This window comes from Benincasa hispida, chromosome 5 (assembly GCF_009727055.1).
Source record: "Benincasa hispida cultivar B227 chromosome 5, ASM972705v1, whole genome shotgun sequence".
NCBI classification, from domain to species: Eukaryota; Viridiplantae; Streptophyta; class Magnoliopsida; order Cucurbitales; family Cucurbitaceae; genus Benincasa; species Benincasa hispida.
This window is the reverse complement of record NC_052353.1, coordinates 59,598,035-59,670,123: the sequence shown is the minus strand read 5'-3', so window position 1 is coordinate 59,670,123 and position 72,089 is coordinate 59,598,035. Positions and strand designations below refer to the sequence as shown.

Here is a 72,089-nt window from a genome sequence, read left to right as displayed (position 1 = left end):
TTCAAGACTCGGTTCACCTGTTCGAACTAGTTGACTCCAACTTTTGTAATAGTTTAGCAATTTTTTCGGTTTTGAGATAAATTATCCCGGCCCATCAACTTTTAATTAAACATGCATGTGATATATGTTTATTATATGTCATAATGTAAGTCATTTAGTTTTAAAACCCACCATAGGTTATGCATTTATTTTCATGCATCATTTTTATATTATAAGAGTTATAATATATTAGTATGCATGATTAAATTACTTAAAGCATGTTCATACATCATATAATATAAGAGTTATAATATATGCATGCATTAAAACATATCCATGCATCATCTATATTATAAATGTTATAATATAAGGTTGTATGTTAGCATGGAACGTATGCTTCCTACATTACTTAGTTATATAAAAGTTATATATTAGTAATGAATGAACATTGCATGAAGAATGATACTTAGGTTTGTTTATAAAAGTTATAAATATCTTATGTATGTCTAGCTAGCAATATGAATAGTTTTAATTGTTTCATTCTTTATAAGAGTTATAGTTAATGAAATTAGAATTAAAATCAATAACCAAGAGTTGCATGCAAACTTAGGTAAAATTATTTTTTAAAAATAGTTTTAAAATATGATTGAGATAGATCTAAGCTCACAAATTTCTAATGAGATTAGAAATTAGATTAATCTTTTAAATTGGTTTAATAGGATTAAATTGATTTAAAAAAAAGATTAAATCTGTAATAAATCTATCTATAAAGGACCTTTTGTCTAAGGCGGGTTTTGACTAGACTAGGGTATTTAAGCTGACCAAAACGGAACACCCCTACCTGGGAACCTACCTAGAAAGGTGAATTAGATAGATTTGCTACAAGCATGCAATTGTTAATTAATATTTGTTAAAGTGTTTAATGAATGTTAATCAAAATTGTTTAACTTTCCAAAGTGTTACTTTTGGGCAAACTTAAACAATCACTTAGTAAAAATAATTAGCCGTATTTTTTTCTAAGTAAATTAAACCCTAGGTTGTTTAAAATACTCAGTGGGAGAAAAAGATATATATGATATGTCATCATCACGTGCCCTCTTACCCTTTAGGGGGTTAGTCTGAACCAGTATACGTGGTTTCGGCTCTATGGGTTAGTTTGAACAGACATACGTGGTTCCGGCTCTATACGTTGCACATTTACAGGTTGATCTACATGGGGTTCATGCTCTTCGTTGTCCCCAAAGGACTCGTGAGTATCGATGGAGTGTTCAACCCTTTCGATCCTTCTTTCTCCAACAATATGAACCACATTAAGTCCTTCCAGTCGATCCTCCTTGTACCTTATCTCCTCTGCACTAAATACAAGTATTAACACAACAATAGTCTATACATAAACAAATGAGCAAGTCAAAAGTGATTTGTTACTTACTTTTTTCGGCTGGAAAACCTTATTGCTCAAAGATTTATAAGATAGAGCACAAGAACAAGTCCATCTAAGAATTATAGGAATTGCAACCTGGCTGATTTTTGTGGCAATGAACTTACTTGATGTGGATAAAATTTCGTAAACCCAAACCTACGATATGGGAACTTTGTTACACATATATAACACACAGGTTCAATATATATTAAAGAGAATCATAAACAAAAGAACATACTTGGAATGCAAGTGCGAATCCCTTTATACAGTAATATGAGGCATGGTGATCATTTTTTGCTTTCTTTAAATCATATGTCTCTTTCTTCCCGCGTATAATAGTCTTCATGCTATTCAATGTACGTATATAAAAGAGAGAAGACCAGTCGTAATGTACAAAGACTTCATGGTGATCGACAATCCCAAATATATTCACATTGAATGGAGTTTTCTTGTCTTTTCCAATCATCACTGTTTCAATGAATTATGCCAATGCAACCTTTACAACATCTTCGTCATTAGTAAAATTGAACTTCTCGAATGCAGTCTCCACATCCTTACAAGAACTATCATTTTCATTTGGGCCCTTCGGTCCAAGAATGAGTTTTTGCAACTTTTCACCGCTTGTTTCCCTTTCTACTGTTTCCCTGGTCGGTCACAACCCAGTTATCAAGTTAAAATCATCTTGAGAGAGTGTTACCTTCTTCCCTAGAATGTTGAATGATATAACGTCTAGTTTTGTATCCGCTACCTTCCTTAACAGAAAGTAGTACAAAAGTTGTCCATTAAAAACAAGATCTATATCCAACAATGGATCAAAGGCCATTTTCCTATACAATCATATTCATTCTTCTGTCAACTTATTCTTAATCATAGAGACAGTTTTGTGGACTTGGCAAGAGACTGTAGCAGGGAAATTTTTCTCAACGAGGATGACCATCTTACCAATATGACAGACGTGTATATTACAACAATTAGTAAACAATCGCATAACAAAATTAAACAATCGCATAACACAAACTAATCGATCGCATAACAGATATCTCAACGATTGCGTAACAGTTAGCTAAATGATCGCAAAATGGATAGTTAAACGGTCGCATGATATAAACCTAAACAATCGCTTAGTATTCTCTATTCGATCGCTTAGTAATCCTTATCCGATCGCTTAGTAATATCTAAACGCTCGCTTAATATTCTCTAAATGCTCGCTTAGAATTCTCTATCTGATCGCTTAGTATTCTCTCAACAATCGATTACGAACAAATACGTGATTAAACCCTAAAAGATAGTCAAACCTCGAATATCAACATGCATTCTTCAAGGAGAAGAGTCTCATATCTTTCAGATCACGACTATAGTGGCAAGTGCATAAAGACGACTGACGAGAAACCTACGAGGAGTGCTTGACTGAAGTTCGGAGAGGAAACAGGAGCAAATTTTAGAGAAAAATCTTCGAAGAGAAATGCTTTGAGAAGGAAATGAAGGAAATGAAGGGACATATTGTTGTAAAATATTCGTAGAGGCGCCCGGATATCAAACGGTCTGAGGGCTTTTTAAAATTGGAGGTAATTTTGGAATTTCGCATGAACAAAAGAGTACTGTTAGAAAAGTTTTTAGGGAAAGTTGGTGGTAGAAAAGCTTTTAGGGAGAGGTTATTGGTAGAAAATTTTTTAGTGGTCGATTTGTGAAATTTTTGGAAAACAATATTGATTTTTAAAAGCTCCCAACCAAATAGTTGCGCAAGGGATTCAACTGTAATTTAATCTAATTTACATATATATTGAGTGTCTGCTGGTCGATTGATCGAGTTATCGTTCATTGTAAACCCATGTCGGAAAGGGCCATGGAATTGCAAAGCACGGCGCCAGTGGAGACAGCGACGAGCAGTTCCTTTTCCGACGATACCAATCCTTGCCCGATCTGCCTCGGACTCATAATTCAACCTTCCTATCTCGACAAATGCTTTCGTACGTCTTTACTTCTCTCAATCTGTTCCTTCTTTCGTTTTTCTTGAATTTTCCAGTCATCTAAACAGAAATTAATTAAGAAAAATTGTTCGTTTTTATGAATTGGGGTTTCTTTTTTCTGATTCTTATAGTGACCCACTTGTAAATAATCCATTATGTGTTACTGTATCACCAGAAGAAGTAAGAACCACTCTGTTGTCCTTTTAGGGGATTTCAGCTTTTAGCTCTTCCCCAATTATCACGGTTTCTGCCATTGTTACTCGTATTTGATGAACGAAATTGTTTGATGATTATAGTATTTTAAAAGATAATTAACTGGATTCATTTGGGATAAAGGTAAACTAGCTAATTCTTTAGCTTTGAGTGGACATAAAGTTCTTCTGGAGGTTCTCAATTTAATCCAATGTACTCAGCTCTTCAGTGCTGTATGTATGCTTTATGTAAGCCATTTGAAGTGTTTATTATGGCATCTTCTTCTTTGAGGAAAACAGAAACAGCAGCTAGAATGTTTTAGGTTTCTTTGATATGTCGAGTGTAAATTTATTTTTTGTATACTTCCTTATGTCTGGGCTTGAATATTAGTTTTGATTATGTTCTGCAATGCACGGAATATTGAAATGAAAGAGTAAATATCACTTACCTTAAGATTTTGCATTTTGTATCATGTTGAGTATCGATAATTTCCAAAGTTAAGCCTTAAAGTTTGGGTGAATATGATCATTTAATTAACCCTAGTGATTCTATTTGTTCATTCACGTTAAGTACAACATACTATTTAGAAAAAAAAGGAATGTTGAAACACTTTGTTGAGGAGTTTGAATGGTTCTAGCTTAACTCTATTTCTGTCTTGCAGATAAATTTTGTTACAATTGCATTTTACAATGGACCAAAGTGGTTTCTGGGAAGCACTCCTGCATGCTCTCGTCCATTAAGTGTCCTTTATGCAAGGTTCAATTTTCCTTCCCCTCTTAATCTCGTTTTATTGTAGCATTCTATATTTTCTGTATTGCATTTCTTATTTTTTTTATACTTAAACACCAGACAGAAAGTTCTTCTATAATACACGGATTAGATGGACACTGTCTCCAAAGACATTATGTTAATCGGGATTTTCAGGATAGGTATCTTCCTGTTGATACTTCCCCTAGGTTTTCTAATCTTATTTTCTCTGCCTTTATTGACTGTGGTTTATAATTAATGTTATTTGCAGCTTTATCTTATCAAAAGCTCACAAGTATAGATTACAGTGCTATTATACTGAACCAGGTTTGTCTTTTGTTTATTGTTCAACTCGTTATGTGATGATGCTCCGACATTTACATCCAGTAACTTGGATTTATGAATTTCCCTAATTGTCTACATGTAGGTTTCTTGGATGACATATTCAATGTACAGAGGTACTGGAAGTTACGGAAGTATCTCCAGGCAAACCAATGGCTTGAAGTTTGGTTGAAAAGGGAACTTCAAGCTTTGATTCAGGTTCCTGTCTTAGTTTCTTACATCACATTTGTACTTCTATGAGATATGCTTCCTTTGGCCCTTTTTTTTCTTGGAGAATTGTTTACATCCAAAATCAAACAACAATCTCAAAACCAAAAATGCTGGTGGGAAAGCCATTCCTCATTCCTACATTCTCCTACAGTCGGATTCTTGGGGAAATGAATTCTATCACTGCACCTAGTAGTTAATGAAATTCTTAATTCCAAAATGCCCCCGTCGTTTGCCCATCAATAAATGGACCATTTGTTATGGAGACACAAGACGCTAGAAAGCATTTTTTTTTTTCCTGCAAATCATCTCAAGGCTTTCAAACAAAGGCATCCAAGCAATTGGTATCCCATTGAAACATAGAATCCATAGATTCTGTCACCTACTTGCGTCAAGCACAAATGAAATGGCTGATCATTCATTAAATTCATGAAGTTTCTAAGACTTCACTAATCAGGCTTACGCTTTCGAGTTCATAATGAATGAAATTCACCCTGGACGAAGATCAAATCTCTCTTCCGCATAGGCATATAAAAAGGTAGGAGAAGGTTGGGGTTTCTCCCATTTGTGGCATAGTGGCCCCTAGGAGGTTTTGTCTCCTCTAAGGAGGGGGATTTATCTGTTAATTGAGGATTTGTGAACTCTATTTTATTCTCAATGTTAAGGAAAACTGTGTATTGTGGAAGTAGGCAAGATGAGGTAAAGATGTGTCACTTTAACTATGAGGATTTGTGAACTCAGTTTTAGTAGAGAAGGAATTACTTCGACAAAACCGCGTTTCTATGGCATAGTTTCTTGATTTACCCATTCTATTTCTCTGCATTACAGTTCATTGTGGATGATGACTGATAGTGTCTCCTTCCCTTTTACAGGAAGAAGATATTGACATCATTATGCACCACCTACTTGGTTTTATTAATTCATTTTTTAGTAGGTAATAACCATCCATTATTGCATTCTATACTTTCATCAAATAGAAAATTGGATAAAGAACACAACTTTCATGGTTAGTCCCTAAACTTTAGTTCGTAATTAGTCTCGGCAAATTTTAGTGTAAATTTTATTTATATAAAAATTTAGTATTTTGTTATAATATAATGTCTGTATCATGAAAAGTATTGTCAAAATTTAATGGAATTTCTTACTCTTGTAGATCAATAAACTAATAAGGGATCAAATAAGTGGTTAAATAATAAAACTTGACGCTAGTTTGATGAGATTTTTCATGTTAGAAACTAAATCATTACGATAAGTACAGAGACTAAGTTGTTGCATACTAAAGTTCAATAACTAAATTGTTAAAATTTCAAAGTATATGGACAAAATTGTTACCCACCAAACTTTAGGGATTTTTTTATTTTTTGGTTAATGCTTTTCATTCCGGTTTGGCATGTAGAATCTTTTGAAAACACCCATTTTCATTTATCTCTCTGACTATCACCCATCACCTATCCACATGAATGTAAATATACATGATATGATACATGATTACACCCTAAAACCTGCTTCTTGTTCTCTGTCTTTCCTTAAAGAAATGAACCTAGGTATCAAACAGAAACGCCTGAACTGAAGAGGGAAACGTTTAACCGCATGGTCCTTGATGCAGCAAAGCCATTCCTGTCGGCAAGAGCAGACCGATTCGTGCTTGAGTTGGAGCTGTTTCTTGCTTCAGGTTTGAACATTGAAGCGTATGATTCGGTTTACTTGCAAAGGTTGGGTTGGAATGAGCCTGTAGTGCCGATCATGGCTATCAAAGAAGATCTTGGACTCAAACCTGTAACTCCATACTTGTATATCTTTGAATATGACCCTGATGATGATTAAACAAGTTCTTACAAAATTGGTTTCTGTGACAGTAACTGCTGTGTGTTATCTCTCCACCTTCCAATATGAGTTTAATGAAAAGTTGGTCAAATCTGATTATAAATTGTCATTTGAAATTTGGTAGCTCTTTCACTGGAATCTGTCAAGTTGTTTGCTGTAACTTTTGGTTATTGAATTTGATCATCTTCTAACTACATATTAATATTTCTCTCATTGAGATTGGCTGCGTACCAGACCCCCCATCAGCACAGACAGAATTAATTGGTTTCGGGTTGGTTTTGGCCAAAATCGATTCTAAGTCATATATAAGAGATTAAAAATTGATGTCAATTTCTCTTTTAAACAAAATCAAATTGGTTACCAATTCCAACCAACTTCTGAAACTGCTAAAGCAATCTAAGTGAAGTTAACTGATTCAAATGGATATTAAATTGATGCATTGTTTCTCAATGGTTGGCCACAAATAAATTTTCAATTTTATGCTTTAGAAAATCAATTAGTTACAAAGTAATCTTTAAGAGACTTTAAAATTTTGTTTAAATTATAGAAAACGTCCTTCACGTTGCCCAATTGTCCTATGAAAGGAAAAAGTAATAGTTTAGAAATAGATGAAGTTTTAAAAATTCAATTATTAAATTTGTTAATACCTTCAAACTCCTTCTCCTCGTCAGATGACAATGAAGAATCCTCCTATGACTAAATTTTTGAAATCTAAGAAATTATTGATAATTTTGATTCTGAAATATCAACATCCTCTAGTGATAATCAAATCAAGACATGTACATGACCAAAAGATTCTTTTTGAAGTCATTCGCCAAATTGAAGACCCCGAAATTAAAAGAGAATATTTTGAAAAACTTAAAGATCTTATTATAGAACCTAAACAACAAAGTTTCCAACATTATAATCTTAAATATATAATTTCTCGCTTTGAACCAAAAACAAAACCAATAACTATTCCCGACCTTCAAAGAGAAATAAATACAATAAAGGAAGAAATTTCTAACATTAAAAAAGAAAATTCTCAAATAAAATTTGAACTCTTATCACTTCAAACTCAACAAATAATTGATCAACCTTCCACTTCTGAAAATCCTGGAAACATAGAAACTGACAACAAAGCCGATAAAATTTCACATGAATCGTTTATCAATCTTATTAATAAAGCTCAAATACAAAAATAGTACTTTATTATTGATCTTGTCATAAATCAGGAATACCATTTAACTTCTAAGGTTTTAATTGACTTGGAGTAAATCAAAACTGTGTACGAGAAGACTTAATACCTACCAAATACTTTGAAAAAACCTCAGAAAAATTACATGGTACCAATGGTCAACGATTAAAAATTCGTTACAAACTTTCAAATACACATATCTGCAATCAAGGATATTGTTTCAAAAATACCTTCATATTAGTTAAAAGACTTACATGAAGAAATAATATTAGGAACTCTATTTCTATCCCAACTTTATCCATCAGTAAATGAGAAAGGAATAAATTAAAAAAATTTAGATAAAAAACATAACTTTCAAATTTGTAAATCCACTATCTACTAAATTAATAAATTCTATTCAAAATTCCTCAATATTTAAAACTATTAATTTCATTAAAAGAAAGACACAACAAATACAATTTCTAAAAGAATAAATAAGTTATAAAAGAATCGAAAAACAATTAGATGACCCTTATTGTAACAACCCCACCTCCTAGGACTACTAAAAAGGGGATCGCTACTGCATGCATGCATAAATATTCTCATTGAAGAAAGATAAAGTAAATTAAAATAAAATAATCATGATTTTGAACTGCTTTAGGTATATAAGAAAATGTTCTGACATCATCTCAAAATCTTAAATCGTTCAACCCGGTCATCCTTTTTAACAAGAAATAAATTATATAAAAAGAAAATTAATTAATTAATTAATTAAATTATAATAAATCCATAATTGAAATAAAAAAAAAACATGTGAAAATATAAAGGGTCAAATGTGGAAGTGAATTTTGGTTCCTTTGGCACTGTCACGGATTCCTCTTGTCAGTCGCTCGAGTGTTCTTACCCTTACCTGAAAAAAAAATAAAGATAAAGGTTGAGTATAAAATACTCAGTAAGTGATCCCATTATCGGGATCAGACTATGCATCCACGAGCAAAGAAAGATAGCCTGTGGCTCATACAGTTACATCGATTTTTTTTATGATGAAAGGAAAACCAAAAGATGTACTATCTTGCCGTGAAACGCATGTCTAATGGCCCGTAGGCACACCGTCAAACATGATAATAACATGAACGTTAATCTGTCGATTCACGCATGTCTAGCGGCCCGTAGGCACACCTTAAAGTCACATCCAGGGTATTGACTCGCTATTTCAATCTGACATGCTTTTATCTTCTCCTTTGCTAAACATAATTTCTCCAGACGGAGTGGGAAACCGAACAACACATAGTGTAAAGGCTCTAAGTTCTAAACATGGCATGCTTAACAAAACAACGATGATATAAATGAATGGGATGAACCCGAATTAAACAATACTAGCCGCAAAATTCCCAAGATTGGGACGACCTGTCACAACAGGTGTCTGCTTTCTCGTCTCCTGCCGGGTGGTAAAGAGTAAACATGACCTTGCTGATGCTGAGGCCTACCCGAAACTCCTCTATTCCATGGCCTACCAAACTGGTACCCCAAAATCCGAACGTGCCTCTAGCAGGACAATCTATCTATCAAGTTCCCCTCTTTGCTTGCAATTGAAAACAAACCCCAAGTGCCTGCCAAACATCGACCGCCAAGTGACGTCTTTCCACACGAGCTATCACCCTGTTGCATTCTTCCACCAGATCCGCCTCGGCAAGCCTGTCTGCCTAAAAATGTCGAATGGTCTATTTGAACCTTGAACCTTTCTGATGAGGGTGAGGCTCGAAAGCCTTCTGATTCTACCCTTCCTCTTTTGACCTGAGGAATGGTCTCGCCCCCAAACGCTCGTAAAACTTATGTTCCTGAAAGCTGTGGGTCCACCTCGACTGGCTAAGCGAGTCTCAGCATAGTGGTTTGGTTGAATGCTCGCACATACCTCGTATACTGTCTTTTAGGCTGAATTGAAACCCTTGTCTGCCCTCATGGCTTCTGTGGCGACCAACTCCAGGCAAAAGCGGGATAAGGTGTCAAACTCCTGGTCCATACTCCTCCACTAACCTATGTCCCTGCCTCAGCTCCAAGAAACTCCCTCCGCTTAATTGGTACCTCAGGTTCGCAGAGAAAGATTTCATGTAAAAGCGCTCCTTGAACAGCTCCCATGTCACTAGATCCCCTCCTAACACCCCAACATTCATTTCTAACCGACTACCACTAGATCTGAGCTTTGTCGGTAAGCATAAAAACGGCAACTGCATCTTCTGATCTTCTGGGCATTTCATAATACAAAAATCGTTTCAAAACGTGGATATCCATAATTCTGCGTTGGTAGGGTCTTTAGTGACCATTGAAGGTGTTGGGGGGTTTGTATTTCTGAAAATCTCGCAAAATGCTTGGCCTCCACCAAAAGGCCTGACAATGCTTTGGTTCTGGAATCAATGGTTCTGTAGTCTAAGACATGCGGCACCTGATTCCCTGTTGGTGGTGGTGTGTCTGATGGAAACTGGGCAAAACTTGGGCCATGTCATTAATCCAGCAATGTCCTTCACCTTTCCCAACACAACTAATGTAACTGCTTCTCAATAGTGGGCTACCCCAATCGGTAACCTCTGTTGAACGAGGGGGTGGGCTGCGTCTTGTGTGGCGTGGCACCTGTGCTGGGCCTCTACTTTGTGACTGGTTCGCGGCCATCTGACCCTGAGGGGTCCCTAGGCGGCAAAGGATCCTCTGGTACCGAGGGTCCTGAACTTGTGCAATCTTGAACTTGTGGATCCTTATCCATGAGGATCTTGATCCTGACTAATAGATTCTGTTTCTTCCGGGAACGCGCCATCCTTCCGGTAAACCCTATGACTGCCTCTTACCTAACACGAATCATTTTCCTGACGTTATTCGCATTCCACCACCCTTAAGGCTACTTTTCTTACTAGCACAAAACACATCAATTGCAAATCAAATAAATGCTACTAACTCGGGTGCATATTATTCTAAAATACTTTTTCAATAAGGAAAAGGGGGCAATACCTTCGCGATGACGAAGAAATCCGTTTTCCCAAAGAACACCCGAACTTCATATAAGGTCAGTCTATAGAACCCCAAAAACCGGGCTGATACCAACTGTAAATCAATAAACAAACTCTACTAAATGCAGGTGAGAGTCCCAACTCCCTGCAAACTCTAGCGCACAAGCACGTAACATATCCTCCAGTGTCTAGTTTAAACGCTCAATTTGACCGTCAGTTTGTGGGTGAAAAGTCGTACTGAAATCCAAACATGTACCCAATGCTGCCTGGAGGCTCTTCCAAAAGCTGGAGGTAAATCGAGGGTCCCTATCAGACACGATGGACACTAGTACCCCATGCAATCTTACCACTTCTTTCATATATAATTGGGCCCATCTACTCACTGAATATATAGACTTCCCTAGAATAAAATGTGTCAGCTTGGTGAATCTGTCCACTATAACCCAAATTACTATAAAACTCTTCGCCGTTCGCGGCAAACCTATAATGAAGTCCATCGAGACATGCTCCCACTTCTATTTCGGTACGCTCAAAGGTTGCAATAAACCTGCTGGCTTTTGTCTTGGGGCCTTTACCTGCTGACACACTAAGCACTTACTGATAAACTCTCCTATCTCCACTTTCATGTAATTCCACCAGTAGCAACGTTTTAGGTCCTGGTACATTTTGGTACTGCTAGGATGTATTGAAAATGGGGAGTTATGAGCTTCCCATAACAGATTGTTCTTAAGGTCACTATCTGCTGGTACACATAAACATCTTCGAAAAGTAAGACCATTATCTGCTGACAAGGAGAACTCACCACCTGTCCTTTCTTCACCTACTGCGCTACTTTAACTAAGTAAGGATCACTGCGTTGAACAACAATGATCCTCTTCCTTAAACTTGGTTGTATTGAAAATTGTGTTAACTACGCAGACACCTCCCCTACCATTACTGCTATCTCGGCCCGCTCAAGGTTCTTACATAAACGACTCTGCCTGGTGATAAGGGCTGCTAAATGGGCTACCTTCCTACTTAGAGCATCCACCACTACATTTGCCTTTCCTGGGTGGTACAGAATCTCGCAATCATAATCCTTCACTAGCTCCAACCACCTACGTTGCCTCATGTTTAACTCCTTCTGAGTGAAGAAGTATTTTAAACTCTTATGGTCGGTGAAAATTTGTATCTTCTCGCCATACAAGTAGTGCCTCCATATTTTTAAAGCAAAAACAACAGCTACCAACTCCAAATCATGTGTGGGATAGTTCAATTCATGGTTCTTTAGCTGGCGAGAGGCATAAGCAACTACCTTACCTTGCTGCATCAACACGTACCCCAACCTTCTCTTGGAGGCATCACTATAAATAACAAAACCACCCGTTCCATCTAGTACGGTGAGAACTGGGGCAGTAACCAACCTTTGTTTGAGATCTTGGAAACTATCCTCACAAGCCTTACTCCAAATAAAGGAAGCTCCTTTTCTGGTCAACCGAGTCAGAGGGGTGGCTATACGGGAAAAGTCCTTCACAAAATGATAATAATAGCTCGCCAACCCCAAGAAACTACGTACCTCTCCGACTATGGTAGGACGAGACCAACTCATGACTGCCTCGATCTTTGCAGGATCAACAGATACACCTTCCTTGAACACCACATGCCCTAGAAAGGACACCTGCTTTAACCAGAACTCGCACTTGGAAAACTTAGCATATAACTGTTTCGCCCTCAAGGTCTCTAGAACCTTTCGTAAATATTCCTCGTGCTCCGCCTCTGTCTTGGAGTAAACCAAAATGTCATCTATGAAGACTATCACAAAGGTGTCAAGAAATTCCTTAAACACCCTATTCATCAGGTCCATGAATACTGCAGAAACGTTCGTCAACCCAAATGACATCATGACGAACTCATAATGCCCATACCTCGAACGAAAAGCTGTCTTGGGAATATCACTATCCTTTATCCTCAACTGATGATGCCCCAACCGAAGATCAATCTTAGAAAACATTGTATCTCCCTACAACTGGTCAAACAAGTCATTAATCTTGGGAAGCAGATACTTGTTTTTTATAGTCACCTTGTTTAGTTCCCTGTAACCAATGCAGAGTCGTAAAGACCCATCTTTCTTTTTCACAAACAGCACGGCGCATCCCAAGGGGACACACTAGGGCGTATGAAACCCTTATCCAACAACTCTTGCAACTGAACCTTGAGTTCCTTCAGTTCTGCTGGCGCCATTCTGTACGAAGCTTTCAAGATAGGAGTTGTGCCTGGCTCTAACTCGATAGCAAAGTCTATCTCCCGATGCGGCGGCAGACCTAGGAGTTCCTCTGGAAAGACATCCGAGTAGTCACGTACCACTGGCTCCAAAGTCAATGAGACCTCAGGTTCTCTAATGTCAACAACACTAGCCAAGATACTCCAGGTACCCTGGTTAAGCAACCTCTAGGCTTTCATGGCAAAAATCACTTTGGGTAGGACCACAGTCCCCGTCCCTTTAAATTTAAAGCTGGCTCCCGTGAGAAGGTTAAAGATCACCTCCTTGCGAGAGCAGTCTATACTGGTATGGTTAGCAGCTAGCCAATCCATGCCCAAAATCACATCAAAATCCTACATGTCCGAGACTATTAAAGTCACATCCAGGGTATGACTCGCTATTTCAATCTGACATGCTTTTATCTTCTCCTTTGCTAACATAATTTCTCCAGACGGAGTGGAAACCGACAACACATAGTGTAAAGGCTCTAGTTCTAACATGGCATGCTTAACAAACAACGATGATATAAATGAATGGGATGAACCCGAATTAAACAATACTAGCGCAAAATTCCCAAGATTGGGAGCGTACCTGTCACAACAGTGTCTGCTTTCTCGGTCTCCTGCCGGGTGGTAGAGTAAACATGACCTTGCTGATGCTGAGGCCTACCCGAACTCCTCTATTCATGGCCTACAAACTGGTACCCAAAATCGAACGTGCCTCTAGCAGGACATCTATCTATCAAGTTCCCCTCTTGCTTGCAATGAAAACAAACCCCAGTGCCTGCCAAACATCGACCCCAGTGACGTCTTCCACACGAGCTACACACCTGTTGCATTCTTTCCACCAGATCCGCCTCGGCAGCCTGCTGCCTAAAATGTCGAGGTGGTCTATTTGAACCTTGAACCTTCTGATGAGGGTGAGGCTCGAAAGCCTTCTGATCTACCTTCCTCTTTTGACCTGAGGATGGTCTCGCCCCAAACGCTCGTGAAAACTTATTTCCTGACTGTGGGTCCACCTCGACTGCTAAGCGAAGTACCTCAGCATGAGTGGTTGGTTTGAATGCTCGCACAATACCTCGTATACTGTCTTTTAGGCCTTGAATGAACCTTTCTGCCCTCATGGCTTCTGTGGCGACCAACTCCAAGGCAAAGCGGGATAAGGTGTCAAACTCCTGGTCATACTCCTCCACTAACCTATGTCCCTGCCTCAGCTCCAAGAACTCCCTCCGCTTATTGTACCTCAGGTTCGCAGAGAAGTATTTCATGTAAAAGCGCTCCTTGAACAGCTCCCATGTCACTAGATCCCCTCCTACACCCAACATCATTTCTACCGACTACCACTAGATCTGAGCTTTGTCGGTAAGCATAAAAACGGCACACTGCATCTTCTGATCTTCTGGGCATTTCATATAACGAAAGATCGTTTCAAACGTGGATATCCATAATTCTGCGTTGGTAGGGTCCTTTAGTGACCCATTGAAGGTGTTGGGGTTGTACTTTCTGAAATCTCGCAAATGCTTGGCCTCCACCAAAAGGCCTGACATGCTTTGGTTCTGGATCATGTTCTGAGTCTAGACATGCGGCACCTGATCCTGTGGTGGTGGTGGTGTCTGATGGAACTGGGCAAACTGGGCCAGTCATTAATCCAGCATGTCCTTCACCTTTCCCAACACAACTAATGTAACTGCTTCCTCAATAGTGGCTACCCAATCGGTAACCTCTGTTGAAGCGACGGGGGTGGGCTGCGTCTGTGGTGGCGTGGCCGTGTGCTGGGCTCTACTTTGTGACTGGGTTCGCGGCCACTCTGACCCTGAGGGGTCCCTAGGCGGCAAGAGATCCTCTGGTACCGAAGGGTCCTGAACTTGTGCATCTTGAACTTGTGGATCCTTATCATGAGGATCTTGATCCTGAACTAATAGATTCTGTTCTTCGGGAACGCGCCCCCTTCCGGTAACCCTATGACTGCCTCTTCCCCTAACACGAATCATTTTCCTGACAGTTATTCGCAACCACCCCTTAGCTACTTTTCTTACTAGCACAAAACACATCAATTGCAATCATAAATGCTACTAACTCGGGTGCATATTATTCTAAATACTTTTCATAAAGGGCATACCTCGCGATGACGAAGAATCCGTTTTCCCAAAGGAACAACCCGAACTTACATAATAAGTCAGTCTATAGAACCCCAAAAACCGGGCTCTGATACCAACTGTAAATAAATAAATTAAATTATAATAAATCCATGATTGAAATGAAAAAAAAAAAAAAACAAAACAAAACATGCGAAAATATAAAGGGTCAATTGTGGAAGCAAATTTTGGTTCCTTTGGCACTATCACGGATTCCTATTATCAGTCGCCCAAACGTCCTTGCCCTTACTTGAAAAAAAAAATAAAGATAAAGGTTGAGTATAAAATACTCAATAATTGATCCCATTACCGGGATCAGACTATGCATCCACGAGCAAAGAAAGATAGCTTGTGGCTCATACGGTTACATCGGTTTTATTTTTATGATGAAAGGAAAACTAAAATACGTACTATCTTGCCTTGAAACACATGTCTTGCGGCCTGTAGGCACACCATCAAACATGATAATAACATGAACGTGAACCCATCGACCCACGCATGTCTAGCGGCCTGTAGGCACACCATCAAACATAATAATAACATGAACGTGAACCAATCGACTCACGCATGTCTAGCGGCCCGTAGGCACACCGTCAAACATGATAATAACATAAACGTTAACCTATCGGTTCATGCATGTCTAGCGGCCCGTAGGCACACCATCAAAACATGAAACATGAAAATAAAAGTAACATGAACGTAAACCTGTCGGCTCACGCATGTCTAGCAGCCCGTAGGCACACTGTCAAACATGATAATAACATGAACGTAAACCTGTCGGTTTACGCATGTCTAGCAGCCTGTAGGCACACCATTAAACATAATAATAACATACGTCAAGGCGAGACAATAAACCGCTCTACTGGTCTATTCATGCATCACATACATAATATCAGTACTGATTAGAAATTTTAACATGCTCATAATACTTGTAACCGCCATGCAACTAGCAAAACATAAGGTCAAACAAAATCATGCTCCAGAGTCCACCAAGTAACTTGATAGGTCTAATCTAGGTTCACCTAACACGAAGGCACTCGGTAATAGTATCACTACCATACTGGTCTCAAATGTCTACAAATAACTCCTTAATAGCCCTTGGATAAAACTCAAATCAACCTTAAGACATTAACCACAAGTTTAGTTTAGCAACTATGGCCTAGGAAGTGAGTTCAAAAAATCCTCGGGGTCCAAGTCCGAAGGATAACCAACTAACTTACACAAAACTTACCCAAACTAAAACTCTCCGATGAAAAGAATGGTCTCTTTTTTTATAACAACCCCCTAGAATCTTCAAAACAATCCAAATCCTGAAAGTCGACACAAAGGGTAAAAACTAAATTGTTTTCAACACCAAGTGACACTCCAAAAAGACTCAAACACCAACCCTTGCCCAAAATAATCCAATTCTTACCCAATCTAAAAAAGGCAGTGGCAGGCGAACGGCGAGGTTGGTAGCACTACTCGCGGCGGTGACAGAACGGCAAGGCTGGCAGCTGCTTTCGGCGGTGACGGAATGGCGAGGTGAGGCTGCTTGTGGCAGCTGAAAGGAAAAGAAGAAAAAGAAGAGAAAGAAAAAAGGGGGGTTGCTTGCGTGGGGAGAGAGAGAAAAGAAAATTTACCTTTTTTTTTTCTTTTTCCTTTTCTCTTTTCTTTAACCTTTTCCATAAATATATATAATAAAACTAAATTCTTTCCTTTTCCCTTTAAAAAAACAAATTCCTTAATTATTTTCCAAAATATATATACTTATATATATTTCCCCCTTTTTAAAAAAAAGAATCTAATAAACACATTTAATTATCTCCATAGATAGTCAAATCTCCCAAATACAAGCCAAAATAAAACTCAATTAATTCCAACCAATTAAATTATATTTTAGCTTAGCAAAAAAAACATAAATCTCATATAATTTATCCAAGTAGCCAACATAAAAAATAAATAAATAAAATAAAATAAAATAAAAACTTAATTACAAAATAAATCAAGATGTTACACTTATATTCAAAATCCAATTAAAGAATTAGATGACCCTTATATTCAAAATCACTTTAAAAAAGTAATTGAAAAAGATATATGTGCTACTATTCCTAATGCAATTTTGGGAAAGAAAGCAACACATCGTTAGCCTTCCATAAATATTAAAAAAAAAAAATCATGAATAAAAAATTCCTATAAAAGCAAGACCTATACAAATGAATGTTGAATTATTAAAACACTGCCATAAAGAAATTCAATAACCTCTAGAGAAGGGACTTTTACGACCTAGCAAATCATCCTGCTGTTTTTTATGTAAATAATCAAGTAGAAATTGAACGAGGAGTACCTCGTCTTGTAATCAATTATAAGCCTTAAACTCTGTTCTAGAATGGATACGTTATCCCATATCAAACAAAAAAGATCTAATTAACCGAATACAAAATGCTTTAATCTTCTCAAAATTTGATATGAAATCTGGATTTTGGCAAATTCAAATTGCTGAGAAAGATAAATATAAAACAACATTCAATGTTCCATTTAGACAATATGAATGGAAGGTAATGCCATTTGGACTAAAAAATGGCCCTTATGAATTTCAAAATATTATGAATGACATTTTTAACCCATATCAAGAATTCACAATTGTCTATATTGATGATGTTTTAATCTTTTCACAATCCATAGAACAACGTTTTAAACATTTAAAAATATTTTACAAAATAATTAAACAAAATGGTTTAGTTGGTTCTTTACCTAAAATAAAATTATTTCAACAAAAAAATAAGGTTCTTAGGATACGATATTTTCCAAGGAAAAATAAAACCAATTCAAAGATCAATAGAATTTGCTAACATATTTCTATATGAAATCGTCAATAAAAATCAATTACAAAGATTCTTAGGTTGCTTAAATTACATATCAGACTTTATTCCAAATTTAAGACAAACATGTGAACCTCTATATTAAAGACTAAAAAAAATCCCCCTCGATGGAATCATCAACATACATGCATCATTAAAACCATCAAAGGTCTAGTCAAGAGTCTTCCATGTTTATCCATCATCAATCCACATGCATCACTCATTGTAGAAACAGATGCATCAGATATAGGATATGGTGGCATTCTCAAACAGTCCATTAATGGTAACGAGCAACTAGTTAGATATCATTCGGGTATCTGGCTAGGATCTCAAAAAAATTATTCAACCATCAAAAAAGATATTTTATCAATCGTTTTATGTACCAAAAAATTCCAAAGTGATTTAATCAACAAAAGTTTTTTAATATGTGTTGATTCAAAGCAGCTACAGATGTTTTACAAAAGGATGTTAAAAAACTAGTTTCTTGACAAATTTTTTCCAGATGGCAAGCAATACTTTTTTGTTTTGACTTCAAAATTGAAGCTATAAAAGGAAGTACAAACTCCCTTCCTAAATACCTCACTAGAGAATTTCTTCAAGGCAAGACTAAAGGAGAGAGTGAAAGAGAGAAAGAAAAGAACGAATGAATTCTATTTGCAAGAAAGAAGAAAAGCATGATCGTGATCAAGAACAACAACAACGATCAACAGCTCCACAAACCAAAGCCTTGTACTCTCAAGTGTTTCAATTTCTCAAAGAAGAATCATCACCAGTAATGGAGGATCGAAAAGGGAAAACTCCTCAAGCAATGTCGTTATCAAATAAATTTCAAATTTTGGGATCTTTCATCCCTTCAAAGCTTTCTACCTTAATAATCAACTCTTTCCCTATCAAAATTGAGGAGTCATCCACTCCTCTAACCACTTACGTCCAAGCCATTACAAACTCAAACTTTCAAAATTCAAAAATTATACCCTCAAACAAAACTTTTAATTATCAATCATCTTCATCTACTTCTTACCATAATAAAACCCAGACTTCATATGTTACGACTCTTGAGCCAAAATTCGTATGTAACTCTATGCTTGAAATATTTCAAAAAACATTTCCGTCAAATTTCCATTTTATTCCAAATCATCCACAAAAAACTCATTTATTCGAAGAATTTATTCTTGTTGATACCGACTCAATTGAAATCACTCATAATAAGAATAAAGACAACCCCAATAGAATTGCTTTTTCAAAAGTTAGAATTCTTTGTGTTCTAACTCCAACAAAATGGAACCAAAGTATTTATACCGAAAAAAGATTTTCTCATCAATTTTCTCCACAAACTTATTCATACATCGATTATCAAAATGCTTGGTATAATATGTTTTAGTTAAACAATTTTAATCATTCTTGGTTTATAATGTTTGACAAAACATGTATTCAGAATTTTTCATTATGGTATAATGATTGGTGGGATATATTTAGCCTTAATGAGGCTATCCTACCATACCCAATTCTTGAAAGTTTTAAATACTTTTCAAATAATATTTTCTCAAATTCTTTTGACTTAGCTCTACGTTTTTCAAATTATTTTCATCTAGAATGGATCTTTTGTTGGAATTATTCAGTTACAGAATCAAATGGCACCTCCTACCTTTTTCGATCATATAGAATCAAGTGGTGGGACAAATTCAACACAGTTGTTGCTTCAAAAAATGTGGTGGAAAGATTGTTTTTCATCTATCCCCACAACATGAAGTCAAACCTACAAAAAAAAAAATCAACAATTCTTGACTAAAAAATCAAGACTGATGGCTGCAATGGCACAAGTATCAAATGAAGAAGAGCCCAATATTATCCTTCAACAAATTTCATCTCAATCCACTATCAGCCAAGAAGAAAATACATCCAATATTCAAGAAGAAGAGGATGACAACGAATTTGCAAATTTTATGCATCACATCCACACACCAACTCAATCCACTGATCCAAATAAGTAGACGACAAAATCCAATTGAAGGCAAAATGTTGTATGCGTGTCAAATTTAAGTTTCAATGTATTGTACAAATGTTTGGCTTTTACACTTGTCAATGAACAAATGTGTCATATAACATGTCTAGCTAATGCAATGCATGGTAAGCTTTCTATCTCTATAAAGGATGCTTAGTATGAATCTAGGGACACAAGTTTTTCCTTCTAAATCTTTTGAGTCTTAAAAACAAGAGAACTTGTACCTTGTGATATAAAATAAAGAGTTCTTCATTTCTCCCATAAAATTCAAGTAAGTTCCTAATATTTTAATATTTCCAATAATTACTTTATTTACATCAATTTTTCTTTACCAAATTTTATAATTTCAACAACTAATTTAGTCTTATATTTCAATTTACACAAAGTTTTCATCATTATTTCAAACTCATCTATTATATTAAACCTTTGTCTCATCAGTACCAATATACTCATCATTCTTCATAATTTTACATTTTATACAATCATCATATCTCTCAACATATTCTTCATAATTTTTCATTCCATAACAATCATCATTTCACTTCTCTCTTCGCCACATGTCAAGCATGCATGCTTCCACCAACTCCATCTACTCCATCTTCTTCATGATACACATACATCACGTGTCCATTCGTTTAAAAAGTACTCTTATTCTTTCAAAAGTTGTAATATTGGTAATATTGTTCATGACTTCTCAAAGAAATCTACAACTGCACTTTATAGAAATTCTTTAGATTTTGAATAATGGTGTGACAGTGACCTAGTACAAAAACTTTTCTCAGCAGGTTGTTTTAGCAATCTCTACATTATTTTGTATATCAATTTTCATCCAAAATTTAAAAGATGTTCTATTCTAAACATAGTTTTTAAACTTTTATAAAAGCTCATAGTAATATTGCAAAGTTAAATAAAAGAATAAAGGTACTTTAAAACTAAATCGCAAAGTTTAGGTGAAATTTGTACGGATGACCCATTTTTTGGGTCCAAAATGTCATATGACCCATTTTTAAAAAATAATGTCAATTGACTCTCTGCTGACATCATCGTCATACCAAATTACGTAAATTATCCTCATCTCTTTGTCTTCTTACCCTTTTACTGAAAAACAACCAAAACTAAAAACGGAAAATTTGTACGAATGACCCATTTTTTGGACCCAAAATGTCAAATGACCATTTTTAAAAAAATAATGTCAATTGACCCTCTACTGACATCATCGCATACTAAATTACGTAAATTACCCTCACAAGTGCCTCACGTTATAAGTCTCATTCTCGTCTGGTTAAATACTCTCGCTCTCACTTTAAATTCCCTAGTTTGATGTTATTGTTCATCAGTGTACGAATGATTTGACAATTTTCACGACTGAAGCCTCAAATCAATAATACCTAAACACAATACAATGGTGATTTCTTTAAATTCTAAACTCCATTTCAACAGTGATTACTTCATTCCCTAGTTTTCGACGGTGTTTTGTTGAATGGAGTTTTTTCGAACGAGGATTTCCAAGACAAGGCTTTTTCAGAACAGAACAGGTTTTTTAGAAAGATGTTTCAATATTTAGAGTATGTTTCATTATTTTTGTTGTGTTATTTTTGGAAAGGTAGGAATTGAGCATTACGAAATTTTGTATTGGGAGAGAGAGCGAGTAAGAGAGAGCGAGATTAAGAGAGAGAGAGTACACTACAATTGCTTGTACAACTTAATGACAAATGTTCTCTTGCTTTGTAGGATGACAGAAAAGTGTCTATTTATTCGATATGGAGGTGATTGGGATAAGAATGAAAGTTCATATAATAGGGAAGAGTTAACAGGAATCATTGTGCCTGTTATATTGAAGTATGAAGAACTTAAATCTCACATTTACAGGGTTACAAATATCAGTTCTTTAGAGTTTGATCTTATAATGAGATTTAAATATAAGCTTTGATATGAAGCCCTTCCACAATACATAAGGAATGATGATGTTCGCTTTCTTCTTTTCCAAGAAGAGCTTAGTAAACTTTAATTATCTGTAATGCTAAAATCGAATTGGGACGAAAATATTAGAATGGGATTTGGAAATGTGAGTTATGATGATACAACTGTGGACGGACAATCCGAGGAATCATATGAGTTTCGTCGGGAAGAGGATGATATTCCATTATCTACCAACATTGTACCATCAACATTATCACTAGACAACGATCGCACTAATCCAACAAGATTGAATTCGAATTATGGTGATACAGAATTAGACGGTACTTCAGTTGTTGGTAATGAGAGATCGTCTAAACTTGATTATATGGATTGTGGTCATCCAGAGCAACGTTGTGGTCCTTCAGTGGATGTTAATGAGTAATCAATAGGATTGAATGAAATGGATCGTGATCATAGAGATGTGCATTGTTCTACAGCAACTTCAATGGTTCCACCACCTGTATCTTCAAGTCATAGAGGAGAGTTGATTATGTCTGATACCTCTTCATCTGGGACAGACATTGAAGTTGGTTAACTATTTTTAAGTAAAAAGGACTTGAAAATGCAATTATCTATTTTGTCTATCAACAAAAATTTTGAATTTAGGGTCAGGAAGTCAACCAAATCTTTGTTCACTGTCAAATGTATTGGGGAGACTTGTAAGTGAAGCCTTCGTGCAGTGAAAATGGAAGGGTCTGATATATTCAAGATCACAAAGTATTGCAGTTCGCACACCTGTTCCATCGAAATTTTGAATCACGACCATAGATAAGAAACTACTACGGTTGTTGGTCAGTTGATTAAAGATAAGTTTACAGGCATAGTACGTATTTATAAACCTTGTCATATCGTTGAGAATATGAGGAGAGATTATGGCGTGAACATAAGTTATGATAAAGTGTGGTGTGCAAGGGAGGCCGCATATGATCTCACTAGAGGTACTCTAGAATACTCATACTCCATACTACATGCTTATGAGAAAGTGTTAAATATAGAGAATCTGGGTATAGTGTTTGAGATCGGACTTGAAGATGATGTGCATTTCAAGTATATGTTTATGGCATTAGAGCCTTGTATTAGAAGTTTCGTAAGTTGTTGGCCTGTGATAATTGTTTATGGGTCACACTTGAAAGGAAAGTACAAAGAGACCATGTTGAAGGAACTCTTATTCAAATATACAACCAGTGAGCGAAAGCAAGATCTTATTCAATTGAAGGAACTCTTATTCAAAAGAACCAGTGAGTAGAAGCAAGATCTTTCCACGCCCATTGTGAAAGAATAAAATATTTACAAACATACAACCACAGTTATGCATTATAGAGTAAATTACAACATGCTTTCTTAACTTAAATACAAAGGGAATTGAGAGACATATCTTTGAAGAACTCTTTTTCACGTATTCCCTCGATCTACACTGGTCAGACGTCCTAGCAAAGTCTAAACGATCACGAACGCAACGAACACCCAGTGTAATCACGAACGTTGCTGAGGATCTGCTCAACGGCAACTCCTCGACAACTACCAGTCGGTTATCTTGGTATTTCGAGTGAAATCCTAGAGGTGTAGCTCTGTGTGAATTTGGTATGAGGGACAAGAGTATGGGATTGGGAACACGGGACCGGGGCGGGGTTCGGTCCCCATGGGGAAAAATCCCCGTTTTTCATTTTATTATTTAAAATTACTAAAACTTAGTATTATATTGAATTGTGATTTTAGTATAAATTAAATATTATGTTAATATATTTATTTAAATTACACTTAAAAGTAATTTAATAATTTTTTATTTTATAAAATTTATTATATTAAAAAAACTAACCAAACAATTTAAAAGATTTTTAAATGTTTTTTTTATAAAATAACCTAAATTAGTATTTATATTGACAGCTACTGTTTTCAATAGTTTTATATGTATTAATAAAATATAAACAGAAAAAATATATTAAAAGTAAAAGCTTTAACTGTTTCGGCTTTTTCTTACTTTATTTAATTATTATAATTATTATTATTATTATTATTATATTATTATATTAATTATATTATTATTATATTATTATTATTATTAATATTAATTATTATGATCATCATTTATTTTATATATGTGTGTGTGTGTTAGCAATTAAAAAAATCGGGCCAGGGGTGATAACTGGCAGAAATGCCAGTTATTATAAGCCTTTTATTTAGAATTATGAGGGCTAACAAGTAGAAAATGTGGTGATAATACTTAGAATTTGTGAAAAATTGAGTTTTGCGTCGATTAGCACTTAAATCCTCATTGACCCCAATATTATACGTTACTCTATGCCAAAGTGTCTATTTTTTGTAGCTATCGCAGGAATCAAACGCATGTACTGGAAATAAGCAATCGCAATCAAACGCATGCGTTGAAGCCAAGCGACCGCAAAGACAAGCGCATGCACTGAAATCCGAGCTATCGCATAGACGAACGCATGCGGTGATTGAATGCATCCATCGCATAGAAGTTGCAGTGATCATGCGAATACGGTAATCACTTGGAGATTGTGGCCACAGAGTGATAACCATAATAGAAGGACGATCGCAAGATGGGTAGAATGCGTTGATACTTCAGTTGAATTAAGCTCGGATGCATACTTTAGGAGTATCAACAAGATAAGATGATATGACATTGCCCATACTGCGACAAAGGCAGCAATGAAACATAACGCAATCATGATAGCTGTCGACGTTTAAACTCTATAAATAGCCCATTGAACCTTCATTTCAAAGGATCTGAACTTCTGCCTCAAGGCAAAGGTTTGCGATCACAGATGAGGGCATGAGCGAGATTTTCTGTGAGGATTCTTCATCTCCACAAACCAAACCGAGTGACGACCGGAGCTTTCGCAGGAGATAGAGCTTGAGAGAGACATCTCCACCATTCATCCATGGCACCACCAGTAGCCTTGACTCAAAGTCTTTCATTTCTTCTTTAATCTCTGTATTGTATTACATTTTAGCTTAAGATATTAAGACATTTTGTAATCAATGCATAACTTGATTCCTTCAATGCCATCTTTTTCATCTTCTTTATCTTTATCATCGTTTACCTTCATCGTTTATTTATCAAACGCGATCGCATACTCAATCGTGTAACCTAGAGATAGGACGCATGTAGCAACCCACCGAAAGGTGTGCGTTGTGCGAGTATAGTGAGTTAATCCTTTTTGCTTGATGAAAGGCTGTAGCGACGCTTGTTGATGGGTTGGTGCAATGCTTGTCTATGAGTTAATTAGCCACATGTAACTACCTGAGAAGGTAAGAGATGGAACGCACTAAGCAAAGTATACATTGTTCCTAGAGATAGGCACGGTCTTATGCTCGACGCACCCATGTACTACAGAGATATAGTCATGCGGCTGACCACCGAGAGATGTGCGATGTGTTAGTGTGACGAGCTGGGATTACTCAAGCGATTTAAGATAATAAACATTACTATGCGTTAACAGTTGTTGTGTATCTATCAATTCTCATCGCAAGTCTTCCATTGCTCAATCTGTTTAGTTAAGAGTAGGAGTAGTGTGTAATCCATTAAACTTCTTCTTTTTACTTTTATTCATCGCCTCAAATGCATTGCTTCAAAAGCATTATTGAGTGTTCGACCTCGGATTACCCGAGAAACTTGCGTTTTCGTTATACTTGGCGAGAAGGCAAGAAAACTTGTGATAGGAACGCATGGTCATTGCATACTAAATTAACGCATACTTGTTATTCCAATGTATGATCTCAGACGCATGGGCATAAACATATAACTTAAGACATACAGCATACAACAAATAATGCGTTCACACCCCATAATTTCCCATCAACAAGTTTTTGGCGCCTACCGGGGACTTGGCAGCTAATGGTTTGTTAAGTTTTATGTTTTCGCAGGCACCCTTTCAGTCTTAAGCGTATTGTAGCTTGTGCGACCAAGTTGCAAACAATATTTGAGTAGAGGCAATGCGCCAAAAGTCAATACCGAAAGTCAATATTGACCCCGAGATAGAAAGGCTATCTGTCGCATGAGCTGGAAGCAATCTTAAGCACATGTCAACCGTCATGTGTCCAACAATTACTGGAAGTTCTAATGGTCAGGACAACGAGTCTTGACCTAAGCAGTTGAGATCAATCTCCTGCATGGAAGACTCCTTGTGGTGACAACACTCCAATTTCTCTAGGGAAGTATTCTACTTTATCTTTACCTTACTTTCATAGTTTAGTTTATTTTTATTTTTATTGTTATTTTGGATATGCGGTTGCTTCCTTGGTTGTGGTGTGTTTGCTCCTTGTAGGTGCAATAATAACTCTCCTTGGTGCACAGTTACAACGGAAGAATCCTCCCCATCCTTCAACACATGGCTTTGATCGTATGAACTTCAACGCATTGTCGCATGCGTATTTCTACTTAAGGTTCTTTTCTTGTTATTTTTTATGCATTATCCTTTTGAAATTCTCCTTGTCTGATTGCGGTCTTTTGCGATGCATCTATTATGGTACAAATAATTCACTACATTCGCTAATTAAGCATCGCAAGGCGCTCCTTACTTTTATTAGCTTCTTCAAATTTTGAAAGTCTTAAGTTTTATTTTGCGCAAACCTTTGCTCAAACGTTTATTACCACATTTCTGTTGAGTTTGTTTTTAGCTTGCGGTGAGAACGCTGTCAACCTCTAAGTTTGGGGGTGGCAGTAGTCTCGGAGAATTGCGTTCATTCCTATAAAAAAAAATTGGAATAATAACTTCGCTGTCAACGCAATGGGGAAACCCATGTTGATAAGAGTTAAGTTGTGAAAGGCACTTACCCGTAGTTGGATGTCCACATGACACTCGTAGGGGGAAGCCAAAACGAAGGTAAATCACCAGGATCAACGCATACGCACAACTCCTCTGTTTGGCGCAAGCCAAGTTAAGCAATACATGAGTTGAGTTGAATATGGAACGCAACCGAAGTTGGATGCCCGCATGACACACGTGGGGGTAAGCCAAAACGAAGAACGTAACCAGGTTCAACACCACATTAGAATAAGTAATCGCATAATCTTGAATTATTTTAAACAAACGCATTCTCAAGAGCTGAACGCAAAGTTGCGGAGAATGATTAAAAAGTTTTTGAGTAAAGGCTTGTTGAATTTAACTTAGAAAATATCTTTTTGAAAAAGCAGCCGAAGTGGAGGAGAGCATTACAACCATGGTTAGAGGTACGAGTAAATTTTATTCTGGGAGGCTAGTCATCACAAAGAAACATTGGAAGGTGAGTTAAGAATTTCTTGAGTATAATGCATGCTTAAGGACAAGCATGATTCTAAGTTTGGGGGTATGATAACTGGCAGAAATGTCAGTTATTATAAGCCTTTTATTTAGAATTATGAGGGCTAACAAGTAGAAAATGCGGTGATATTACTTAAAATTTGTGAAAATTTGAATTTTGTGTCGATTAGCACCTAAATCCTCATTGACCTCAATATTATGCGTTACTCCGTGCCAAAGTGTCTATTTTTGTAGCTATCGTAGGAATCAAACACATGCGCTGGAAATAAGCAATCACAGTGAGACATAACGCAATCATGATAGCTGTCGGCGTTTAAACTATATAAATAGCCCATTGAACCTTCATTTCAAAGGATCTGAACTTCTACCTCAAGGTAGAGGTTTGCGATCACAGATGAGGGCATGAGCGAGATTTTCTATGAGGATTCTTCATCTCCACAAAGCAGACCAAGTGATGACCGGAGCTTTCGTCGGGGATAGAGCTCGAGAGAGACATCTCCATCATTCATCCATGGAACCACCAGCAGCCTTAACGCCATCTTGTTCATCTTCTTTATCTTTATCATCGTTTACCTTCATCATTTATTTATCAAACGCGGTCGCATACTCAATCATGTAGCCTAGAGATAGGACACATGTAGCAACCCACTGAGAGGTATGCGTTGTGCAAGTATAGTGAGTTAATCCTCTTTCCTTGATGAAAGGCTGTAGCAACGCTTGTCGATGAGTTGTTGCAATGCTTGTCTATAAGTTAATTAGCCGCATTTAACTGCCTGAGAAGGTAAGAGATGGAATGCACTAAGTAAAGTATGCATTGTTCCTAGAGATAGGCACGGTATTATGCTCGACGCACCCATGCACTATAGAGATATAGTCATGCGGCTGACCACCAAGAGGTGTGCGATGCGTTAGTGTGATGAGCTGGTATTACTCGAACGATTTAAGATAATAAACATTACTATGCGTTAACAGTTGTTGTGTATCTACCAATTCTCATCGCAAGTCTTCCATTGCTCAATCTGTTTAGTTAGGAGTAGGAGTAGTGTATAATCCATTAAACTTCTTCTTTTTACTTTTATTCATCGCCTCAAACGCATTGCTTCACAAGCATTATTGAGTGACAAGTCCCTGTGTTCGACCTCGGATTACCTGAGAAACTTGCGTTTTCTTTATACTTGGCAAGAAGGCAAGAAAACTTGTGATAGGAACGTATGGTCATTGCATACTAGATTAACGCATACTTGTTATTCAAATGCATGACCTCAGACGCATGGGCATAAACGCATAACTTAAGACATATAGCACACAACAAATAATGTGTTCACACCCCATAATTTCCCATCAATAAGGGGCGGGGATCGGGTTCGGGGTCGAGGACGGGGCGGGGATCCCCTTCCTGTCCCCGACCGAGGACTCGATTTAAATCTTCGGTTTGACCCCCATACCTGGTCAAACTAGGGATTCCTCACCCCGATCGGGTCGGGGACCCACAAGGAATTTTGCCATCCCTAGGAAAGAGGATGTATACGATCGAGTTACACAATCGAGTAAGTGGGAGAAATAGACAGTCTATCGTATAGACAAAAGGTACTCGATCGTTTAGTAAACGAGGCAGTCGTGTAGCTAACTTGCTCATCGTTCACTCTCTCAAAGGGCTATCGTATAGCTCTCTCTTTTTCACTCGATCGATTAGTATGCAATGATGTGATTCTCAAAAAATGAAATCTCTTTTCATTTTATTCTTCAGTTATTAAAACTGAAAATAACCTCCCACTTGCATGGTTAATGGAGAAAAGAAAATAACCAACTAACAATTATCTCATAATTGTATAAATAAATATTAAAGCTAATTTAACATATTATATTTATAACCTATAGTTTTAATATCACATCATATGTAATATTTAAACCATAGTTTTTTTCTCCTTTATTCAATATAAATCATATTTATATTAATTCCTCCAATTAATGTATCTAATACATCAAATCAATTATATCACATCTAATTGAACCAATTTAATTATATCATATATAATCAAATTCCTTCTTGTTAATTTAAGCACTTCAAACTAACCCAAAAACTAATTCTCAGCTTGAATCCATTGAGCTACCAAGGGGACCTTATGGACTTGTAGTTTGAAGCTCCAACGGTACGTGAATAACTGACTAAACTCTTTAATCACGATATCCACTATCCGTTAACTATTGGGCACTCCACTAAAGACCGACAGCTGCACTTCTCACTACAGATATATTTATGTGTCTATTGGATATAACCAATCAACAGTACGATAACCTTCACAGATCACTTATAAGTACAATTGGGCCAATTTACCGTGTTGCCCCTGTAGTTACATCTACCACTGATTCCTCTAATGAACAATACATCATAGTCCTACTATGAGTGAACACTTCTCGGGCCATGAGAAATTGTGTGGCACCACATTGTTCAAGCCCCGGAATCAACCCTTAAGGGAGCAATCTATCTACTTACCCCTGCTTTGGGGAAGGAGTGAATTTCGTCTTGTGTAGTTGAGTTCCCAGTTCCCCAATCAGACGAATCTTCAAAGTGGTACATTTGAGTCGACAATCTGGCCGCTCACACCCATGCAAATCAAAAGACCGCCCTCAGAGGCAGGAGTTCTCAACTCACTCGGGATTAAGGTCATGTTACCTATGGTCATCCTAATGAAATGAAAGTGTCATGAACGACATTATATAACGAGACTAAAAATTTTGTGGTCTAGTCTTATACAAACTCCTTTGTATAGGATACCCCCACTTGCATGTCTCCACCTGAATGATCAGGATCAGACCATCTATAGCACTTTACAACACTTAAAACAACTACAAAGCGAGTCGTATCCGTAGTGTCACCAGGATAAGATTTCCCTCCTTTATCCATATACTACAGACCATTTAGGTTATCACTTAAGGCATGATCCACTTGTATGTCTCCACGTACATGCTTAAGTTACAATGATAACCAGGGATCTTAGTTTATTTGTTTGTGGTTAATGTAACTAAAATATCTCATATTTCATAGACAATAGTGAAGAAAATTATTATTACATCACAAATGTTTGTCCATACACGTGTTTACAGACTACAGGACTCTACGAGATTTAGGGCATTAACCCCAACAGGTTGCAGTTTCTATGGATGGAAACAATCAATTATACCCATTAGCATATGCAATAGTGGACAATAAAATCGATCGATCATGAAAATGGTTTATGTCGAATATGAAATACAGTATCGGAGAACCTGATAATCTAGTATTTGTGTCTAATCGGATGGTATCTATTAGCAATGCTATTCGTGCATTTTCTTCCACAGCATTTCATGGATTGTGCATGTGGCACATAGATTAGCACTCATGGATTGTGCACGTGGCACATAGATTTTTCCTCATGAAATGTTGTAGGAAAAATGCACGATCGATTGGTTTTTCGATACCATTCGATCAGACAAAAATACTATATTATCGAGTTCTCCGATACTGCATTTCAAATTCGACATAAACCATTTCCATGATCGATCGATTTTATTGTCCACTATTGCATATGCTAATGGGTATAATTGATTGTTCTCGTCCATAGAAACTACAACCAACATGGTCCCTTTGTATTTACCTTTCAAGTGCACCCATCAACAATTATCACAAGCCGATAGCTTGCGTAACCTCTAATACAAGGCCTTAATGCCATAAACATATACTTAAAATACACATCATCTTCAAGTTCGATCTCAAACACTGTACTCGGATTCCCTATTTTTAACGCTTCCCCATAAGTATGTAGTATGAAGTATGAGTATTTTGGAGTACTTCTAGTGAGATCATATGTGGCTTATCATAACTTATGTTCACGCTATAATCTCTCCTTATATCCTCAACGATATGACAAGGTTTATAAATACGTTCTATGCCTGTAAACTTATTTGTAATCAACTGACCGACAACCATAGCAGTTGCTTGTCAATGGTCGTGATTCAGAATTCTGATGAAACATGTGTGCGAACTGTAGTACTTTGTGATCTTGAATATATCAGACCCTTCCATTTTCACTACATAAAGGCTCCACTTACAAGTCTCCATAATACATTTGACCGTGAACAAAGATTTGGTTGACTTTCTGACCCTAAATTCAAATTTCTTGTTGATAGATAAAATAGATAATCACATTTTCAAATCCTTTTTAGTAAAAAATAGTTTACCAATTTTAGTGTCTGTCCTAGATGAAGAGGTACCAGGAATAATCAACTCTCCCCTATGACTTGAAGACACAAAAGGTGGAACCACTGAAGCTGCTGTAGAACAACGCACATCTCTATGATCACGAATCATTTCATTCAATCATGTTGGTTGCTTATTAACATCCACTAAAGGACCACAACGTTGCTCTAGATGACCACAATCCATATAATCAAGTCTAGATGATCTCTCATTATCAATAACTGAAGTACTGCCCAATTCTGTATCACCATAATTCATTGATTCAATCCTATTGGATTAGTGTGATCGTTGTCTAATGATAATGTTGATAGTACAGTGTTGGTAGATAATAGAATATCATCCTCCTCCCGACGAAACTCATATGATTCCTCGTATTGTCTGTCTACAATCGTATCATCATAACTCACATTTCCAAACCTCATTCTAATATTTTCGTCCTGATTTGATTTTAGCATTACAAATAACTGAAGTCTACTAAGCTCTTCTCGGAAAAGAAGGAAGTGAACAACATCATCATTCCTTATGTATTGTGGAGGGGCTTCATATTCAAGCTTATATTTAACTCCCATTATAAGGTCAAACTTTGAAGAACTAACATTTGTAACTCTGTAAATGTGAGATTTAAGTTTTTCATACTTCAATGTAACAGGCACAATGATTCCTGTCAACTTTCCTCCATTATACGAACTTTCATTCTCATCCCAATCACCTTCATATCGAACAAGTAGACACTTTTCTGTCATCCTACAAAGCAAGCGAACATTTGTCATTAAGTTGTACAAGCAATTGAAGTGTACTCTCGCTCTCTCTCTTAATCTCACTCTCTCTTAATCTCACACTCTCTCTTAATCTCGCTCCCTCTCTTAATCTCGCTCCCTCTTAATCTCGCTCTCTCTCTTACTCTTGCTCTCACTCTTGCTCTCTCTCACTCTCGTTCTATCCTTCGCTCTCTCTCCCAATACAAAATTTCGTAATGCTCGATTCCTACCTTTCCAGAAATAACACAGCAAAAATAATGAAATAAACTCAAAATAATGAAACACCGTTTTGAAAAACCTGTTCCATTCTGAAAAAGCCTCGTCTTGAAAATCCACATTCGAAAAAACTCCGTTCAACAAAACACCGTCGAAAACCAGGAAAGTAATCACCGTTGAATGGAGTTTAGAGTTTAAAGAAATCACCATTGTATTGTGTTTAGGTATTATTGATTTGAGGTTTCAATCGAGAAAATTGCCAAATCATTTGTATACTGACGAGCAATTACATCAAAATAGGGAATTTAAAGCGAGAGCGAAAATGTTTAACCAGACGAGAGCGAGACTTATAACGTGAGGCACTTGCGAGGGCAATTTACGTAATTTAGTATGATGATGATGTCAACCGTCATTTGACATTATTTTTTATAAATGGGTCATTTGACATTTTGGACCCAAAAAATGGGTCATGCGTACAAATTTCTCAAAGTTCAAAATATTTTTTTATGAAATAAAAAAGTATTTTATGTTTATCCGCAGTAGATTCAAAGCAAACCCACATTGTGAAAACTAAGAATTTCTTGGGGAACAAACAAAACAACGAAGCAGTGTTTTGGCATTTATGAATGCTCCTTGTTGGGCTGGGAAAGTAGGATGACACATGAATCATGAGAAAAATAAAAGAAAAGGAAAAAAGAATTAAAAAGCATATTGGTTTCAATGATCAACGAATCTGCGGCAGTTTTTCAATTCAACGATTTGCTTCGTTTGCTGTGCCGAACTGTGCAGAGGCACCCAGAAAAGGCTAGAAGCTTCTATTGAAATTCATTAGAAAATAATGGAAGTCAAAGCCAGAGCTCCCGGGAAAATCATACTTGCCGGTGAACATGCCGTCGTCCATGGATCCACCGCCGTTGCCGCTTCCGTCGGTCTCTTCACTACAGCTTCAGTTCGATTGCCGGGTTCTTCAGGTGCTCTCTCTATCTCTACCTCTTATTTGGGTTTGACTTTTATTTGGGTGTTTGGTACTGAAACGTATGATTTGGAAGGTGAATTTGCGGATTATCAGTCTCTTTCATATGGGTGATCTAATTGCTTGATACCCATTTGATCATTGAGGCTATTTCTATAGTTTGTCGATTCAGTGAACCCCATTTCATTATATGGGTTATTAACGCTTGCTTTTGTGTAAATTCAATTTGAGTTGGAAAGCACTGTACCCTCTTGTAGTTATGTTCTAATTTCCAGTTTTCTGGGTAGTTTTCTTGTTCATCTTGCATCCATATTCACATTCTGGTGTTACTTGATTTTGATTTGTAAGGTTTGAACAATTGATTGAAACTCTTCTTCTTAGCATTAAGAAAAAGGAAGGAAGAAATGAACTTAGATGCACGAGTAATACTGCAGAAGGTGTCAGAACAGCTATATGCCTTTGTGATCTCTACATCTTGGTTTAATTGTTGCATATCTCACAGATTGCTTATCTTATAATTGGAAAATTTTTGTGCATTTCATCCTAAGTCTTTGTACGCCCTTTTCCTCATCAAATTACATGCTTTCTTATCAGACAAGGATGATCTTGTGAAACTCCAACTGAAGGACCTGGCGCTCGAGTTTTCATGGCCAAGTAGTAGAATCAAGGAAGCTTTGGGTGTGTTTGTTGGTGCCATCTCGACACCCACATCGTGCCCTGCAGAATGCTTGAAATCAATTGCATCTCTGGTTGAGGATCAGAACATTCCGGAGGCGAAAATTGGACTTGCCTCTGGAGTGTCAGCATTTCTTTGGCTTTGTTCTTCCATACTAGGGTATGGCATATCATTCATGAAAGGTTTGACAGATTTTAACCTGTGCATTCTCTATTTCCCTTTGACTGCTCCCTTGTGTTTCAGATTTGTGCCTGTTGAGGTGTCCATCACTTCTGAGCTTCCTCTTGGATCTGGCTTGGGATCATCAGCCGCATTTTGTGTTGCCCTTTCAGCTGCTTTGATTGCTTTATCAGGTTCGGTGAATGTCAATCGGGAGCACCGTGGATGGATGGTATATAAAGAAGAGGAATTAGATTTGTTGAACAAGTGGGCCTTTGAGGGTGAAAAGATAATCCATGGAAAACCCTCTGGAATTGACAACACAGTGAGCACATATGGTATGCAAAATCCAATTTTCTTCTTACCATAATCTTCCCACTTTTTGTTCAACTGCTTGTTTATAGGTTTCTAGTTTTCCATTGGCCAATGCAATACTTTATAGGATTTTATTTGTCTCTGAAGCAAAGTGGACTGTTTAAGAACTAACTTTGCATCTGCTAGGCATTCTTTCTCAAGAACTAACTTCACTCCATGCCACTATGGCAGCTGACTAACTCTTATAGACTTAGTGATCTATTTGTCAAGAGCCAAGGTATTGGAATATCAAAAAGTTATCCAATCGTGTTATAGAATTTTTATCGAGTACAAAGATATCATGTTATCCTAATGGAGAAATTCAAGGAGGATAAGTTTACGATATTCTGAATACTATGTTTCTATCCCTAGGATTACTTAGGACCGGTTAATTGAATGGTACCAGTTTTTAATGTGTGTATGTGTGTGTGTAGTTTCATTACTTGAATTCAGTTTCGAACCATAATTTGTACCAAATTACATCTTTGTTTGTTACAGATGTTTTTGTTTTGTCTTTCTCATACAAGAAAATCTTATGTATCAGGCAGCATGATCAAGTTCAGGTCAGGCAGTTTGACCCTCATTGAATCCAATATGCCATTGAAAATGCTTATTACAAACACAAAAGTTGGAAGAAACACCAAGGCTTTAGTTGCTGGTGTTTCTGAAAGGGCCATTAGACATCCTGATGCAATGAAATCAGTTTTTAACGCTGTCGATTTTATCAGCAATGAGTTATCGATCCTTATTCAGTCACCAGTTCATGACGACGTGTCCCTAACTGAGAATGAAGAAAAGTTGGCGGAATTGATGGAAATGAATCAAGGTTTACTTCAGTGTATGGGGGTAAGCCATGCATCTATCGAAACCGTCCTCCGGACTAGCTTGAAATACAAGCTAGTTTCCAAATTGACAGGAGCTGGAGGTGGAGGCTGTGTTCTTACGCTGCTGCCTAACTGTATCCTTTTTCTGTTATGGAATCTTATAGCATGATTCTTCATCTGCTCTCACTTCTATCTCTTTATTTCCCTCTTGCGAGTATTGATGTTTTTGGAGTTCACTGGTAGGAGTACATGGTTAATCCGTATTTTCCCTTCCTATCTTTTGATGCCTGGTAAATTAGATCAAACAAGTTTTTACTTAAATGCTCTTAGTATGCTGTTTATTCAAGGGTTGAATAGTCATTCCAATCTCTTACTTCTTTTTTCCAATTTGGTCTCCCTGATTTGGTCAAATCTATTAAAATGCCATTGTTGTTTTCGAATGTGAAAAGTTTTCCTATGTGATATATTTTCTTTAGATACAACAATAGGCGATGAGCTGGTATCTTAAGAAAACGTGCAACATTAAATATTGTTAGTATCTAGTAACAAGGAAATCGTTTTGAGATATTTGACTTTAACATATAAACTTTTAAAATGATAGGGGCTAGTGTAAATGTCATTACTCCTCTTTTTTTTTTAATTTCAAGCATTAATGACCATTAAGCTTATCGAAAAATGTCTCTTCATCTCCCTCCTTTCTTATATTTAATACCATGAATGAAATATCTTGTTTCCTATCATTTTCATAGACGACTAACTTCAAATAAAAACGAATTAGGGAGCTAAAATGATAAGTAACATGAGATTAGAGATTTAGGTACTCAACATCATTCCATATTTTATGTAGTGCCGCCTCCTTGAGGGTAATTTTAGAAAATGTATGTCAGCATTCATCCATTCTAGTCCATAAGAAAACTGCAACTTGGATTTATCTTATTGTAATCACAAGCAAGATATTCCTTTATGTGTTTTCTTAACTATGTGAAACAGTACTTTCAGGGAAAGTTGTTGATGAAGTAATTGCAGAGCTTGAGTCATGTGGATTTGAATGCTTCATTGCTGGGATTGGAGGAAAAGGGGCAGAGATCTCGTTCGGTGATCTGTCTTGAATTTTCAAGTTGTTTTTTGAATGAAACGAACCCTTTTCCTTTTGTTCCTTTCTTTTCATGAAGTTGAATACGCTCATTACTTCACGCATGTCACTTGAAAATTTCTTGAAATCATGGTTCACACACCCCCATCCCCCAATAGGAGAAATAAACTTTTATTCTTCCAGTTTGTTAGTTCAACCAGGCAAGATTTAGAATGAAGTCTATATGGTAACTTTTGTTGATCATGGTTAGCGTCAGACTACTGAAAAGTTCTAGTAGATGATAATCTTTCTGCTCATGATACTCTTGGTGTTAACTAAATGAAACTTCTTTCCGGATATATTGGTTTGAGAATTTCGAATAGATAGCTTATTTTCAAGGGTCCAAATGAAAAAATACATGTGTTTTTAAGAAAAAACTATTTTTTTTTGCCTTATGCTTGTGTCACATGGTGAAATTAGTATAATACCTTTTGGAGCATGCATGGTAACCCTCAATGCTTGATTCTTGCTACTCACTATCGCTCATCTCAATACTCATTCTTGTAATCGCTCTCGATGACTCAACACTTGCTTCGTTCTTGCTTTCTTATTCTCGATTCTAGTTAAAGATGACAAAACAAGAAAGAAAAAATGAACGTTATATATCACGTTCTAGTATAAAATATACATCGTGAGAATCGAGAACAATTAACGAGAATGAGAGTAGAAGTAGTGCAAGTGTCAAATCAATGAGAGTAAGTATCAAGATGAGCGAGAATCGACCGTCGAGGGCCACTACGCGTACTTCATAGGATGTTACAATAATTTCACCATATGATTATGCAAGTAGAAGATGAAAAAAAACTTAATTTTCTAACCAGTTAGCTTTTTTTACATTTGAACTTTAAAAATGGGTCATTCGTATAAAAGTCATGGTTTCTCTGTTTTTTTTTGTAATCGTTGATTTACAATGTGGGTAAGTTGAAAGACACAAAATCTTTTAGTGCAGAAATTTTTTCAGATACTTTCACATTCTTCATTCAGGACTTGTCCATCTTAATCATTTGTGCATATTTTACATACCATGATGCCTTTGTTAGGAATGCAGAGTCAAAATCTCATCTTAACAACGAGGCATTGTAGGTAAAATCATCCATCATCACGCAAGCCATAAATTCGCAATAAAATCATTCATCATTCAATTTACCAAAAGTCACATTAAAGTTATGCACAATTGGTGAATTAGGAGATATTAATATATTTGAGTTAATATTTGTTTAGTTGTTAATTTAGATTAATTGATGTTTAATTAGTATTTTAGAATTAATTAGTTAATTGTCTTTTTTTTCTTGGAAAGTAGTAAATAATCATGTTAGGGCTGTAAGCCTGTAATAATTTTTTTCTTTTTACTATTTATTTGAATATAGAACTATGGTTCTTTCTTTCTCCTACTTACAATGAATTTGGCAATAACTGTCTTATGGATAGTAATCTAGTTTAAAGTCGATAATATTATATCAATTTAGGTTTTATATCCATTTATAAATAATTCTACTTATATTTTTTGGGCTAAGGAAACATGTTCGACAATTTAGCAGGCAACAATAACAATTTGATTTCGGGTGAGATTAGTTTGTAATTTAACACTTAGAATTAGGGGTGAGTATGTTAGACCGATAAACCGACACGACCGACCTAAACCAGCTGGGGGTCGGTTTCAAAATTACCCACCGAATTAGCTTTCGGTCGAGCACACAAGGGGTCGGGTTATCGATATTTTAAAAAAATATTAAAATACTAAATAATTGAATAATAAGCTTCGATTTTCCTTCTTTCGTCTGCACGTCGCAAATTGTTAAGGTTTTGTTCTTCGGTTTTCAGCTTCTTCCGGCCTTCTTCCTTCTTCCTTCTTCCGTTCCGTCTTCCGCCGTTCTTCTTCCTTGCTAGTTGCTAATAATCCTTCACTTACAAATTGTGGAGGGTCCGATTTTCAGAGGCAGCCATCCCTTTCGCAGCTCACAGTCGCATTGTACGCTACTGCTCGTCTTCTTCGTAGCCGTTCTCAGGCACACCAGTGGGTCTTGTCGTTCCTTCCTTCCTTTCGCACCGTCTTCATGCTCGTCTTCGTGCAGAGACCTTCCTTTCGCAGCTCGTCTTCGTGCTGTTCCTTTCTTTCGATTCTCAGTCGCATCGACAGCCGTTCCTTTCGATTTTCAGCCGTTCTTTGTATTTTGTAATGTATTCTAAATGGAAATTAGTTTGAAAATAATGGAAATTATGGATTGACTTTGATTTATGGATGTGTGGTTAGTGATTGACTTAACAATCTTACTGAGTTTATGTAAAGCTGAAATCCTTTGAGTTTTTGTGAATTGTGTGATACTGACGAGTGATGACATCTGTCATGTTGTGGTTCAGCTACATGGATTCAACGGATATGGAGTTTGATGGAACTGCAACTGATGCTTCAAAAAATGAACGAGATGCAGAAGAAACGGATGCCAATACAAATATCATTGGTGTTGATCAGCAAATGAGACATTCGATGTTCCAAATCCACCAAAAAGAAGGAAGGCGGTAAAAAAATCCATGATTTTGGATCATTTTGAGAGGCTAAAAGGTGATCCTAAAGACCTTCATGCTCAATGTAAGTACTGTGGAGTTATCTATGCAGGTCATTTCAAACGTAATGGTACTGGGACTATGAAGAATCATTTGGAAAATTGTAAAAAATATCCTTACCAGAAAAAGATTCAACTCAAATGACATTATCTTTCAAAACTAAAACCAAAGACAATGTTGGGGATAATACGTCACAACTTGTATGTGAGTCATATAGTTTAGAGAGTTGTCAAGAAGCATTGGTTGAAATGGTAATTGTTGACGAATTGTCATTCAAGTATGTGAAGGGTAAAGGATTTAATAAATTTTTCGATAGATTAACATGTGCAAGTCAACCTAGATTTGTTGTTCCGTCTCAGTTTACTATGGCTAGAGATGTGCTTAAGTTGTATGTTAATGAGAAAAAGCGTTTGAAAGACATGTTTATGAATAGGAAGTATATAGTTTCTCTCACTATGGATTGTTGAACATCGGGACAAAATATAAATTACATGGTCCTAACTGCCCATTTCATAGATTCTGATTGGAGATTACATAAAAGAATACTTAGTTGTTGTCCAACTGAGAATCATAAAGGCGATACTATTGGTAAAACCATCGAAAAGAATTTGAAGGATTGGGGCATTGAAAGGATAATGACTTTGACTATTGATAATGCAAGCTCGAATGATATTGCCATTGCTTATTTTTTGAAAAGATTCAATAAGGAATTATTGTTTGGTGGAAATTTTCTACATGTTCATTGTTGTGCTCATATATTAAATCTCATAGTATGTGATGCTTTTAAGGAATATAATGATTGCATTGAAAGGATTCGATATACTGTATGGTTTATAAGATCTTCTCCTGCACGTTTTTTGAAATTTAAAAAGTGCATTGAAATTGAAAAAATTTCTTATAAGAGTTATGTGTGTCTTGATGTTCCCACTAGATGGAACTCTATATATTTGATGCTTGAGACAGCTGTAAAGTTTGAAAAGGCTTTTGATAGATTAGAAGATGAAGATGCTTCTTATAGACACGATTTGTCACCAAATAAGGAAGATTGGACAAATGCTAAGATGTTGATTAGGCTTTTAAAGGTCTTTTATGATGTGACATTGAAAATTTTGGGGTCTTTGTACACCACTTCAAATATGGTTTTTCATCATATTACAGTGGTTTAGAATTGTATACGTTTGAATGTTGGTAGTGCAAATGCAATGCTAGTTGGAATGACCAATAACATGAAGGCCAAATTTGAGAAGTATTGGGGGAACAATGAAAAAAATAATTTGTTGTTGTATGTTGCTATTGTGCTAGATCCTCGAAAAAAGTTAAGGTTTGTATCGTTTTGCCTTAAAAAAAAATTTGGGCCAAAGGTTGCCAAATCTATGGAAAATGTAGTGGAACAATGTTGTAGAAGTCTCTTTCATGAGTATAGTATTACTCATACTCAGAGTGGGAGTGGTAGTACTACTACTAATACACCAATTGTCCCAGCCTCGGAGACCATGATTGATTGTGATCCAACTGAAAAAGTGGGTGAAGACTTTGTCTATGATACAATTGATCTTGATTTTGAAGGCGATGAGACTATACTTTTCGAACAGGGGTCAGAGATTGATATTTATTTGTTGGAAGCGAATGTTAAGAATGAAGGTGATTTTGACATACTTCAATGGTGGAAGAGGAACAATCATCGGTTTGAGGTTCTTAGTCGTATGGATAGAGATATTTTGGCAATTCCAGTATCTACTGTAGCGTCTGAATCGGCTTTTAGTATAGGAGGACGTGTTGTTGATTCATCACGTTGTTCATTGGTTCCAAAAATAGTGGAGACTCTCATTTGTACTCAAATTGGCTAAGTTCTGGTCCAATAGATCTTGAAGTTCAACATGACATGGAAGAAGCTTCATTATTTGAAGAAGGTATTAATTCATCATTTGTATTTTGTAGTTGTAACTTGTTAGGTTAAAATCTTAATGAGATTGTTTTTCTCTTTTTAATCTTAATTATATAGGATTCAGAGCGGTTACGGACAATGAAAAAGACATTCAAGACTTTCCTGATTTTGCAAAGTTGTCCATTAACGATTAAGCATTTATCATTTGATTTTATTATAATTTGGTTGTATTTGGCAATTGACTTTATGTTTTATTGTAATTGGGTTGTATTTGACAATTGACTTTATGTTGTAATTTCTAGTTTGATTGTATTGTATGTGAGTGTGACTATGTGCCATGTGACATTTCTATTTGTGACATACACTCTCGACTCTTATATTAGTTTTGTTTTCAATTATATATGTAATATGTATTAAAGGTTCTTCAAGCAATTAAGTAAAGCGAGCTGTAACAGAATCCCAAACAATGGACAAATATTAAGGGTTGTCAAATCAAATCATATCAATATCTTATTTTTAATACCTCTAGGCTAGCTCTATTCCATAAGTATTAAAATAATAAAATGTGAAATAGTATCTTGAATTTTGACTCACAATCACAAATTAAAAGAGAAAACTAAACATGATTGATAAGGAAGTTAATAAATAGTTGGTTTTTTTTTTATTATTAAAAATTGTTATTTATAACGATAATGATTTATAATTAAATATAACTTCTACCTAATAGCCAAAAAAAATTATAACGATTTATAATTTATAATTGTAATTTTTCTTATAATTTTAATAAATAAATATAATTTCTTTTAAAGGAAGAAAAAAAGCAAAAAAAATAAAATAAAAAAATATAACTCTAACCCGAAAAAACCGACTGACCGATCGGCCGGTCGTGTTTTCGTCCAGTTGCCGGGCGGGACTGTTTTGGATATATTCCAAATCGATTCTGGTTGGTTCGGGGTCGGTCTAGTCGGAAAAGCGACTCCGACTGGCCGATGATCACCCCTACTTAGAATGATTTAGTCTCCACTACAATGTAAAATCTTATTTATGTTGATTGGTAAATTTATTTGGTAAATTTATTAAGAACCAATCTTTTTGATAAACTATAACGACTAAATTGATACATCACGAAAATTAAAATTGTAACAAATACTAACAAGAAATTGTTTGCCTATATCGTTAACTAATTAATTTTCTCATCTTATTTAACATTGTTTTTCAAATCAAAGAATCTAAATCTGCTGACATGAGAATGTTCAACATGTAAGTAATCTATTCTTTCTTTTGAATTCGCAAACATGTGCTCAACATCTATTCATGAGGTCGGAGTTTTGAGAGGAAGAACGATTAAATAACAAGAACATATGCTTCAACCGGCAAGTCCAGCTCTTTTTGTTTATTTCTTTTCTTTATTTTTATTTTTATTTTATTTTCCTTTTTTGCCCTTTTTTGGTGTGCTTCCCAAGATATGCCCAGACCTTAGCTTTAGTAAAGCCAATTCCTTCTCATTTTACATTCAAAGAATAAGATTTTGATCAAGATGTCACACATTTTGAAAGAATAATATTTTGATCGAGAGATCACATATTTCGCCAAAGATGCTATTGGCCAATATGTTGAAGAAAAATAAAGAAAACTCTTCCTTTCCTTATACAATATGTCCATAAGCATCATCAAAATCAAAGACATTAGACATATAATTTGGAATTCAAATGTTTATTCGAGAATTTTTTTTGCTTCATATCAAAGAATAAGATTTTGATCGAGATGTCACACATTTCGCCAAAGATGTTGGCCAATATGTTGAAGAAGAATAAAGAAAGCTCTTCCTTTCCTTATACAATATGTCCATACATGTTATCAAAACTAAAGACATATACATATAATTTGAAATTCAAATGTTTACTTGAGAAATTATGAAAACGATTAAGAAATTATGAGAAATCAAACACAATTTTAAAGTCTAAATAATTATCAAAAGAAACCTTAAGGTTCTCTTGAATCATGACACAAACAATTACCAATCCAAGCTAATCCATTTTACTGATAGTTCGATGAAATCTAATTGAATGAACGACTTGATCTAAGAATAAATTTCTACCTTCCCAGCTTTGATTATCGTAAGAGGATAAGCCATTTCATTTTCTCTCTTGGTCTTGTTCTTTTTTTTTTTTTTCCCTCAACCTTGTTGCCTAGTTCCAAGGGCAGCAACATGTTTCACATGTTAGTGAGTGGAATTTTGTTACCTTCAATGCCAAGGCAAAAACAGAAACGAAGATGTAATTTAACAAACAAACAAAAATGAAATGAAAAAGAAAAAGAAGCTTAGACAATAATAGAAATAAACCGATTGATTCTCATTCTTTTTTGTGTTTGCTTTTTAATGACAAGACAAATATTTGTGCTTCCATTGTTGATTTGAAACTGCCATGGCTTTCTTGAAACGTTGCCTCAGCCTTTGTGCTCTTCTACACTGTTTGTTGTCTCTGCTACATTTGGTACACTGTGATGGTTAGCTCTCTCTCTCTCTCTCTGTGTGTGAGTTTTTAAAGCTCGTCAACTACACAGAAAACAAAACATTCTTAACCCAGTTTATTCATTCAAGAGAATTGAAATTCCCCAACTCTTTTTATGAAATTGTACAAAAATCTTATTTTGCCATACCCTTTTCTCCACATTTCAAACTAAGCGATTTTTCAGTCATCTTTCTTAATACATTCATCAAAGAAATATATAGTATGAATCGATAAAGTCAGTCAAACTTACAGCCCTTTTGAGAAAGATGAATGGCCAGTCTTCTTTTCATATCTTCATTAACACTGATGAGTGAAACTTCAAACCTGTCTACCTGCAGTTGATTTAGAAGAGCTTTTTAAAGGCCTTAACATCCATAGAAACTCACAAAACCGGTTGGTTCTCACTGAGAACGCCAAAGCAAAGTGTATAGCAGAACAAATTGCGAAGAACTGGTATAATCAACTGCCTTGCAGTCATGCCAGCAATGGCGATGCCCTTTCGCCATCCAACCAGAGCCAACTTCCTTTGTTCGATCATTACTCAAGAAAGTGCCAAGTTAAACTCAATCATACAATAGATGGGGTCATTTTACCAGTATACGTGCCTAACTCAGCAGAGAAACTTATGCTTACTAGTTGCACTCATTCTCAGGCTCCAAAGTATTTGGGTAATGCAACTTACACAAGGGTAGGTCTTGCGACAAATAAGGACTGTTTGGTGATTGCTTTGGGTACTGATGCAATTGGTGGAAGCTATTCTGCTGGTGTATCTTTGGTTCCAAATATTGGCTGGGTTTATGCTGGGATTATTGTTTTGGGGGTCAATTTTTTGTTTTAGTGAAGGTGAATAGCTTTTGTTTTCTTTCATTATTTAAATTGTTATCTACGATGTATGGTCGATGATTGTCTCAAGGAGTAATGTAATGCAGTACACCGTACGTATCCATTTTACATAAATCGGAACAGCATACTAAATGATATTTCAAAGGGGCAAAGTGTTCTTTTTTTTCTTTGTACTCTGTAACTGTCCGTCTTTAGGTCAACTTATAAGCTCTAGTAGAATGGAACTTGTTTTAAATCCCAAAAAGAAGAAACGCCAGAGATACACCTGAAGATACACTAGAAGAATCCTCTAAAAGAAGCAACTTTTGTCCAAAGAGGGGAAAAACCTCTAAGACTGTTATCTTGAGAGAGAGAGAGAGATACACCTGAAGAATCCTCTAAAAGAAGCAACTTTTATCCAAAGAGGGGAAAAACCTCTAAGACTGTTATCTTGAGAGAGAGAGAGAGAGATACACCTGAAGAATCCTCTAAAAGAAGCAACTTTTGTCCAAAGAGGGGAAAAACCTCTAAGACCGTTATCTTAAGATCCTTTAAATGATTTAAACCTCTTTAAAAAAAATTTGGTAAGACACGCCTTTTAAAATGAAAGCAACTGACGAATCACAACACATCACTATAATGGAGTTCAAATACAACGGGAGCCCTCGAAATAGAGATAATAGATCATCAATACCAATGAAACAACCAGGAAGAGCAATGTAAGCCCCAAGCCTAGGAATCGGAATCTAGATGATTTGGCACTTGATGGCCCTAACATTCTCCTTCGACATGGGCATTTAATCAATGATTAACCTCTTGGCTAGTCGGCCACCCTACTTGTCTTGAACTCCTACTGAGAGTGAAGACTGTCACTATAGACCAATACGGATCCTTTCGACATGCGTTATCATCACTCACATGTTTTCTAGAAAAAATCTTAAGAGGTCACTCAACATTGAATTGAGCTACCGAGAAGGATTGTACCTCTTGTTGGTATGTTAGTAACTACCAATTCTTTTAAGTTTATTTGAATCATGCTTATGTAACATCAGGATCCTCTCTCATTCGGATGAGTTGTCAGTTTATTCATGTACCTCTCTTCTACTCTCACGTCACGATAACGAAATTCATGGCTTTTGGTTGCTTGTGAAATGTACATAGCTTCAACTGTTTGGAATATTGTGCATAACATATATGAAATTGAAATACATTGAGAAAAAGAATCCTAACAATCTTCCTTAATTAGATGAACAAGAATGTATTCCCAAAAAAAAAAAAGAAAAAAAGAAAAAAGAAAAGAAGAAGAAGCACGTCCACATTTTTACAGTTCATATACCTGTAGAGAAAAGTTCAGGAAGGTCTTTACCGTTCCAAATCTGAAGACAAAAAATTGTAAACCTGAGGTAGATGGGATTTCGTACCTGTACGCCGTTACAGGCAAATTGATTGAGCAACCAATAGTTCTCTTGAGCACCTTTAATTCCATTTATTCCATTAGTTATGATTTTAGAATACAAAAAGTAGGACATGAGAACCTCATACCCTTCATGAATAAAGCAAAGCAATACAACCAGAACAAGCAAATTCTAAAGATACCACAATGGCAGAAGAACCAAAAAGAAAAATGCTGAAGATACCTCATAACCTCATATACTAATTATTTCTGTTCAACTCTTCCTTATCCAAGCAGATCTGATGCCTTCTCCTTGACCCTGCAGCAGAATAATGGCCTTGGCCAACCCCAAACTCGGCCTCTTCCTCTGCGGTCTTGCACATGGCTTGCTGCTATTGGCGAGCTTAGTGCATTGTGATGGTTCTCTCTCACTCTCTCTCTAGTTCCACAGCACTTGATCGGTTCTCTTGTACACTGTGACCCTCTTTCTCAATACACACAAACACAATAATTTCAATAGTTCCTAGTTTTTCATGGGTTCTTCTGTGCTTTGTGATGGCTCTCTCTGATTCTCTGTATTTAAACACTCACACACAGTTACACAGTTCCATACCTTTGCTGGGTTCTTTTGTACTTTGACAATGGCATTATCCATAGACGATATTCCCTTATTGCTGCCTCAAAAAAACTCACACCTAATTATCCATCATTTGCAGTGAATGAAGACACTTTTCAAGGCCATAAACAGCTACAGAAGGTCAATAGAACTTACCCCCATGAACAGGAACTCCAAAGCAGACTGCCTCGTGACGAATATCGCTTGGGATTTCGACGACCAGTTACCCCTCAGCATCTTCACCAGCGGCTCCATGATCAGTCCGAGCAACTTAACCCAACTCCCCGATCTCCCCGACTACCTATCCAAGTGCAGAATCGAGCTCAACCACACGAAAAATGGCCTGATTTTGCCCCTTTACATCCCCAGCTTGGCGTTGAATCTTGTTCTCCGTGAATGTACACATTCCCAAATGGCCAAGTATTTAAGCAAACCCGAATTCACGTCGATCGGAATTGCGTGTTATGAACAATGGGCAGTGTTCGCTTTCGCCACCGATTCGCCCCTTGGAAACTTTAATTCTGCCGTGAATTTGTCTGATTTGGGTCTTCGCCATTTTTACTTGGTGTCGTCCTTGTTTTTTGGGTTGTTTCTTCTCTCTGGGTGAGGGCTATTTTCCATCTGAAACGACATGTCGATATTGTTCGGAAAATTTCAAGGCATGATGGCACAGTATTTGTCGTCTTTTTCTTTTTCTAATCAATTTATTGGCCGATGGAATTAATATAATCTCCATGATTATAATATTTTATTAGAAAAAACACCTCTTTACCCCTTTAATTTGAAAGTTTACATCAAAGGCCAAAAGTTATCCTTAATTGTGTTCCATGATTATAATAGGTATAGAAAAAAGGAAAGGGTTGATATGGGGATTGGAATGGAATTGCATGGGAAGAAGGGAAGGAAGGGGGAGGTGGAAGAGGTTGGAAGAAGAAACGTGTCTATTTTGGGTGTCAAAATTCCTCTTCCATAGAAGGGCACTTGGAATGGCCACAACAAAACCCGGACACAAAACACGACTCTATGCAACCCCCCCACTCTCTTTTCCTTATAAATAATTATAACTCACCACCACACTCTCTAATCCATCCATCCATCCTTTTTTTTAACTAATAATGCCTTCTTCTTCCTCTTCTTCTTCTTTCTTTTCTTTCTTGGGCGTTTTCGCCGTTGCATTTCTCTTCTTCTCCTCCTCTCCTGTTCTTTCTAAAGGTGACACCCTTTCTCTCTTTCTATTTTCTCTTTTTTCTTCTTCTTTTCCCAATTTACTTTCATTTATTCAATCCATGATTAAGATGATGTTATAGCAACTGAATTTAGATGATACCAAAGTAGGTTGAAAGTTCCCTCAATCGAGGACTTAAGGTGGTATTAGAGCCGGTAGGCTTAGAATGGTCGTAGAGCAGTGGGTTTAAGCAATTATGTGTTCAACCCCAATCTTACACCCATCTTATTTCCTTCCAGAATCTTCAAACCCTTGAAGTTACCAATATTTTACTATATTTTTCGTTTTTTAAACTAAATTGAAAAGTGGATAATGGAGAAAAATTAAAAACTAAAAAACTAAATGGAAGGGTGTCATAGATACTCGATGGTTTTGTTTATTCTGAATGAATAATTTTTAAGAATATCTCAAAATATTCTCATAACTGTACTTGTACGGGAATATGGAGATGTCGTTATGTATTTCACTTATCAGTTATCGGTCTTATATAATTTAAATTTATAAATGCATTTTTTATATACATTTTAGTTGAAATAATTTTGTTTTAAATAACAAAATTGCTGATTTTTATGGCGTTTATTTTACTACATTTGAAAACCGCCCATTTTAGTTTATACTTATTTTATATTTGAGTTTGAGGTTTTATCGCATACATGTAGAAATGTGAAATAAAGTCTTCTATTAAAAAAAACGTGAAATAAAGAAAATTGATACAAAAATAAAAGGAGAAAAATGTTTGGCAAAAATCTCATTAGAGGATGTGTTCGTAGAAATCATCGAAACTCATGAGACCCAATTCTACTGTATGAGCATTCTAAGATGTTCTGTTATCTTAAAATATATAGATATCTAATCAAATTGGATAATTCAAATACTCGTACAATGGGAGAGAGATTCTTGGATTCAAATGCCCCCTTAAAGTTAACCAGTGGAATCATCAATCTCAAAATTGATGGTTCGATACCACCCACGAATTTTAATTTAGAAAGATTTCTTATAAAATTACAGACGTAGGAGGTGGATTTGAACTTGGTTAAATCACCATGTTTTCATTTCGTTTTTGTTCTATGCGGTGCGATATTGATTATTGTAAATCTGTAGAGAATGCGTGTAAATTTTATAATATAGTGGAATTTTGTTGACCAAATCACCTGATTGCAGATGAAGAAGACAACCTTCTCCAAGGCTTAAACAGCTACCGACAAGCACAGAACCTCCCGCCGCTCACAAAGAATGCAAAAGCCGACTGCATTGCAAACGAGATCGCCGACGATGCAGAAGATCAGCCCTGTACTGTCACCACCGCCAAATCAAACGTCGTTGCAAGCCGACCGTCACAGATCACGAAGTATTTGAACGATTCGAGGTTCGTCGGGGCCGGACTGGGCAAGGAGGATGACTGGATGGTGGTGGTTCTGACCACCGGAGCGAATACCGGGAGCTTTGAAGGATCGGGGGCGGGGTTGGTGGTGGTTTCGATTTGGGGATGGGTTGTGTTGGTTGTGTTAGGGTTTCTGATTGGGGATTTTGTGAGATTGTAAAAAAGGGAATTTGAGATTTTGCCGCCAAATTTCGTTGGGTTTTTTTTTTTTTTTTTTGGGTTCAGTTTGTTTTATAGGTTGAAATGTAGTTTGGGGGTTTGAAGTTTTGATTGGGATGTGGAAAACGTAGTCGTATCGCGTATCATTTTAATGGACAGTTTTCGTGGTTCAGTGCTTAATATTTAAATTCGATGAAAATTGAGGTGTCTTTAAGTTTGAGTTTTTTATAGGGATATTTTCAAATATTTTTCAAAGTTTTCCATTTTAAAACAATCTTTATTTATAAGTAAGTTGATTAGATTTAATTGATTTCCAGTTGAGTAGGGTAGTCAATGTTAGAAAGCATGATCCATTTTGTGAAAGGTGTCATCTAAAATGCACTTCTGGGTGCTATCGAGCTCGAGTAGAGCTTACTTTGACGTATAAGTTAATGCATATTAGTCATTGGGAGACCTTTTCGAGCATCATGCTTCGAGTCGAGTCGAGTTTACTTTGATGTATAAGCTAATGTATATTAGTTAACGATTTGGCTTTCTCTCTGGCGGCGAGTATATTAGTTAACGATTTGACTTTCTCTCTGGCGGTGGCTTCATTGCGATTTCTTAGTTAACGATTTGGCTTCCTCTCTGGTGGCGATTTCTTCTTCTATGGATGCACTAGAATATGATCGAGAGGGCGATTTCTTCTTCTATGGATGCACTAGAATATGATCCAAAGATGGAAGAAAAGTCTTTTAACTTCTTTTTTCAACGGGCTTTCTCTTGTAAAGCCAAGAGACTGAGAAAATTTTGGGAGTGATAGTCAATTGGATTGTTTTTTCGTAATAAATGTGGTAAATTTTTATACTATTACAGTAATAATATCTATTATGATAATCATGAAAGTAGTGAGTTTTATATATTTTTAACTTCAATTAAATTGAATACATTTTATTTTTTAATCAGATTATACGATTTGATTATAAATTTTGGAGGGATCACACATTAGTAGTTCATCTGTTACATTATCATTTGTGGGTTATTTTCAATATGTTGAATAATATGAAACATTATCATTTGTGGGTTATTTTCAATATGTTGAATATATTATTGGAGTCTGACTAAAGCATATTTATTTTTACTTATGTCAAAAAGCTTTAACATTGCTGTTGCTATTAGTTAATTATATTTTGAAACTCGATACTTAAAAGAAATTATGAAAATAAAAATTTAAAATAATATTTAAATTAACAAATAAATCTTTTATGTTTTAAAATAAGTTAACCAAATCTTTTTGTATTTACATGTTTTTCTTAAAAATTATCAGACAAGATTTTGTTCTACTATACATTAAAAAAATCAAAATTATAAATAAAAAAAAAAAAAAAAAAAAAAAAAAAAAAAAAAAAAAAAAAAAAAAAAAAAAAAAAAAAAAATCAAAGTTATTAAAAAATGGATCAATACTAACTCTGAGTTTGTTTTTCCAGGGAAGACCTGAAGTCTTCTTCCTCACTTCTTGTGGGCTTGTAAGGTCTCAAAAGGAATTTGGCTTTGCTGCTATTTTCCTAATCTTCAAAGCATCTCCATAGTAATTCCAAAGTAAGTTAAATTTGTATCGACCCTTGTTTCTATGCAAGGTGCCCAAGTGGTGAGACAGGCAAGCCAGGGTTCGTGATCTCCTCCAAGGTTGTATGATTAGAAGATGAACGTCAATGCTTCTTGGAATCATGTGAATAAGTGTCGCGATGTGTGATAGGTGGTTCATGACTCCCTCGAATCTCCAATCTATGTCAGATATCAACAGATTGCTCAGGAATGGTCAATCAATTTACAAAAAGCTCAAACGGTTATTGAGGGCTTAACACATTCATCCTCTATTCAAACTCTTCCTCCATTTGTTTTAGTGCTAAAATCTGGTTCTTGAGAGGTGGTTAATATGATAAACAACTGCCTGATAGACTTTACTAAGGTAAGGAATGCAATTGATGAGATTGTTGTTTTAGCAAGGCGATTGGAAAATGTATCTTTCTCTTATTGTCCTCGTGTTTGCAACTGTGTAGCTCGTTATGTTGCTAGATTTTTATCCCATTTAGATTTTTCTGGAACTTCCAGTTCAAAAGCTAATGAAGTTGTTTTTCCAAAAAAAAAAAAAAAAAAAAAAATCAAAATTATATCCAATATATCAATTCATTTTTTCTTAAAAAAAATCATATGTTAAGGACCTAATAGACACAAAATTGAAAGTTCAGCATCTACTCAACATTTTAAAGTTTATAAACTATAAGACTTAAAAAAAATGTGTTGGACCAAATAGACATGAAATTATATTATAACCTACAAATTGTTATATAATTTGAAGTATAGAAACTAAATCATTAAATACTAAAGTTTATAGAGTAAATTGATAAATATTTAAAAGTATAGAGACTAAATTTTTACTCACTTAAATTCAATACAAAATTAGTACTTTTATAAAAGTTGAATCGCCTATTAAACATTTTAGGGGTTGTTTGGGTCCAACTTGAAGTTGGTAGGGTGAATTATTTAGCATACTCCATATCTTGGGTTCCAAATATAATAGTTGTACAACCTACAATTAACTACAACAATACTATTTGAAATTTCTCTTTATTATACTGTTTACTATTTCTTACTCATTCTCTCTCTTCCTCTCTATTACTGTTGCCATTTCCTACTTTACTAAAATAATATGTACCCGAATATATACTACTATAACCGTTGATTATTATAACCCATTAACTAAAAGCCCCTTAAAGTTTTGAAACCTAAACACTTTTCAAAGTTCATAATCTAAATAGATACAAGCCTATTCACAGATTAAGTTTGTAATTTAATCTAGAATTTATTACAAACTTTATAATATAGAAACTAAATCATAATCTACAACTTACATATTCAATAGATAAAAATTTAAAAGTATAAGGGCTAAAGTTTTACTCACTTAAATTTAGAGACTAAATTAGTACTTTTATGAAAGTATAGAAATATCGTTCTACAAATTTATTTAGAAAAATAAAATCACACTTTTGATCCTTGAAATTTGACCTACTTGCATTTGGGTCTCTAAATCTTCAAAGTAGATGTTTTAGCCCTTAAAATTTAGAGTAAAATCATTTGGTCCTCATCGATAGAACTTTTAGTCAGATTGTTAACTTTTTGTTACATAGGCTTAACATAACGTTTTTTTTATTATTAATTTAAGATGACATGAAAAAAACCACGAGTTACAATTGCACCCTTAAACTTTCAATGGTGAAAATTAGGTCTTTAAACATTTAAAAATGTTAAAATTGAACCATCAAACTTATAACAATTATAGAAGTTGAACCCGCAAATGATAACAATTGAACCCTCAAATTTATATTTGAGGATTTAGTTTTTAAAATTGACCATTTAAAAGTATAATTGCAACTAACCTCATATTTTAAGAGTGGTTTTTGCAATCTGTTATGCTTTTATTATTAGTTTAAATTTCAAACGAGAATATAAACTACTTTTTCTTTTCGTTTTCTCACCTCCTTATCTATATTTTTTTCTCTAATTATACCAAATTTAAGTGCTAAAATATCGTATTTGAAAATTTAGAGACGTAAACACAATTTTAAATATAATTTTAGGGACTAGAAATATAATTTGTTTTTATTTTATTTTATTTATTTTAAAGAATTAACATAGAGTATACAAGTTTTAAAGTGGAGTGAATAAATAAATGTAACGTAGGAGAAAAAAGTTATAATTTAATAGGATGGGTCCAAACGACAAAGTCCAGTTAGATACACTCTGTATATTCCGGCTAAAATGCGCGCCGTGCGCATTTGCAAACCATCAACAAAGCCCTGAATCTCAATCCATCCGACGCCGACGGTGAGAACCGGCCAGAATCGAGAATCTGAGACAGGGTTAGAATCAGAGTGGAGATTCTTCGCTATGCTGGACGACGACGACGATGATAGTTTCGGCGACTTCAATTTCGTTACAAACCATCCCGATCAGATCAACAACCGAACTTCCTCCACGAGCATCGATGACGACGATTGGGGCGATTTCGTCGACCATTCCTCTCAGATCGCCGACGCTATCGATCTATCCCGTCCCCAGCCTTCTCCCAATTCAAACCCCTCCGACATGTCCCCGAAGATTCAGTGGGCGAAGCCTCAGGGGGCTATTCCGCTTTCCATTTTTGGTGAGGAGGAAGAGAAGGAGGAATTGGGATCTGGTGTAGTTGGTTCTAGTGTTGGGTTTGGAGAAATTTCGTTTGTTGGGAAAGAGAGTGGTTCGGCTAAGAAGGGAGGGAGTTTGGGTGTTGGGGTTGGGATTGATGATTTGATTGCTAATTTGTATAGTCCTCATCACCAGATCAAAGCTGGAAGTCCGTCGAAATCGAACATGGAATTCGATCCTTTGAACTTCAACAATTCCTTGAATTTGAAATCTAGTGTCTCCAATTTGAATGTCAATGGTGTTTATTCTTATGGGAGCCAGACCAATTTTGTTACCGGTGCATTAAATTTTGAAACTAATGGAGTGATGTCTAATGGGTTCCATTCTGACTTGACAAACGTCGGTGGGAGCATTGAGGATGATTGTCAGGAGGTGGACGATTTTGATGGCTGGGAATTTAAAGCTGCAGAGTCAGTTACTCCAACGGGCGATGATCAGAAATCAAAGGTAAATTGAATACAAAAACTTACTAACGATGTTAAGGCTTTTTAAGGGAGTTGATATCAAACTCCATAAATTGGTTTCGTTTAAAAATTTCTTGAAGTTCAAGTTATTAGAATGGAAATATAGGTTTTTCAGAGTGTTAATGTATTAAAAGTAGAAGATGGTAAAACATAGTTTAAAGATTAGATAGGAATTCAGACTTCAGAGTTTTATTGTGGTTCATTTTATTAATTTCAAAACATCAGTAGGAGCTACTCATTTTCATAACTATACCAGGAAGAACTGGTTTTTGAACCATTCCATTTGAAGATGGAGCCTACAATGCAAATTGAAGTTGCTATTCAGGCCGGTATTACTTATTTTATTTACTTTACAGTTACCTACTCTTTATTGTTTAAGGTTACAGGAACATGCTTAAAAATTTATAGATTTTCTTTCGCTATGAGTTATTCTCTTGTATTTGCATTACTTACTACATATACTGGAGACTCCTGTTGGTGGGTTTGATTGGTTCAGTACCTTTTAAAATAATGTCTATGAACTGCTATGCGTATAAGAGATGATACTTATCGACATTTTATAATCTGAAGGTTGACAGCACAAACCAAGAAGGTTTTGATGGAGTGGCACAGGCATTTGAATCTGCAATCAATGGGCATAACCATGTAGATTCGGTTGTTCAATCAAATGGAGCTGTTAACAACATAGATGACAGGGACTTTGGTTTTAGTCTTGATGCAAGTTCTGTGGCCCAACATGGTGTCTTATCAAACTCACAAAATAAGAATGGTCAGAATGATCTAGGTACTGGCTTAAACCCTTCTCCTATTGATCGGGATGCCAATGGTGGTGGACATGTGTGGGATTTCAAGGATGCTTTTTCTGATGCATCAGGCTATAAGTTGGTGAGTTGTTATACCTATTTTTAGCATTGTATTGAGTAGATATTTAGTAAGTTCATCATGCTATACTTTTTATTTTCATTGTAGGAAGAGTTGAAGCCTGTCATCATTCCTCCTAATGGTGTAGAGGTGCTTGTTCTGAATGGCAGTGTTGATTTATTTGCTCCTGATGGGATTTCTCACAAATCTAGTGAACAACAAAATTTTGACTTAAATTTTGATCTGAATTGGGGGAAAGAAGATGGAAAGTTTTTTCATGGAAACCAGGATGACAACTTCCATGATACCAGAAAAGATTTAAACACTTCTCTAGTTAATGAGGATGATGATTTCAACGAGAATATTTGGGATTTCAAGTCCGCACTTTCAGATTCTGGATCAAACAATAAGGTTTTTTTAGCCTGTCATATTCAAGATATTTAAGTTCTATGTTACCTCTATTTGAAATTGATGTTCCATTTTTTATTTGGCTGTAGGGAGAGGCAGTTGAATTTGTGGCTGATCCCGAAGCACCTGCTTTTGGTTTTAGTAGTAGTATTCAGGTGGTTGCTCATATCTCCAGCTGTATGATAATTACTATGGAGTTCTTTTGATTCTTATAACATCAAAACTTTTTTGTCATATAAAATGATGATTGCTTCATAATGCACTAAAATTAGTGCAGAGAAGTTGTTATCGTGTCAGCAATAGTTTTTTATAAGGATTTCTCTGCTCTTGTTTGGGCCTTGAGGTGGGTACTTTAAAAAAAAAAAAAAGGATTCTTCTATTCTTGCTCAGTTTCTTAAAAGACAATTACTGATGCTATCATGGCCACTCATGGAGTGTGGATATGTATATTTGTATGTATGTTATTGATGTCCAAAAGTATAATTGCATATATTAAATCTTTAAACCGTAGTCTTAGTTTTTCCTCTGTAGTCTAGATGGGAAAGCTTCTTGTAGTTATTATTTTTGAAGTTTGAGGATGTGTCATCCTCCTTTTATTTTATTGTTTTTAATATACTATTGTTTAAATTAAAATAAACTTGAATTTATAACTTTCCTCTTATATTATTGTCAGGGTCAGTTCCTCTAAACCTCGTAACTGTAATTAGTTTGAACATGGATGATCTAAATATTCTTGTTCTGTTCCGTGTTCGATTCACGTCAGGTTCAAAATATCCTTGTTCTAGTTTTGTGCACTTCACCTTCTATGGGTATTGCATATATAATATCCATCTCCAATTCCGCAATCTTACTATACATACTACCTTGGATGTTTATATCTTCTCAACCTTCAACTTTCTGTGTTTCTTTTGGTTTTATAGACGTATTGTGCTTGGGTTTGTAATGATTGGTTCTTTCAAAATTTTCTTCCAGAGGAGTTCAGAGTTATTGTCTAGTCACCAGAAAGCCCTGCCCTTGTCAATTTTTGGAGATGAGGGTCTGGAAACTACTGATGATTTCTCAATGAATCAAGATGCTTCTACCTTTATTACTGTCACCCATGAAGGACTTGATAACAAAAAACCTGGTTCTAGTGTATCTATCAATGACTTGATATCAAGTCTATACAGTCAAGCTGAGAACAATGGTTCCATCAAATCTTCCCCAGAAGAAAATGAAAATGGAATAAATTCATCTCCAAGGATGTCACACTCAGATTTTGGCAATGATGATGATGATGATTCCTGGGAGTTTAAAGATGCATCACCAGATGTTAACATGCCAGATCAAACATACGTTTCTATTCTTGGAGATTTACCCCAGCTGTCATCTACTAAACTTCAGTTTGATTGTTACATGGATTTTTATCACAGATTAAATGTTGTTTTGAACCATGTTGTTGATGGCCTTCTTGAGAATTTAAAGGTTGGTGATCTTATGAAAAATTAAAAAAAAGAAATATATGCATGCCAGATGAAATGGCTGTTACTATATGACGTGTTATTAATGTTCTCTTTTAATTTTATTCCTTAATAGAAAGTCCAGAGTAATGCCCCTCTTTCTGGTGAAGAAGCAAAAGTAAGAGCCATTTGTGAAGAAATTCAGGTTAGTAACCATGCTTGCTTCTTTACTACTGGGTTTTCTTTTATCATTTTCTCTTCAATCTTAAGCCATGATAAATCTCTTTAATCAAACTTTCTCGAGATGTATACTTTCTTTGATAGTTTGTGTAAACACTAAACACTCATTGTTAAAACCTGTTCTTTTTCCTTTTGCATTTGCATCTCTTTTCGTAATCATTATGAAAATTGCTATGAGATGACTGTTGGAACAATGACAATTTGTGTCTTTCTTATGTAATATGTACTATTTTCCTGTAAACTCCTGAGAAAAAGATTTTTTCCTTCAGAATTTCAGTGCTGAACTGTCACAAGAGAATATTACAGCTGACAACTTCTCATCAGATCTTCTCCTTCCAAAAAACAATACTTTTGGTGAGCTCTTTGAGATGTTGCGGGATCCAAGGTTTCAAATTCTTGATGAAGAATTCCGGTTGTCGGAAAGGTTACTATTGGTAAGACTCTTGCATTTGGATGATATATATTTCTTTTTGGCAGGAAACAAATATTAATTAGTAGCTTTTAGAAATTTGAATTTCCTAGTGTTCAAGTTCCGCAAACCCCCCCCCCCCCCCCCCCCCCCCAATTGCCAAACCGTTGAGTGCACAACCCCAAATTTTTGTTAGTTTCTTCTGTTGCAAGCATGAATGTATTTTTTTAATTCCACATTATTTAGGATGTTTATGATTGCTGCAGGGCGTAAGACTATCTGGTATATTTTCTAGAATTTCGAAGTTTATGAAATAGTTTTTTTTGTATTTTTTAAGCACACGTCTGGAATACAGAGCAATTTTAATTACACTCTCAAGTCTTAAGCGCTGCATCAATTTTATGGCTCCAGAATCTATAATTGTTTGAATAATTTTGTCCTTGGTTATGGATATTACTTCATAGTGTACTTCCTTGTTCTATTGATAGGCAGAAAATGATTTGAGATCAGCTGTTGAGCTCTTGAAACACGTTGTGTCGACTCTGAAGATTCTTAAACTTGTATCAGTGGAGGAGCAATCTAATTATGTTTCCATATGGAATGAAATGATGTTTATTTGCTTTCAAGAATTAAAACACGGTGCTTTGATTTGGAAGGAATCTGTACAGAGAAATGTTGAAAGTTACATATTATCTGAACCTCAAGGTACTGCATTACTTAGCACTATGGATAATATTTGCAAGTTGTAAATTAGCTGACCAGTTCATGTCTGCCATTCTTTCAGGAAAACAATATATCTGCGCCCTTGGAGAGATTTATAGGGTAGTTCAAGTGCTTAGAGCCTCAGTTGTACTTTACAAGCCATGGATATTGTTAGGTCAGGTTGGTCCCAGTGGTTTGATTTCTCTTCTGAATGAGTGCTCCAGTATTTGGCTGAGTTCAGGACTCGGTGGAGCTCTCTGCAAGATAGATGGTCCTATTGATTGCAAAGCATTATTGGATTCCATCAATGTTATTCAGAATCTTGATGAATGGGGTTTGAGAAAGCATGTTCTCTTGGGACAACAACCTACTTGTAATCTGTCACTCTTAAGTGCTGAATCAATTCCAGGTATGCACTGGTTCTATTATACTTTATTTTTCCAAGCTAGGAACTTAGACTTCCTTAGAACCGAAGATTACAAAAGAGAAGAGAGCATGAGTCAACAACCCACCCAGAGTACCTACTCCCATGTGCTTGAATACACACACATATATAGAAGTAAAAAGGGAAATGAAAAGAAAAAAATGACAATTAAAAATTAACTTCAAGAGGATACGCAAGAATCCCAAAGAGCTAACAAGATTCCAAATGTCCAATTGCATGTTTCAATGATAATTGAAGACCTAAAATTTTTTTCCTTTCAGAACTTTGTAAGGCCCCCAATTATACACACGTATAAACACAGTGGTAGGAAAGGAATTGGGGAGGAAATGGGAGACTGAGGAGCATTATGAAGTTTGTTAAGGAGGTGGGGACTAGCATTAGGCATTATGGAGTTTGTTAGAGAGGTGGGGACCAAGAAGGTTGTAAGAGGGTTTAAGAAGGGGTTATGGCGAGGTAGAGTAGAGGCAATTTTGAGTACATCAAGCTTGGCTTGTTAGAGAGGATTCCAGCCCTCTATAAAGTGTTGTGGGATAGTGATCAATTGTTCTTTTCTATTTCTTGCAATTTTGCTTTGGCAATTCTCTGTAATTTCCCTTGAAAGTTCATAAATAAAGCTTTTAGAGCATTGCTCTGTTCTAGGGAAGGTGTTGTTAGGGAATTTTTACTTGCAAGGGTTCGGGTTCCTAACAAATTGGTTCCAGAGCTACTCCCATCCTGGGAAAAACGAGAGGAGAGAAGAAGCGGGAGATGGAAGAGAAGCTGGAAAACCATGCGAAGAGTATCGTAGAGCTCAGAGAATGGATGAACGAAATGCGAAAGAATTTGGAGAAAGTAGTTACCACGGTTCAAATCCTGATGGAGACACGGGAGAAGGAGGCTTCAGTCATCATGATGAGGACCCCACAGACGCAGGCACCTCAAGAAGGAGACGAAGGAGAGAGTTCCCATTCTAGAACGAATGAAGTTCCAGTAGATTGCAGCAAGTATAAGCGCTTGGAGATGCCGATTTTCGTAGATCCCAATTCGTGGGTATATAGGGCTGAACACTTCTCTGAAATTCACGAATTGTCCGACGAAGAAAAAATCAAGGTAGTGGTTGTCGCTTTTGCACCAGATGCAATCGATTGGTTCCGGTGACGATAGGAGGCTGATTTGAACATGGGGAGATCTGAAGAACCGAATGTTTGAGCGATTTCGTCCGTCTCAAGAAGGTACATTTCTATCCCGATTACTACGAGTTAAACAGGAGGAAGGGGTCATACGAGGAATATCGGAAGAAGTTTGAGACGTGCTGCACTAATACCAAAGACGGCAGAAGAGGTCTTGGAGGAGTCATTCTTAAACGGGTTAGCATAAGATATCTAAGCAAAGGTAATCAGCCGACACCCAGTGGGCTTGCATAGGGAAGCCCAAATTGTTAGCGACAAGAATTTGGCCCTACAGATTGTGAAAGGAGAAATGGGCTTTGCATAGTAATCGACCCAAAAAAGTTCGAACGTGCCAACCACGAGTGGAAGGCCCAAATCGCCAGGAAAAAGTCAGCCCTAAAGAGTGTATTAATACCTGAGAAGGGAGCAATGCAAAAGAAGGAAAGGGCATTTCGAAGATTGACTGACTCGGAGGCGAAGGAAAAAAGGGAGAAAGGGTTGTGTTTCTGCCGCGATGAGAAGTATCATCCGGGTCACCGTTGTAAACTGAAGGAGAATTGAGAGCTGAACTTGTTAATCTTCCAAGACGAGGAAGAAATCGAGGAAGTAACGGTCGGGTGGTGGTGGAAGAACCCGAAATTAAGACTCCGGAGGTCACAGATAACATCGAAATCGCCTTACGTTCCATCCTTGGGTTATTAGGAAAAGGGACGATGAAACTAAAAGGGCTGTTAGCCGGAAGGGACGTGGTAGTGATGATCGATTGTGGAGCCACCCACCATTTCATACACCGACGACTGGTGGAAGAGTTGAAGCTGCTATTGACCAATACATCAAATTACGGAGTTGTAGTTGGAAACGGGGATGCCATCCAAGGAAAAGGGGTGTGTAAGGGGTGGTTGTCATTTTGCCCAAGCTAATGGTTACGGAAGATTTCTTGCCCCTGGAGTTGGGAAGAATGGATGTCATCCTGGGAATGATTTGGTTATGCAATATGGGCTATATGGAGGTCCATTGGCCGACCTTAACAATGACATTTACAACTGGGCAACAAATGATAGTGCTAAAGGGAGACCCATCCCTCACGGTCACGGAGGTATCCTTGAAATCTTTGACGCACACTTGGGACGACGAAGATTTGGGATTCTTGGTGGGATGCCAACAGTTGGAGCCGAAACCGATAGATGAAGGGAATAACGACTCGGAAGCCGAGGGAGAAGCAGAGGTATCCCACAGTATACAAGAATCGTTGACAGAATTTGGGACATTTTCGAGGTCCCTTCTTCTCTTCCCCCTAAAGGGGCGGGGGGTGGACCACAGGATATTAACCAAGGTAGGGGAGGCTCTGGTGAATGTGCGACCCTACAGGTCCAGTCATGCTCAAAAGGATGAGATAGAAAAACTAGTGAACGAGATGCTAATGGCTGGGATCATACGACCAAGTCACAGCCCCTACTCGAGTCCTGTTCTTTTAGTAAAAAAGAAGGATGGTGGATGGCGTTTCTGTGTGGATTATCGTCGACTCAATCATGTGACTGTGGCTGATAAATTCTCGATTCCAATGATCGAGGAGTTGCTAGATGAACTTCATGGCTCAACAATATTTTCAAATTGGACCTTAAATCAAAATATCATGAAATACGAATGCATGAATCAGATGTGGAGAAGACGACTTTCCAAACTCACGAAGGTCACTATGAATTCTTGGTAACCCTTCGGATTGACTAATGCACCGGCTACCTTCCAATCTTTGATGAACCAAATACTCAGACCATTTTTACGAAGGTACATATTAGTTTTCTTTGATGATATTCTAGTTTATAGCCCTTATGAGGAAATACATACTAAACATTTGGAAATGGTAATGAATGTTTTGCGAGATAATCGACTCTTTGCCAACTAGAAGAAGTGTACCTTTGGCAAACGAAGGATCCAGTACTTGGGTCATTGGATGTCAGTGGTGGGGGTTGAGGCAGATGGTGACAAGATAAAAGTCATGCTACGTTGGCCAATTCCAAGGAATGTGACAGACTTACGGGGGTTTTGGGGTCTCATCGAGTACTACCGACGATTCGTGAAGGACTACGGAACCATGGCGACTCCTTTGACCAAACTCTATTGCAAAAGGATGCATTCAAGTGGAGTGATGAAGCCACCTTGGCATTCGAGGCATTCAAACAAGCCATGGTGAGCCTACCTGTGCTAGCTCTCCCTAATTCTGAGTTGCTGTTTATCATGGAGACAGATGTATCTAGAGTTGGGTTGGGGGTTGTGATGATGCAAGAACGACCTATTGCATATTTCAGCCAAGCACCGTCAACACAAGCCCAAGGGAAGTCCATTTACGAACGGGAGCTCATGGCAGTGGTACTATCAGTCCAGAAATGGAGACTTTATCTATTAGGGCGCAAATTTATGGTAATCTCCGATCAGAAAGCCTTTAAGTTCTTCTGGAACAGAGGGAGGTTCAACCTCAATTTCAGAGGTGGTTTGACCAAACTAATGAGATATGATTTCGAGATACTTCATCACTCGGGCCTGAATAATAAGGTAGTAGATGCATTATCAAGAATGCCACCCCAAACCGAACTCATGACATTTCCAGCCCCATCGTTGATTGATGTGCAAATAGTGCAACAAGTGGTTGAAGCTGATGAAAAGTTACAACAGATTCGTAAGAAACTAGAGGAAGATCCGACGAGCGATAAGAAATTCTCTGTATCCCAAGGACTTCTGCTGTACAAAGGCAGGTTGGTGTTATCCAAGAACTCGACTTACATACCCACCCTGTTGTCAACGTTTCATGATTCCATACTAGGAGGTCATTTGCGTTACCTACGCACGTATAAACGAATGTCAGAGGAATTATGTTGGAAAAGAATGATGGATGATGTCAAGAAACATGTGGTGGAGTGTGTGATCTGTCAGAGGAACAAAAACAAAGCAGTGGCTCCTGCAGGGTTGCTCCAGCCGTTACCTATACCTGACCGAGTATGGGAAGACATATCAATGGATTTCGTGGAGGGACTGCCCAAGTCATGCAGAAAAGATTCCTTAATGGTAGTGGTTGATAGGTTGAGTAAATACGCACATTTTGTTCTGCTTAGTCATCCATGTACAACAAAGAAGATAACGGAGGTCTTTGGGTTCCCAAGGTCGATTGTTTTGGATCGAGACAATATCTTCATGAGTAGTTTTTGGGTGGAGCTTTGCAAGGTCCACGGGGTGGCTCTAAAAAGGAGTACAACCTTTCATCCCCAAACAGATGGCCAAACCGAACGAGTTAATCGATGTGTGAAGACTTATCTCCGTTGTTTCTGTAATGAGCAACCGAAGTAGTGGTTCAATTCCATCCCATGGGCTGAATATTGGTACAATACCACTTTTCATGATTCCATCAACACTACCCTTTACTCCGTGGTTTTTGGGAGACCCATTCCACCCTTGAATTCCTATGGAGATCGGAAGACGACAAATGACACTCTAGAGCAACAATTGATCGAGCGAGATAGGGCCTTGGTGGCACTAAAAGAACATCTAACTGTGGCACAAGAAAGAATGAAACGATATGCCGATCAACACCGAAGGGAAGTTCAGCATGAAATTGGAGACTTAGTTTTTCTCAAATTGCACCCTTACAGACAAAGAACCTTGGCCAAGAAAAGATGTGAGAAGCTCGCTCCACGGTTCTATGGACCTTATCGCATCTTGGAAAGGATTGGAGAAGTGGCATATTGATTGGAATTACCAGCTGAGGCAAGGGTTCATGACGTTTTCCACGTTTCATAGTTAAAACATGCATCGGCAAGTCACCGCAAGTGTAGAATAAAGCCCCAGATCTATCTGACGATTTTGAACTACAACTATCTCCGAAAGCAGTCAGAGGTGTCCGTTGGAATACTAAAATGATGAGGGAAGATTGGTTGGTAAAATGGAAAAACTACCCGGAAAGTGACGTAACGTGGGAAGGGGTGGAAAATATGAGACAACAATATCCTCGATTCCACCTTGAGAACAAGGTGACTACAAAACCGGAGGATATCGTAAGGCCCCCAATTATACACACGTATAAACGCAGGGGTAGGAAAGGAATTGGGGAGGAAATGGGAGACTAAGGAGAATTATGAAGTTTGTTAGGGAGTGGGGACCAGCATAGGCATTATGGAGTTTGTTAGAATGGTGGGGACCAAGAAGGTTGTAAGAGGGTTTAAGGGAGGGGTAATGGCGAGGTGGAGAGGCAATTTTGAGTGCATCAAGTTTGGCTTGTGGGAGAGGACTCCAGCCCTCTAGAAAGTGCTGGGGGATAGTGATCAATTGTTCTTTTCTATTTCTTGCAATTTTGCTTTGGCAATTCTCTGTAATTTCCCCCAGAAAGTTCATAAATAAAGCTTTCAGAGCATTGCTCTGTTCTAGGGAAGAGAAGGTGGTGTTAGGGAATTTTCACTTGCAGGGGTTCGGGTTCCTAACAAGGAATAGTTTTAACAGTGTTCATCCTCATTCATACTATCTTTGCTTCTCTTAAAAAGATGACCAATAACAGCTGGTTATGTTTTCCATAGAGCTTTGAGAAAACCACCAGCTCAACCGAAACTCCTTAGTAGTCTTGGCCATCTCTGTTAGGCTATCTGCAGCTACACTAAGGTCGTTCTTCTGCAAACAACACCCAATAGCTCGAAAGGGGTAGTTTTTTTCTGTCCTCTCTTTTGAGTGACTTCCACTATATTACAATATCCAATAGCCTTTTGAGAGGGTTCTCTCGCTCCCAAGTTCCACAATGGTCAATCCCACCAAAATGGATCCTCAAAAGTTTTAACACCCAATATTTATAACCAGGTCACCTCTTACCTAATAACCACTATTCCCTTACTATCCTATTACCATTCCCAACATAGTCCCCATTAGTACCCTCACAAAAGGCTCTGCGAAACAATCTCCCCATAGCAGTTAGCATTCGTGGAAGGGTGAACTAAGTGGAAATCGCCAGGAAAGTTGTGGATGAGCTAAGAATAAAGGAGAGACGCTTGGCTTTCTGAAAAAACATATGATAAGGTTAACTGCCGAATTTCCTTCCGAATGATAGCAAGCCTTTCGGTAAAGATATAAGAAAGTACTAGCTATCAAACCCAACGGAGAAGGGGTTCAGGAAACCTAAGGTAAAAGACGTGTCTCGATGATTGCCAAATGGATTTGGCAGTCTGTTGATGGAAAACTTCTTGCGGCATAAGCAACTAGATGATTCCAAGCAAAGCAAGCATGGCAAAGATCATCTTTAGTAGGTTTACTCTGAAATAGCAGTCATAATTACATGACGTGGATCATTCTAGTAACGGGGTTTGAGTTCCACCTTAGTGTTGTCCATAAGCCCAAATTTTACTTTAGCTTTTAGCTTAGTTATGTTTGGGTTTGATGACACCGAGAACTTTGAATCTTCCAGTTTCGTGCACCAACGATGTCTGTTCAACAGATAATCGCATTTAATCGATAAATTAAATAACCCCCCACCTCTCCCACATTGGAAAGAGAAATATTTAGAATTCTGGCAATCAAATACTATAGCCATTTCTATCTTTGTTTTGTAAATTTCATTTTTACAGTTCCATCTTCCTGAGATTTTGGTATGGCATTAGGTATGGATTTGGTGGTCTGGAATGGGGAGAACTACTTTTTGAAGCTCGCAAACTTATGGGCAAATCTAATAGGTCGTGATCCTCCATTCATTCAACACTCGAATAATAGGAGATAGAGGATCAAGCCATATTGTTTTGTATAATAGTCTGGATGATGTGGCTGTTGCTATTTTCTGCGACATCAGCTTTTGTTCCAGCTGCTCATCCGCGTTGATGTTTAATATGCAATGCTAGATGATTTCAAGAACTTTCTGGGTTTTCAAGAAGATCAAATAAATCAAATCCAGGTTTCTTGGCATTCAGTTTCCAACCCATACTCTGCCATTCTTTAGAAGAGCTACTGCTTAGCAACTCGACGGTGTTTCATATCTGTATCATATTATGATTTATGCAGTCCAGAACTGGATGGATTCAGAATACCACATACATAGAGAGATTTTCGTCATGTTCGAGATCATTTTTGTTACAAGGTATATGTATTCTTTTCCTTTTTAATCCTTTTGGTTCTTGTTTAAATGTTACGTTTCTAGTTCAGAATCCCAGAATCAGAACAAGATCTGTTTATCAGAGATGAACTTTGTACACTGTCTGTATATATAGTTTTTCCCAGAATCATTGTGGTATTTATAGTATGTGAAGGTAATTGATTTTATTTTTCCTATTGTTTTAACAATTTGCATTAAAATATTTACTATTACAATGCCTGAAAATCTTTAACGTGTTTCCATTTCTTTATAAACCATCGACAACTCTTGGACGTAATCAAGTCTATTAATAAGAGCTTGATTTTGGGTTCTTAACTCCTCGTTGGCTAGTCTTTAATTTTTATTTTTTATTTCATTTTTCTCGAGAATTGGCAAATCTTCCTAAAATAATTAAACAAATAGTGTACTAATGAAGGAATGAAGGCAAAGAATTGGTTATAAATGATTATAACTGACTTGACATAAAATTTGTACTATCAGCCATATATTTGCCAAAAAAAAAATATATATATAGATAAATCATTTAAAACAATTTCTCTAAAATTAAACTATTTCTCGAATATATTTTAGGTCACGTTTACTTGAGCAGAATGTGTATAAATCAATCAAATACACAATTCATTTTGTTCATCCCATCGGATCATTTTAGATTTTGCTTGCAAGTGGGATCCACCGTATCATTCATAATTGAGCTTGGGAAGGTCCTAAATCTACTTGTGTTTGATGAGAAGGTTCTCAATCCAATTGCATTTGAATATTTGGTGAGATCCATACATTTGGTAAGAATATTTTTGGATCAATTTTTGTCATTTGCCCTTTGAAATGAGGTGATACTGCTTTATAAATGGTAATATCGGTAGTGATTTTGACCACTTTAATAGTTTTATAACTCCCTTTTATTGGTCTTACCGATCTACATGTTATCCGAAGTATCGGTAGCGATTTTGATCACTTTAACAATTTTATAACCTCCTTTCTTCATCTTATCGATCTATCGGTTATTATGATGAAGTCGATAGTGGTTAAGATCCCGATGCTTTTATCGCTTTTATTTTGTTTCGTCAGTCTGAACATTGAATTTTTAAATTTTTGTTAAAACCACTTTCATGCTACAATTATCGATCTACTGTTATAATGTTCCATCGATTGGAAAACTTTAAACTTTAACGCGGTTATCCGGTTAAGCCTCATGCATATGGATTTACTAGTTCCTTCATACTCATGCAATCCCACAAACCAGATATTGATGTATAAAAGAAAGAAAAAATAGTAGACTATCAAAACAAAAATATTCATTCCATTTCTAGAAAAAAATTTATCATAAAATTAGTGAATGATCAGCAAAAGAGAGTTAATATGGCCAGGATACGTTATTCAACAAACCAAAAAAAATAAAATAAAAATGCAAACCCTAACCTCTAGCTCTACTACAAAAAGGAGAACCCTAGTTAGAGTCACTGGATATAACCACTAGTGTTCATTTGAGTTTCTTCTTCTAGACCTTCGTGCTTCTTGGTCCTTTTCCAGCACGATGCTTCCTTGCCACTTTCTCCACCTTCCCCTTCCCTTTTTGGTCTTCAGGGCAGTTGACGGATATCAGCGATGTTTTGTGAGGGGATGACTGGTTCACACTTGGTTGTGAACCGGTGGAATCATTTCCCCACCATCAGAGGAGTGGGATTTTGTGGAGGTTGACTTTCCGTGGTGCTCACATTCCCTTCTACCGTGTCCGCCGGTTCATCGTCTTCACTAGTCTTTTTGGGCTTCGACGTGGTCAGATAGGTGTAAGTACTGGACTCGTCCGAACTCCAAGTCCATTGATCAGATGGGTAGTTCGAGAAGCAGCATTCCGAGGAGTCGTCATCTTCCACAGATGACTCCTCCATTGTTGGTGGTGTGATGGGTTGGTGGGTTAGAACTAGAAAGATCATCAACGTAATCAATCTAGTCATCGTTGTTCGAATCATAACTATAATCGAACCACATTTTTATATTTTTTTAAGTGTAAAAAAAGAAAAAATTAAGAAGGAATATGAAGGGTTAGTGATGGATTAGGACGTTGATGGGTTTAATATATAGCCAATTAACTCGTCTCTTCCGTTTAATTTACCAGCCTTCAGTGCAACGATTGGCATGACGTGTGCATTAAATACCATTGATCGATATCGGTAGATCGGTATCATCAACAATAAATGCATACGTGTCTGTTGCGTATGACAGACACTTCATCATTTTTACCGATTATGCGTTCTCCACATATCACATAATTGCGTTTAATGGATGGTAAAGTTGCTGGAAACTTAATGCGACTTCAGGTTTTCTCCTATCCATGCACAATAAGTGGGGCAATATGATCATTATGACAACATCATTGTTAAATGGGGTTTTAAATGAGCGATAATGATATTAGTAATCCAATCGGTAAAGAAGTAAATTTCAACCAATCTTCCACTGCATACTATTTGGTGGTAGCGCTAAAAGTATCGGGTTATTGGTAGAAGTAAGCCCGTCGATCAACATATCAATGTCTGTCACACGCGGAGTCATTCAATCATCGTCAACTGGAGTTTTAAATGATCGGTACGAATCGATAGTCGTAATCACGTCAGTTATCATTGTTCTAAATTTTTTTTTTAAATATTTTTTTTAAGAATTTGATTTTCCTTATCTTACGTCTAAAGCTGATGTTTCTCACTTGACACTGGTTAGACACATTCCTTGCTTTGGCCAGTCGTCATCCACGACAATTGAGAGGTATGAATATTCAATCACTAAACTTCCATTTTACTATCGACTCCATCACCTTTGGCATACTAGACCAATCTTATTCTGGTTTAGACTTTTCGAAAAATGAAATTTACATTGCAGTCGTATATGTAATTGATTTTTTTTTTTGTTTAGACTTTTCGAAAAATGAAATTTACATTGTAGTCGTATATGTATTTGAATTTTTTTCCTATGTTCATTTTTTTTATTAGTTTGTTACATGTTCATTTCCACTATCTAAATTTGTACAATTGCTTGCACAATCTAGATTTTTTCTATATATTTTTGGGTTGCCAAACATAGTCTCCCATGGCTGAAATTAATGGTACAATTTTGTGCATACATGTTATAGTAGAAATTTCTCGACTTATTGATCAAAAGAGGGAAAAGGTATTTGTTGTTATACAACTGTTGGCATTTCTAATCCGTGTCACATTTGCAACTTGTTGTGCTTTATGTTACTACAGTCCAGGACATGGGTTATGGACTAGAATAGACAATGAATTCTTTAGGTTGACTTATCAGATATGCCACTTGCAATCTTTAATTGAGGTGAATGATGTTAGTTGTGTGAATACTCTTTGTATGGATAGACGAACGTTCCACAAGTTATGTTGTATTCTTGTTATGAGAGGTAAGTTAAAGAGGACTGGAATGTTTGTGTCGAGGAGATGGTTGTCATCTTCTTGCACATATTAGTGCACCATGTCAAGAATAGAGTGGTTGGATTCACCTTCAAGAGGTCTGGTCGAACTATTAATAAATGTATTCACGAATGTCTAACATTGGTTCTCAGATGTCAATGACTATTTTGGAAGACCCCTGTTGTCATCCCAACAAATTCAACCAACTCTCGATAAAGGTGGTTTATGGTAATTAACAAGTACTAGTTGAGATGCTAGTTGATGTATATTGCATTTGTAGGTGTTTGTTCAATATGGTTTATATGTTCTTCATTAAGGTTTCCTAGGTGCTCTAGATGGGACACTTATCAAGGTTCGTGTCTCAAAAAGTGTGAAACCTAAATACATAACCCGAAAGAACGAGATTGCCACAAATGTTTTGGAAGTTTGTCCGTCGAATATGCAATTCATATACATCTTACTTGGGTGGGAAGGTTTGGCACACAATGGTTGTGAAACCCAGATTTTCATTTTCCCTACTTAGTAGGTAATAACAGGAATTAACTAAGTGTAAGTTAAATCCTATGCTAAAGAAAAGGAAATTCTAAGTGTGTAAATAGATTTGTTAAGTAGCTTTGAAATAAGCCTTAACTAGTGAAAATTTGGTTAAGTATGAATCCAAAAAGAACCATGCATTGGAGGCTAGAAAATGGCTAAGTGTTGTGCCATGCATTGGACATGCTCATTTGAGAGGTTATTTGGGCATTGAGGGAAGCCAAAGGGTGGTCGAGAGGAAAAAGCTATGTATGGACAGGCATGCAGCAACGAATGTCTTAAGAGATTAACAAAGCATGCGACAGCCTTAAGTTGCAGGGGCATGGGCGCTAGGCATTGGAGGTGCGCGCGCTGAACGATCGTGTAGTAAGGAGCAGGCACTGGACGATCGTGTATCAAATGCGTGGAGCTAAGCGATATGGTAGGCGATCATACGGAACGGTGTGGCGTTAGACGATGCGGAGAGTCGTGCTAAACGATAGCACTATGCGATGGGCGATAACGTTAAGCAATGGGGCGTTGGCACTACACAATCGACATCAGTGCTAGACGATGGGAATCAGTACTACATGATAAATGGAATACTAAGCGATGAGCGTTACGTGATAGACGCAGACGCTAGGCAATGACGTTAAGCAATAGGCGGATGCGTTAGACGATGAGGCATCAACGCTAAGCGATGGATGCGGTAGCTAAGCGATAGATGCAATATCTGCACAATGAGCAAGAGCTGTATGGTAGGCTATGCACTATGTGATAGGCGCAAGCACTATGCAATGGGTTGTGCGTTGGATGATGAGCGGCAGCATTGCTAGACGATGAGCTAGGCAATAGGACAATCCATGATGGACACATGGTGAAATGTCTTTGCGTTGCTAAGGCTGGTGGTACATAAGGCTTATGAGGTCAGTTTGCGTTGGTCTTGAACAAGAGACTAAGGACGTTGGCAAACAAGGACATACATGCGTTGGTCATGGGGGATGCATTAGCAAAAGGCTAGGCGATGGTAAGATATACCATGAGGCGTTGAGTTGAGACCTAGCTTGACTCAAGGGTTGTTATGCGTTGGTGATGTGTTATGTACCAAGGACATCCGAGGGCATGTGGGCGCATAGAACAAGGCAAATAGTATGTGTTGGAAGAGTGTTGGTCCTAATCCTAGTTGAGCGCATAGGGCTTAGGTAAGCCATGGCGAGAGAAAAGTACCTGTCTCTTATACACATCTAGATGTGTATAAGAGACAGGTTATGCGTTGGTGATGTGTTATGTACCAAGGACATCCGAGGGCATGTGGGCGCATAGAACAAGGCAAATAGTATGTGTTGGAAGAGTGTTGGTCCTAATCCTAGTTGAGCGCATAGGGCTTAGGTAAGCCATGCGAAAGAGAAGGATATGCGGTCAAGGATGAGTCTTGCGAGTATCTAGCATATGTGACCAAGTTGCATCAATTGGATGCACAAGGTAAGGTTGCGGTAATTGGACATGGCACAATCGAGGTTAGTAGGTCGCATATGGGGCAAGGTGCTAGGCGACAATGGCTTGAAGAGTGTTATTTTGAGGTTAAAAAGACAAGGGCGCAAGATGGGATTGATGCATGCACCAATGGGTGGTGTCCAGACATAGGTTTGTTGTGCCAATTGGATGGACGAATTTGAGGTCGGATGAAAATTTTGAGGTCAGATGGGTGCATCGCCATCGAGGGAGCGATTGTCCAAGATGGCTTGTGACCATAAGGGTGTGGAATGCACCAATGTTAATGCCAAATCATCCGGACATGTGGCTTGTTGGGGAGAAATCTTGGGCTTCAAGCAAGAGAGGTGGATGCACAAGAAGACATGCAATTTGAGTGTTATGTGTTGGTTAAGGAAGTGGAAGACACCTTGGGTTGCGATGGCATGAAGGTTGCGTTAATAGTGTGGAAAAAAGAAACTTAGACATGCGGCCAAGTAGGAGGTGTCGGCCTTGGAGAGATTTTGGATGCCTATAAATAGAGCCAAGGACTTTTCTTCAGATCATAATTCGAATTCTCTTCAAAGGACATTAGGGAGAGTGTATGAGGGCTGATTGTGAGGAAACTATGCATTGATGAAGGAATGCATGCGTTGATAGCAAAACCATGCATTGGTCAAGAGGTTCCAAGAAGAGGAGATGCTATCGGACGGGAAGGTCTGAAAGTAGCATCAACTTGGGATGAGAATATCTCCTAGAATACTCGTGCGTTTAGAGTGATTTTAAAGTCACCTAAAAGCTCTGAGAGTTTTTAGGATAGGGCTGCCAGAGAAGAAGCTCCAAGGAATCAGGCTGGAGAGTGAGGAAAAGACAGAATGGTCGAGCTGTCGGGTAAGCTTAGGTCAGTCTTGATGATTTGAGGATTCCAGTCAAACCACGAGGAGTTATGAGCTACGATTTTAGGGTAATATTTCTGAGACAATTTAGAACATGTTTACAGAAGGAAGTATCTTAAAATAAGATCTGGAACTATAAGTAATTTAAGCTTATAATTGAATTTGGAATTTAGGGTTTAAAAAGGGAAACCGAGGAAA

General features: G+C 36.8%; 4 protein-coding genes and 1 pseudogene across 6 annotated transcripts; all 5 read left to right on the top strand.

The window, feature by feature from the left end:
* The first annotated feature begins 3,141 nt into the window (after positions 1 to 3,141).
* On the top strand, positions 3,142 to 6,794 carry LOC120078783. 2 transcript variants are annotated; one of them, XM_039033092.1, is made up of 7 exons: positions 3,142 to 3,366; positions 4,220 to 4,314; positions 4,408 to 4,487; positions 4,577 to 4,632; positions 4,733 to 4,845; positions 5,727 to 5,788; positions 6,387 to 6,794. In XM_039033092.1, the coding sequence occupies exons 1-7, from the start codon at positions 3,228 to 3,230 to the stop codon at positions 6,676 to 6,678; spliced, it is 837 nt and encodes a 278-aa protein (XP_038889020.1). In that variant the 5' UTR covers positions 3,142 to 3,227; the 3' UTR covers positions 6,679 to 6,794. The 2 variants fall into 2 exon arrangements, with proteins under 2 accessions (XP_038889020.1, XP_038889021.1); XM_039033093.1 differs by having other exon boundaries at positions 3,324 to 3,366; positions 4,412 to 4,487.
* A 26,271-nt stretch (positions 6,795 to 33,065) lies between these two features.
* On the top strand, positions 33,066 to 36,974 carry LOC120078611 (mevalonate kinase). Its single transcript, XM_039032897.1, has 5 exons — positions 33,066 to 33,450; positions 34,047 to 34,287; positions 34,372 to 34,625; positions 35,186 to 35,599; positions 36,456 to 36,974. The coding sequence occupies exons 1-5, from the start codon at positions 33,318 to 33,320 to the stop codon at positions 36,572 to 36,574; spliced, it is 1,161 nt and encodes a 386-aa protein (XP_038888825.1). The 5' UTR covers positions 33,066 to 33,317; the 3' UTR covers positions 36,575 to 36,974.
* A 5,863-nt stretch (positions 36,975 to 42,837) lies between these two features.
* On the top strand, positions 42,838 to 48,901 carry LOC120077428 (annotated as a pseudogene).
* LOC120077427 (uncharacterized GPI-anchored protein At3g06035-like) lies at positions 48,496 to 49,154 on the top strand. The gene is made up of 2 exons (XM_039031308.1): positions 48,496 to 48,568; positions 48,775 to 49,154. The coding sequence occupies exons 1-2, from the start codon at positions 48,496 to 48,498 to the stop codon at positions 49,152 to 49,154; spliced, it is 453 nt and encodes a 150-aa protein (XP_038887236.1).
* A 3,732-nt stretch (positions 49,155 to 52,886) lies between these two features.
* On the top strand, positions 52,887 to 65,787 carry LOC120077179. Of its 2 annotated transcripts, XM_039031083.1 has the most exons (11): positions 52,887 to 53,821; positions 54,095 to 54,163; positions 54,409 to 54,723; positions 54,808 to 55,110; positions 55,197 to 55,262; positions 56,080 to 56,571; positions 56,683 to 56,751; positions 57,056 to 57,220; positions 57,684 to 57,900; positions 57,980 to 58,306; positions 65,118 to 65,787. In XM_039031083.1, exons 1-11 carry the CDS (start codon positions 53,081 to 53,083, stop codon positions 65,231 to 65,233), a joined length of 2,880 nt encoding a protein of 959 aa, XP_038887011.1. In that variant the 5' UTR covers positions 52,887 to 53,080; the 3' UTR covers positions 65,234 to 65,787. The 2 variants fall into 2 exon arrangements, with proteins under 2 accessions (XP_038887011.1, XP_038887012.1); XM_039031084.1 differs by lacking the exon at positions 54,095 to 54,163 and having other exon boundaries at positions 52,888 to 53,821.
* The last annotated feature ends 6,302 nt before the right edge of the window (positions 65,788 to 72,089 follow it).

Bases quoted from the DNA above. Each gene is read 5' to 3' on its own strand.
- LOC120078783 (XM_039033092.1), top strand. From the start codon at position 3,228: ATGTCGGAAAGGGCCATGGAATTGCAAAGCACGGCGCCAGTGGAGACA. The intron at 4,633-4,732 runs GTTTGTCTTTTG...GTCTACATGTAG, and splicing joins GTGCTATTATACTGAACCAG to GTTTCTTGGATGACATATTC. The intron at 4,846-5,726 runs GTTCCTGTCTTA...TCCCTTTTACAG, and splicing joins AACTTCAAGCTTTGATTCAG to GAAGAAGATATTGACATCAT.
- LOC120078611 (XM_039032897.1), top strand. From the start codon at position 33,318: ATGGAAGTCAAAGCCAGAGCTCCCGGGAAAATCATACTTGCCGGTGAA. The intron at 33,451-34,046 runs GTGCTCTCTCTA...CTTTCTTATCAG, and splicing joins TCGATTGCCGGGTTCTTCAG to ACAAGGATGATCTTGTGAAA. The intron at 35,600-36,455 runs GTATCCTTTTTC...TATGTGAAACAG, and splicing joins TCTTACGCTGCTGCCTAACT to TACTTTCAGGGAAAGTTGTT.
- LOC120077427 (XM_039031308.1), top strand. From the start codon at position 48,496: ATGGGAGAGAGATTCTTGGATTCAAATGCCCCCTTAAAGTTAACCAGT. The intron at 48,569-48,774 runs GTTCGATACCAC...ACCTGATTGCAG, and splicing joins CATCAATCTCAAAATTGATG to ATGAAGAAGACAACCTTCTC.
- LOC120077179 (XM_039031083.1), top strand. From the start codon at position 53,081: ATGCTGGACGACGACGACGATGATAGTTTCGGCGACTTCAATTTCGTT. The intron at 54,724-54,807 runs GTGAGTTGTTAT...TTTTCATTGTAG, and splicing joins ATGCATCAGGCTATAAGTTG to GAAGAGTTGAAGCCTGTCAT. The intron at 58,307-65,117 runs GTATGCACTGGT...GTATGGCATTAG, and splicing joins AAGTGCTGAATCAATTCCAG to GTATGGATTTGGTGGTCTGG.